Source organism: Camarhynchus parvulus, chromosome 6 (assembly GCF_901933205.1).
Source record: "Camarhynchus parvulus chromosome 6, STF_HiC, whole genome shotgun sequence".
Taxonomy (NCBI): Eukaryota; Metazoa; Chordata; class Aves; order Passeriformes; family Thraupidae; genus Camarhynchus; species Camarhynchus parvulus.
The window spans coordinates 12,506,950-12,567,897 of NC_044576.1; the positions used below are offsets into that span (position 1 = coordinate 12,506,950).

The 60,948-nt window shown below is 38.9% G+C and overlaps 2 protein-coding genes across 3 annotated transcripts; one reads left to right on the forward strand and one right to left on the reverse strand.

Annotated features, from left to right (window-relative positions):
• Positions 1–22,311: 22,311 nt before the first annotated feature.
• Positions 22,312–29,066, reverse strand: RPS24 (ribosomal protein S24). Of its 2 annotated transcripts, XM_030951456.1 has the most exons (7): positions 28,983–29,066; positions 27,587–27,652; positions 26,849–27,058; positions 26,308–26,418; positions 25,453–25,469; positions 23,367–23,402; positions 22,312–22,517 (listed from the first exon to the last, which is right to left on the reverse strand). In XM_030951456.1, exons 1-5 carry the CDS (start codon positions 28,983–28,985, stop codon positions 25,464–25,466), a joined length of 396 nt encoding a protein of 131 aa, XP_030807316.1. In that variant the 5' UTR covers positions 28,986–29,066; the 3' UTR covers positions 22,312–22,517; positions 23,367–23,402; positions 25,453–25,463. The 2 variants fall into 2 exon arrangements, with proteins under 2 accessions (XP_030807316.1, XP_030807317.1); XM_030951457.1 differs by lacking the exon at positions 25,453–25,469.
• Positions 29,067–29,176: 110 nt separating this feature from the next.
• Positions 29,177–60,254, forward strand: POLR3A (RNA polymerase III subunit A). Its single transcript, XM_030951296.1, has 31 exons — positions 29,177–29,778; positions 30,695–30,830; positions 31,355–31,492; positions 32,005–32,176; positions 33,392–33,546; positions 34,452–34,691; positions 35,622–35,784; positions 35,979–36,115; positions 36,632–36,735; positions 37,428–37,569; positions 38,068–38,208; positions 39,403–39,472; positions 40,144–40,271; positions 40,760–40,898; positions 42,079–42,243; positions 42,516–42,688; positions 43,291–43,402; positions 44,708–44,826; positions 46,140–46,277; positions 47,496–47,666; positions 48,464–48,577; positions 52,150–52,236; positions 52,321–52,403; positions 53,770–53,940; positions 54,513–54,606; positions 54,727–54,819; positions 55,257–55,421; positions 56,087–56,251; positions 56,574–56,705; positions 57,937–58,069; positions 60,087–60,254. Exons 1-31 carry the CDS (start codon positions 29,735–29,737, stop codon positions 60,233–60,235), a joined length of 4,173 nt encoding a protein of 1,390 aa, XP_030807156.1. The 5' UTR covers positions 29,177–29,734; the 3' UTR covers positions 60,236–60,254.
• The last annotated feature ends 694 nt before the right edge of the window (positions 60,255–60,948 follow it).

Genomic DNA, 60,948 nt, shown 5'->3' on the forward strand with positions numbered 1-60,948 from the left:
GGAGTTCCGATTTTAAGCACTTCACATGGAACAACTTAGCCAAATGACCTGTCCCAAATCTTATTTGGGATTAAAATCACAGTTTCTCCTACTCATGTGGAAAAAGAAAGGAACATCTATCCATATTCACAGCCAAGATTTTTTTTCAAGTTTTAGTACATCTAAGTACATATAGTACACATACATATACACAGAGAGCATAGTTAATTAAGCAGTTTAGCATAGTTATTTTTCCAGCAAGAGAACTGATTTTAACAGCACATCACAAAAAAATGAATGGCAACAAGATAGGAGCACCTCATTTCACATTATTTCTGTAGACAGCACTTCATCAGGGAAAAAAAAGATTGGTAGATATTTTAAGTGTACAAATGTACTAAGTGTACAAATGATGTGGTCCTTATCACCTGCAAAGTACTGACCTATCAACTCCAATCATCATAGGAAGGGCTTTGACCAATTGTTTCATTAAAGCAGTCGAATAAAAAGAGTATTAGAGATTCCCTTAGAAGAAAACTTCCATGCAGCTTCTTACTGCAAGGATACCAGCAAACATGAACTGATATTTCTGGCAAAAGCGAAGAGCTACAAATGTCTTTGAACTTCAAGTATGTGGATCACCCACAGCTTAGAATCAAAACAATCCAGCGCTTAAATTGCTGACTTGCCTAAACATTAGACAGAGTCTTTGGGTAAAGCTAGAAAATATTGTGTAATAGCTGGTTTGCCTACTGCTGATCTTCAAGCTCTTTTACAAGTGCACCTGGCTGCATTTCTGCCATCTTGACACAAAGGAGTCTGATGGAATAATTTCTCATTAAAATCTTATGGCTTCTCTGTGAAAGGATGCTACTTTCCTTAGCAGCATTCTCACCAGCATATTCCAAACTCATGGATTAAGTGAAAGGTACCTCATTGCATGGTTTTAATACCAAATTATTTCATCCAAACACATTCACAGAACAGAAGATCACTTTAAGCATTGCACATGTAAAACTGAAAGTGAATACCCACAGCTCTGTCCTACAGGCTAGCACATGACCTTAAATAACAAAGACAGGCTAAAGAATTCTGCACTGGTTTCCCATTTACTCAAAGGAAGATTTGAAGCTCCTATCAAGTCCTCTGGCATATTTCTTTGCCTCATAGAGAACTTGCTAGATACAAGCAGTAGCTTGATACACCAGAGTTCAGGTGAATCCAATTCTACTCCTATTTCTCCTTATGAAGCCAGTGGCAAAATTCCTACTGTCTTCAGCAAGCAGAAGTGGCATCACTTCTTCTGAACTGACATGCAATGAAGCTGATCATGGTCTTGCATTTTCCTGAAAGAAGCATCAATAAATCTCTACATAATCTAGTGTATCCTGCACTTCAGAGTTTGAGTTCCATGTTCCCAATGCAGTTTGGATATCACAACCAGAAGTGTCTGGACATTGGTATAAACACTCCTGGATAAGTGGGAAAAATTAGAATTTTGCTGTAAAGTGGGTTCATTCTTTGTTTACAAGTGCCTTCTTGTTAGGGGAATAGGTGCAACAGCAGCCAGGACACTATCAGTGGGCATCACTGAAGACTGTGGCAGAAAGAAATTAATGCAGATAAACAGAGATGAGCAAAAACTGAGAAAATAAGGTAGTCCTGCAACCACCACACGAGCTCCTACAGCTCTCTGTATTAATTGTCATTCAATTCCCCATAGTATTCTAAAACCTAGATGATCAGATAATAAGAGGTTGAGTGGTATGCATAACATCAGGCTGATTAAATTTGTTTACTGATAACTCTTTCAGGTTCCTATGAATATCATGTAATTTTCAAGGTTTATTTCAAACAAATTTTATGTAATGCATTATTGACAACATCTTCATGGACCATTTCTACAATGTCATTCAGGATAATTATTTCACAACAGATTTTCAGAGTCTCTGATTCCTGTTGGGATTCACTTTTGCATAAATTACAGAGCAGCATATTTAATCAGTGTCTCTATTAGAGCCCTATGGCTTATTTTTAGGAATAAGGAATGAGAGAATAGAAAGGTTTCAAGAGAGGCAAGGGAAAGGAAAGGAATATTTGTAAGCATGAATATTTTCTGAAGTAGCAAAGTTAAAGGCTGTCCTGCAGCATGTCTGCCTTTTTAAAAATAAACACTGGCATTAATCTTTTGACTATATTAAACATTAATGTTACCAAATCATGTAATGGGAAGTTTAAAAAAATTAACATTTACATGACAGTCTCCTTAGGGTTGTTCCAAATCGTGAATTAGCCCCTCCATAATAATGCCAAAACAATAATGAATCCAAGAAGTACGACTATGAGAATTCTCTATATTTCTTAACATATACCCAGAGAGATAAATACTGGGCAATCATTTGACACCTAAACATGCTGAATCCTTATGATTACAACACATTTATATTTATTTTCTTATGTAACATGCTGTAAAGGTTGAGCATCAGACATTATTTCTCCAGAGCCATCTGGATCACAGAGCTAAGAGTTGCTGGAGCATGCAACCTACAGCACAGGTGTGCCAGCATCCCACTGACTACTTAGAACTCCTAGTTGGTGGCAATCAGGGTCATCAGGGTTTGGCCTTTACAAGGAGCCTGGAAAGGCCTACACCCATGCCTTGCTTTCCATGGAAAAAGGCTTTCACTATTTTGGCATTGGGCCTCTTCAGCATCTTATTTTAAAACATCAAAAATAAATGAGTTCTCTCTTACCGTTACATATGGCTGTACCAAAACAAATCGATCTATAAACTGTTACAATTGCAAGACATTTGAGCCTGAGGCTACTAGCAGCCTGAGGCTCAAATGTAGTGAATTCTGCACTTACACAGGTGCCAGACCTTTATTGTATCACTTTCTGAAATAAGCTGACAGTAGCTAAATACACAAGTCCCTACAGAAGACAAAGTGGCCTACCATTCTACAGTGGTCATATTTGTATTTCCACTTTACATGCAGGGCAGGAATTGAACTAAAAAGCCAGTATCTAACTCAAGTTAGCAGTGGTTTTGAAAGGCCTTATATGGCCTTGTGGTAGAAGTCATCATACACTCATTGGTACATACAAGTTGGGTTTTGTTAAAGCAAAACTTTTGAAGTAATCCCACTGCAATATATTCATTTCATCCCTGCACGCAGACTTAAAGAAGCAAATCCAAGTAATTTATTCACATTAAATATGCAATTCAATTATCATTCATCAAGAACAAAATCTTTAGGAGTTCATTGTTTCTTTTTCCCAAAGCAGCTTTGGGTTGGGGCTTGTTTTGTTAGGTCTTTTTGGGTTTTGGTTTGGAGTTTTTTCTGTTGTTATTGGATTTTCTTCTTCCCAGAAGTCACCTAGACAATTACAACAAGTGTAAATGTGGCTAGATCTCTATGATACAAGAAATTAGGACCTGGGAAATATCACCAATAGCAGCAGCTCATGACTCAACCTGTAAAATAAGCGCTTTAAACTCTGTGGTGGCTATAAACAGAAGCAGCTCTAGCTTGAAAAACAAGAGCATAAGCAAAGCTGGCCTTCCCCTCCTCTTCACTATAAGTCTGGTACCAGAGTATATTGTTGTATGAACTCTGTTTGCAGAAGATGAAGACCACTGTGCTTGAATACCTTGAAAATATTACAGAAATCTCATTTAAAAGCCTTTAAAAAGACATCTTTATTAAGATAATTCTACAGATACTGCCTGGAAAGCTCCAATAAAATACATTTTCCCACGTGCATACATTTACATTTCCTTGATAGATGTTAAATGCCAGAAGACATTTGTTATCACAGTACAGAGTACTGTATGATCTTCACCTGTGTCCTACAGCAGATGGCAGAGGAGCCAAACTGCAGGAACACAGAACCACACAGAGTCTGACAGTGCTCTGAGGGTTCCTCTCCTGCCTCACAGCAAACCTGTGAGCAGCAGCTGAGTGAAGCAGAGCCCAGGGACAGCAGAGGAGCCCCAAACAGCTGGTGAATGCACAATCTTCTCCATCCCAGGAGAGCAAAGGATGCAGCAGCAAAAGCACCATGATGATAATTGACTGCCAGAGCTTCAGGTACTGGTGTGTTCTGCTCCCACTACTTAGCACCAGCCTGCAGCTGAGGCAGGAGCCAGCTGGAATGGGGCCTGGGGCAAGGTGAAGGGGCCCCACATCATCTACAGCATCTCCATCATCAACAGGAAAAGATATGAAATTTCCAAGTGAGAACCTTTGTTCTGCAACCCAGGCAGGGTCATGGAAGGAAGCCTGGGATATCAGCTTCCACCAACCAACGGCTATAGGCAAACTCCACTGCCTCAGAGCCTCACACTATGGGCATCAGCTCTGCCAACTTCTCCAACACATGGACACACACGGACGAACACCTGCAACAAATGTCTCCTTACACAAATCAAAGCACAGGCTTGGTGCTGGGGCACAAACAGGAATTACAAGCTAAAAAAAAGGAGGAAATACTGCCTGACAACCCAGTCCTCCGACATGGAAAACACCACATCTGTTAGATGTCTGCTAACATCTAACAAAGCTCACCAGGAACGAAGGTCAAGACAAAATAAATGGGAAACAAACTTCAGTGGACAAAATGCAGTAATCAATCTTCAACACTTGCTTCCTAAAGGGTAAGGCTTGATTAATCAGGCTCTTCTAACAAGCAAGGCTGGCTGACCTGCATCTTTCATTTGTATTATTAACAAGGATTAAAGCTCATTATTCCATGTGTTCCCCATCCTGGCAACTACAGCAATGTTTGCCAAGAGTGATATCAGCCAGCTCATCCTGCATCTTAATCCACAGCAAATACCTTTAAGGCCAGCCAAGGCTTTCAAGGTCCCTCACCCTGCTACATCTGAGTGAAAATGTAAACCAAATAAAAAGGAATTTATTCACCAATGAAGAATCCAACCAACATCTCAGGCTCAATGTTAGAAGTGCAAGAATCTTCATTTCATAATTTACTTCATAGTAAAAGTCTCTGAAAGTCCTTCATAAGAGAATATTTCAGTTCAGGTCATCAAGAAAAAATATGATTCATTCAAATACAAAGTGACTGTAGTAAATAATTACAAGATTAAATTATAATTGTATTCACAATTGCACTTGCATATTTGCGATTTCCTTCCATTTTTATTTCCAGCAAGTGAGGATCCTTTTTTGATACTGAAGATAAAAATCTATATAAGTAACTTGAGTAACAAAAAAAGAAAACCAACAACAATTACAAAGAAATTACCAAGAAATATGAGAACAAGCAGCATTAGTGTTTATGATGAGGATCTTTGGAGAGGACAACTCTTACCAGACTCTCTCCCATGAAAGTAATGCCATGGGACAGAACAACACTAATCAAATCCCCTCCTCCTGAATGCTACTATTTGAATGGAGGTAGACACCTAAAAGCAAAAAGAAAAAGAAATGCACTGTTCCCCCCACATTCATTAGAGGGTTTTTAAATGCATTTTATGAATCTCTACCAACTTCTATTATTCTCTGTAGGAATATAATAGTAATACCTCATCGCAGATAAATAGAACGCAGTGCACACAAAAATATGATATGTGCAAGCTTCAGTAACTGGAGACAAAGAAGGTGGGACAAAGAATTACTATTAACAATTTAGAAATAGCATGGTATGAAACAAGGTAGCTTTCTCCCCCAAATTACTTGAAAATGTTCCACAATATTGTGCTTGTGTGGCAAGGCTTTGGTCACACAGGGACTCCAGAGGTGGTTTCTGTGAGAAGCTGCCTGTGTCTGACAGAGCCAAGGCCAAGAAGCTCCAAGAAGCACCTCTGAGTTAGCACATCCAAAAATGGGGAAAGGAGAGGGGAAATGGACAGTGCAGCTGGAAAGAGGAGTGAGTATGTGAGAAAAACAATTCACTTCAGAGGCAGAGAACCCCAGGAGTAATGCTGGGCCCAGGGGGATGCCAAAGGTGAGGGAAGGCATTTGAATATTTAGGTTTTATTTTCTCATTAACCTACTGAGATTTGACTGGCAATAAATCAGTTTTCCCCAAGCTAGATCTGTTTTTTCCATGACAGTAATCAGTGAGTGATTATCTCAACCCATGAACTTTTGTTATATTTTCTCTCCTGTCCAGCTGAGTAGGGGAGAAAGAGCAGCTTTGGTGGGCACTTGGCATTCAGCCGGGGTCAATCCACTACAGCATGAAAAAAAAACCAGAAGCACAGAAGTTACTAGTTCTACTACATATATATGAAACCCAAGAGTAATTTCCATTCCTAACAGCAGACTCTGTGGTACACCTTTCCAAGGTGCTGTTTTTTCCTCCAAAAGAACCTCTGTTATATATGAACCTATTTTCATCATTCTTAAAACTTTCTAGAGTTGGACAGCATTATCAAGGATCTTCCAGTGAGTGTACAGTGTCAGGATTTTCAAAGAAACCCCTTTAAATCCCACACCATTATTCTGGACTCTGTTTCAGTGTGCATCCTGAAAAGATGGCAAACCAGCAAGTTCTTGCCCACTTTCTTGATACACATCATTAACAAGGATTTTTGATCTGGCAGTGAGGGACTGGTAAGCCCAGACTGTGATTTTTGTCTCCTTTGAGGTTCAAGTTGTTGGAGTTCCCCAAGGATCTGACATTTGAGGCCTGGGAAGGAGAGCTTGGAAGGAGGCACATCTTAGGAAACAGGGCAGGGTCACCAAGAGCTTGTGTCCCAACCGACAGGGAGTTACCTGCAGAAAGCCATTTTACTTTTTTTTACACCCGTATTTCTGGTTGACATGAACTGACACACACCAGAATTAGAACTATGGGATTGGACAGGGATAATTCACATGTCATCCTGATAAAGGCAATTCAGCACGTTTCGGTCTTTCAGCATCATCCCTCTCAGAGGGAATACGGCAGGTAAACCCAATAAAGTGAGACAACAGGGATGCTGTCCCAAATCACAGACAGAAACAGCAATGAAAACAGGGCTGAACGCGAGGCTCATCCTCTTATGAGGGGAACCTCTACTGCAAGTCAATCCTGAAATCTCAGGGCTCCCAAAATACAAGTTCCCACAACACATTTATTTATTTGCTTTCCCTTGCTGGATCTTTACAGAAGAAAAAAAAAATTATCTTTCTGGACTCCCTTGTCACATTTTTTCCCCCCAACTTATATATATTTTTTTAAACACATGAGTTCCAGTGGGTTTACCACTGCTAGTTCACAGTTAATAACTCAGGAAGAAGGCAGAAGTTGATGAAAGGAAGCACATCTTGAAGCAGAAAGGACAGGATCTAAATTAAAGCATTGGATCAGGCACTAGCTTTTCCTGTGGGCCTTCATAAGCCACAGTCTCTTTCTGCCCCTGCTCCCTATCAGCAAGATCATTAGCTGAATAAATGATAGTTAAAAACCCATTAACAAAAGTCAGATTTGCTAGGCTTGATCAATTAGGTTTTCCAAGTGTAAGAGGATACTAATTCACAAGCCTTATGGAGGAACCTGCTTCTGCCAAATGTATTGTGCAATTTTTGATCACTAATGCCCTTTTCCAATCCCTTCTCCAGTGCTTCTTTAAAAGCAGAGATCTGGGGCAGGTAAAGATAATAGAAAATCTTCTATGTGAATATCAGGAAGTACAACCTTTCTTTAAAGTTTAATTAATTTTATTTTTTTTCTTTCCTGATCTCCAAGTCTGAGCAGGGAATGGAAAGCAAGATGGATGCTGCTAGATAAACACAAATTGGTTCTTGTTCCCAGGGTTCATACCAAAGCTGAAGTGGTACTGCTGGCTGTAACCATTCAAGCTCAACAGCCCAGTGGGACCAATTACTGCACTTACAGTAAAACATGCAAGGAAATCTATCTCCCCATCTCCATATAACCAGGTTTACTGAAGGATAACCTACTACATTACACAGATTAATACTTCACTGAGTAAATTAATCCTCAGAATTTCACTCACTATTTGTGGCTTATAAATTTTAATTGGTTCTAAACTGCAACATGAATTTATGTGAGTGTATATTGATGAAGTAGAAGGAATCAGAAATTATTCTATTAACATATAGAGACAACGGGAAATGTTGGGGCAAATTCATAAACATTTATAAATGTTTACAAAGCAGGATTCAAACTTGGTTTACAGGTGTATCATCATAGCTGACACAGAACTCCAGGAGAAAAGCAGAAGCAGAATTAGCTGAGAATGAAAGGCACTGAAAGTGAAAATTTCAGAAAGGGAAATGCTCCCACTTTGCCAAAGCCAGATGTAAAGCTGAAGGGTAAGCAGTGCTTGTACTATATTTGATTGTACCATTATTGATCCCAGTCAGTCAATACTACCAGTGCAGCAATCAGAACAGCTTTCCAACACATGCTGGCACACCATAAAAATGAGTACTTGTACAAGAATGAAACAAACCACCAGATGTTAAAGTACATCAGAAGTACCTAACAATATAGACTGTCCACTTTAGGACATCATACAACTTCACAAAGCTTTGTCATCAGGATAAAACTTTCCCTCCTATCTGTTTACAAAGGTTCAGTTCACTGGTTGAAGTTTCTAACTGTGTATCATGATAGAATTAGTTCCCTGAAATATTTCAAGAAAACTTTAAACAGATGTTTGTTGTTTTTTTAACCACTTACTATGATATGCTAATTCTGAAACACAGCACTGGTATTTGAACACCAGTATCATATCCCTACCCATAACAGCAGAGGCATTCACTACATATTATCCATTTTTGTTAAATTCAACAGCAGCTAACAGTTCAGTGAATCAGACACCTGGCTTATAATTAATGTCAAGACTCCTCAGACTTGGTCATATGACTTGGTCTCACTGGTCTCCTGCCCAAATATAAACAGCTTCCCAAAAGCCAGGAAGCAGCACTTTTCCCCAAGGACTATCCCCCACCTTTGCATTTCAGTTATGCATTTTTTCATTTAATGAACATAGCACAAACAAGTAATTATGACATCATACTAATCAATTTGATATATTATGAATGTAAATAATATATGAAATAATAAGAGGCTGCTTTTTCTCTCATATCAATTTGCACATCTACCCAAGGTTTCCACAAACATTTCTGAGAAGCTTCACAAATTGATTTAGCTTTCACTAGCTAGTTATTTGGATGGCCCATTCAGCATCTTTAGCAGCCATGATGCTGTAGAGCAGAAAAGGCCCCAAGGCTAAAACAGCTCATTGTGCCCATTTCCTCTTATGGGAGGGTCACTGAACTGCTCCAGCAAATCTTTTAACAGGAAAATATGCAGCGCATCTCATGTTCAGAGCACCTTTCAGACTACACTTTCAAGCTCTGTGAGCAGATTCTTGTACTTGTTTTAGGGCCTACCCATAGCTTTAGCCCCTATGACCACAATACCTCACTAACAAGAATATCCTATGCCTATCTTCAGAAGCCTTAATAGCATTTATTGTTTGAGTAAACCAGGACCAGAAGGCAACAGAAGTTTTTTTCAAGGCAAACTCCTTAAACCATAAGCACTGATATGCTTATATAGCAAACCCTGAGATTTTCCTGGAATTCACAACACCCTTTGTAGCACTGAGAAGAAAAAAAAAAAACAAAAAGGAACCAGTAATTTTACAGCCATATATGCACTAAACTAGCAATTCTTACACCCCTTCAGTTTACACCCTACAGCTGTGCAGGGCATCATCAAGCAAAACAACTTGAAAGAAGCAAAGCTACACAGCCTCCAAATTGTAAGATATGTTATACTTTCTCTTGCTAAAGAGATTTTACTAGCTCAAATTTTTGTTTTCAATATTGATTGAACCAAAGAAGACCTTTACATAAAGCCACCTTTAAGGTCAAAAACTAAGGAGTGAATAACTAGAAATAGTGACAAAAAGCAGCCTTACTTATAAATAGTTTTTCCTAATGTATTCACTTCACCCATTTAACATGTCCTTTATACTTTACTACCTGCTGATTTGCTCATTTTTGACATTGTAAAGGACAATTTCAAGTGTAGAGGCAAGGCAAACTGCCCTTCTTAACTGAAAAGGAGAGACACTGTTGCACTCACACATGTAACTTGTTGCTCTTTGTTCTAAGCATTTCCAACTTCTGAATAAAAGCAATTAAGCTTCTGCAGTCTTAAACAGAAATCCCAGAATGTTCCTACCTTCATCTGAACTCAGGACTTCTTAGGGCTGCTCTCCTTGAATTTCAGGATGAGTGATTAATCCCCAGAGCACTCAGAAACATCTTAGTTAAGCAGTCACTCTTCCACCTTCATATTCAGAAGTGAACCAGTGAATGTTCAGCCTCCACTCCTGCTCCTCCTTTCTCTGGGCTTGCAGGCTCTGAGCAGCCATGGAGGTAAGAAAGGCCAGGCCCTCCCCAGGCAGCAAGAAAAGCTCCCTGGCTCACCTGGCCCCAATGAGCAGCAGCTGTGCTGCATCAGCACCCTGCTAACCCTGGGGCACAGGGAATGGGCATCAGCTGGGCCTGGCACAGCACCAGCACCTGCAGCTGCCTGGAGTCACCACCCTTCTCCTTAGGGCTGACACTGGCCAGCCTGTGAGGCTTTCACAAGGAGGCTTTTGTCGATAAAACACCTTTTTTTTTTCACAGAACAAATAGGGAGGGGAAAAAAGGTGTGGTTGAATTTGTTGTTCTACTTGTTAAGACACAGTAGAGGTACTCTAGTTTCATATCTCTCTTTTTATAATTGTTTTCATCCACAGTGTGTGTGTCCTGGTATGAGTTCCTCTTGGTAAGATCGCAGCACTTTCAAGTAAATAATAAGCAATACAACTAACATCTATCAAACATTAAGCATTTTATGATCCTTGGTATACATTTGATAGTGTTGTCCTCCACTTCTGTTGTTGCATGCTATGTATCATTTGGAAATCAAAAGATGGCTTTTTATTTTAGTTTCTCTCTCAGGTGTAAACCAAAACAAGCAGATTGCCCTACACAGAAGGGATTCAGAGTTGTCTGGTTGGCAGTTTAGATGGGTAAGAGTATCATCTTTTGTAGGGGAATTTATTGCTTTGACATCCTTTAGGAAAAGAGATGCAAATGTAGCCCATTCTTTATTTTCCAAAAAGTGCTGAGCCAAAATAGAAAAGTTCATCAGAAGAGACTTGGCTAGACAGACCTAGCATGTTACATCTAGGCCAATAAACTAATTAGATAGTAAATATCAGAAGACCTACTTGTTCATTAAACTAATTGAGCTAATACTGTCCAGACATTAAAATATGAGGAGTGAAAGCTATGTGCAAACAAAACAGCTGTAATGACTTACTGATAAATACTGCCTGGCTGCATAAGGCTGGGGGATATTACTCAAGGGGAGTAAAAAGATTTCCTTTGCACAGCAGCAATAATCTGTATATTCAGAGAGAATTTAAACACGTGATTGAGATCTACAGCACACCATGTTCACTGCAGAGGTGGAGATGTTGCAGCTAAGCTTGTATTAGAAACCAGCATCCCTGAATTTACATCTCATCTTCAGGAAGATATTTTATATTAAATTTTGGAGAAATAGACAAAGGATGTTTGAACTAAAGGGTTGGCAAGAATAAGGGAAAGCATCAGTCATTGGAATTGTCTAATTTAACTTTTAGTGCCTCACCAAATTTAAAATAAAGAGAGAAAACTGAGCTTCTGGGTCTTATATACTTAAAAGATGAATGTAACTCTTCCTTTTAAAGTTCAGATTTTAGAATCATCACAGAATAGTTTGGGTTGGAAGCAACCTTAAACATCATCTTGTTCCAATACCCTTGCCATGGGGAGGGACACTTTCCACTAGACCAAGTTGCTTAAATCCCCACCCAACCTGGCCTTGAACACTTCCAGTGATGGGGCATCCACAGCTTCTCTAAGCAACTTGCTCCAATGAGGTTGTGTGACTGCCACAAAACCTCAGTTCAGCTGTCTCAAATTAATATTAAGAATCCACATTCTGCCTGGAATAACTCAAATGGAATGCATATATCACAGTGCTTCTTCCTTTTGAACTGTTAGAGAAAACAACATTCATATCAATGCCTTCAAACCTCTCAATAGCAATTAACTGCTTTGGGCTGAGAGGAAACAGGAAACTATTCCAAGGATCATTTTCAAATGGACTGTCCTGAAGCTGAGGGTTTCTTATGATGCTGGCTGTTCATATATACTCCTCCACCTGTATCCAAGTGATAGAAATTCAATCACCCATTTATATCTTCTAATTTGATATGAAACTGTAAAAATGTTTTGAGAAATAGATCTCAGCAGAACTTACTGCAGATGCCCTACAAGTCTCTTACAGCAAAATCATCTATCAAATCTGTGAGAACCGGTCAGGAGTGAGGATTTCTGAACCTTGTCCTAGATTGCTTTTTATATGTGGATTAATGAATGAAGTAATCATTCAATCAAGAAAGACTGCTGTGCTCTGATTATTCTCAGTTCCTTGTATACAGCTTCTTTTAATGTCCTACCTGCAAGGCAATGGGGAGAAATAGCACAGAAAAAGATAGGCCTGGAGAGAATCAGCTCTTCTTTTTGTAGTGATTCTACCTAGTGCTGCTTGCCCTTTTTTGATTGTATTTGCTCTGTTGATGCCTAAAAACTGGGTGGCAAACAGAATTCTTCCCTCCCTAAGAGCACTCATGTGATCTGAGGGAATGAATTTCTTCATACATAGCAAAATTACTGACAGTATTTCAGAAAAAAGTATAGATTTTACAGCATATTTGTTTTTATCTAAAGTAAAGCATGAAAACTCATGTAACAAATTTAGGCATTACGACATCTTTCAGTCTTCAAAAGCAGTCAGCTGTAGCCTTACTACTACTGTCAGTTACTGTCCTAAAGGTCACAGTTATTACAGAAAACTGTTGACTTTGCTGTCTAATCTAGCCAAGATAACTTGTTAGAAGTTGATCTGAAAGCAACTGAGAGCACCAACATGAAGGTGTTACAACTCTTTACCAATTTATTTAATTTTTTAATAATGTGAATTTGCCATATATAGAAACCCAAACGTCTTGGAAATTCATAAACTTTCGTAGTCTGCACCAGAGAGTTCCTGGCAGGTAGTACACAACAGGGTCCAAGGGTCTTTTCTAAGACTTTTAAAGGCAAATCTTCCTTCTGTAGCTTGTGGAATCTGTCTAGATTTATTTTCTTTCAGGCATTACAAAGTCTTTGGGAAGAAGTGTAAATGAGGAGGAGACATTTCAGGCTTCCAACTGTGGAGGCTATATGACTTGTAATCACAAGTGCTCTGACAGTGTTTGCTATTCTGTTGCTGGAAAATCCCCCTTCCCTATCCTGAAGCTTTTATTTTCCCCTTATCCCTCATTTGCATTCTCTCTTTCATCCAAACAACACCAGAAGTTCAGCATTTTGACAGGTTGTCATCAGTACCATCCCTATCCTGAGGGCTAGATCCATGATGTACAATTGTTCTCCACGGCCTCTTTCATCTTTCCTATGGAGCAAAGGAGGATGCAGAAAAATTTCAATGTTTTAACATCCACACTACTATAGAAAGGGGGGATAATGCATTTTAGCATTCAAAGGGGTGGGTGCCAGCTTAATGTGACAAACCTGAAGAAGCTGGATAGATAGCCAGGAAGAGATGGCATAAGGTGCAGTAGAAAGAGTTTTAAATTGGTGCTGAAACAAGTCATGTTAGCACTGATGTCATGAAGTCATGGAGTGTTTGCATACCACAGCAAGTGTTTGTTTTCTCCTTAGGGACAGTTTGTGTTTACTATAGCTGACAAGAAGAAAGGTGAGGAAGAAAGAGACAGTCTGTTTTAAAGCAGGATAGGAGAAGAAGAAAAAAAAAGGCAAGTCTTTCATATTTTCCTGGTGTTTGCAGAATATTTTGCTCTGCAATTTAAACAGATTGTAGCTGGTGAAGGGTGGGAGTCCTTCAAAAGAAGGAACATGATAAAACAAAATGGAAATCGTCAGTTAAATCCTGAATCTGAATTCACCAGGATGGTGTAGGGTAGAGGGGTCTAGAAACTTGAAGTCAAACAGACACTGACAACTTGGCAAGCTGTTTGCTAGTGATTTCAGGCCATGTGTACTTCATGATCCTATCAATCTAATATAAAATGGCCCAGACTGTATTTGTCCTACATATACCTAGACTGTATTTATCTTAAGGAGCAGATCCCCTGAAATTTCAGCATGCACACATATACTCACCTGCAGTGCAGTTTGGGTCAAAAAATATCCCAGCATTCTGGGGATTTTTGGTTAGCCCTGTGCACATAGAGGGTTTAGAAGATAGCAGCAGATGGCAACCACTGAACAGTCCCACGGATAACAAACCTGGGACAGTTCATTTCCCTTTGTGGTCCTGGGCTGGCTCCAAAGACAACAACTGCTAAAATCAAAAAGAACTCTTTCACTACAATGACTCAATATACTCACTGAATATGCATAGAAAGACTGTATAAAAAATATTTAACATATACATACATTTTAAAAGTAAATACTTAGCCTACTAAGGCTTTCCCTACCATATCAAGTTTTTAAATGAAAGAGATATTCTTCTATGTACTTCAGGAGTTCAGAATCAAGATGCTAAATAAAATCAGTATTTCAAGGTAGAACTGTGTCTCACTGCTTATTGTGCAGTAGCCAGAACAGAGTAATTTCCTGTTGAAATTAGAAATTAAAAAGAAATTAAAGTATGGTTCATCAGAAACTCACATTGCAGACAAGTGTCAGTATTGTTAACTCTGTTTTTTGTAATCTGTGTAGAGATTTCTTTTTCTAATTGGAGATCCCTAACAAACACACTAGAAGAGACATGTATGTGGTGAATTTCTGTGTACAGACATGCCCAGAACAGGTTAAATATCTTCAGGTGACACCTCCTCGGACAGGCAATTTCTTGTTTTCTTTTGCACTAATGCTTAACAGCCCAGCTCAGAGGAGACCTTGGAATTCCTTAGGCCAGGGAAGATGTAGGAAATAACATAACTTTAAAGAATTTGAGAGTTTGTGTATTTGTTTTTCTCAGCCTTCATTTAGATTTACAGCATTAGGGAATGTTTTTAAGTATTTTATCCATGTATCAATTATTCTCTGAAGAGGGCTTCACTGTATATCTACAATATTGCACTTGTGCAGTAAAAACAAGCATCTGAAGAACCCTCATGAAAATACATAAAAGCCAATTATTGTGATTTGTGTTTACATTCCAGCTGTCTTCTAATGAGATTTTTTCCATGCCATTAAAAAAAGAGGATAGCGCTGTCAATTTCTGGATTCAGAGATAAAGTTCATGAAAACATTTAAGTATCTATTTCACATTGTGTCTTCTTGAGAAATTTTCCTGAAAAGATATTAATTTAAACATATCCAGGAGAGCCTTCATGAATTTAAAAAATCAATTAAATAGAAGCAAGTAACTGCACAATGACGGCGAACTCAGCCACCCCTTGATAGCCATTGTCCCTTCCCAACGCACAGGAACTGCTCACCTTTGATGATAAATGCCCAATGTATTTTGGGGCAGTCAAAAGAGCAGGTCTGGCTTCCAGAGGAATTCTTCCAGACTACTACTATTTCTCCTTGACTTTGAGCAGGGGCTAGATGATCCAAGGTGAGACCTTGCTACAGCCAGTATGGGAATTCCAGGTTAATGGAGTGCCTCTGGCTGACCTGGCCACCCCAGGCATGGAGACCTGGAGCCCCAAAGCACCACACACACAGACACCAATGTCCCTGCCCAAAAACACTTTGCTGAGCATCCCAGCTCAGGTCCCTGCCCACACATACAGGAGAAGTTGAATGAAGCCCTGTAGGAAGTGGGAGGGAGTGAATATGCCACAATAACATACCCAAACTGCAGCTGCTGTAATAGCACAGTCAATGTTCCCGTTTCTCAGAGGGTGCCATGTATATTCTCAGTCTTAATTACAAAACAAAAAATAATATGATCCTCTTACTGTATGTCTTTCTTCACCCTCTCATCTGCTCTGGTGTTTTAAATACCCAAGTTTTAGTTAGAAACAGATGCCTCAGCTTTAGCACCCTCTTGTAATGGCTTAATAGTCTAGGTAAGACCAAAGACAGAGGAAAAAGACGCTACACTGTGCACAACTTCTGAGCAAATGGACTTGAATATTCATTAAACAACATTTAATTTAAACAGCCAAACCCTAAAAGCAGCAACATATGGGCCTGCTTTATTTTACATAAGCTGAATAGGAGGTTGTGCCATTAGTTTCTGCAGACATAATGTTCATTACAAATGAAGTATGTTTTCCTTTAGGGAATGCACCACCATTTCTGTAGTGTTGTCATTCCCCCAAAAGGTTCAGTGTACTTACCATATGAAGTACTATTCTTGGCAATGTGCTTCCAAATGTAAACAAAATTCCCATAGATTTTCATCGACAAGGGGAACCTGAGGCAAATTAAATTCCTTAATAAGAAACAAACAATGAAAAAAGCCCTCCCTTTTCAGTATTTTACCATCTTTAAAAGACTATCTCGACTTCATAGTTTGGTACATGGGTTTTTCTCCTGCTCTTTGTGATGGAACATTTTTGCATAGCTGTGTGATATGTGGTTCTACAGTCCTCTGCTGGCTAAAGGACTACTTGGCACAACCCCTTTCAGAATCCAGTTTGTTTTCTTGTATGTGCCTTTACTGAAAAGCAAGATATTTGCTCTTGAAGTTTGTGTAGATTAAAAACGGCTATATAAAAACATTTTGATTACTCAGCAAGCTTCATGAAAAAAATCTTGCACATGGTCCTGCACTTCATCCCAAGATAGCTACTTAAGTGGTAAAACAATTTAAAAAAGGAAAAGAAAAAAAGGACTGGGAGAACTAAGCTGAACTAAGCAAGAGAACATTCACTACAAAAGAAATTATTTTGTATCTTTGCTAAATAATACAGTTAACATAGGCCTGAAGAAGTGCAGAATCTTGATACACCTGGGAAGTCTATCCCCTTTCATCCACATAATGCTTTACAAACTTTCCCTGACCCTGCAGGCAGCACCCTCAGGTTTCTGCTGAGTTTTTTGGCACTTGTACCCACAGGGGTTCCAGTGGAGCACTGATGAACCACTAGGAAAGAGAGTGATAAACAAATTGCTTTGTATGAACTTTGTGATTATTATCATTCTTACACAGTCTATGGGAACATAAAGATAGAAAAGCACCTGCAAGCAGAACAAATAAAAGAAACAAAAAGCCACTGGGTCCATATGCAACAGGCAGCTTGAACAAAGACAAGATATTCTCTTGGCTAAGCAGGCTTGTGGGTTAAAGAAACCTCAGGAGTCTTTAAGGGGACAGCAAAAGATCTAAGATTGAAGAACTATCTAGCTTCCCCCACTTGTAAAACATTAAAATCAGTAGTAATCACACAAAGTATTTAAAGGACAAGGTGTTTATGCTATGGGCCAATGAACTTCGCTACTGAATATGGGGATACAAGTCATAAACCTCAGAGAAGAATGCCCCTAGTTAGGCAGCCAGATATGGGAACAACTGAGTTGTGAGACTAAAAGGGTACAAAATTATGTTTATCTGTCATCACTGACAAGAGTTAATCCCCTTACAGTAAGTCTGGAATGTTCTAGTGTTCCCACTTCACACACAAAGCACAGAATAAAGTAAGAGGATATTTTTTTGAGGCATAAGTGCAAATATACTTCTGTACAAATACATAGAATAGACTATTTCAGTTGGAAGGGAACAACAATTATCATCTTGTCCAATGATCTGACTGAGTCAGGGCTGCCCTTAAAGCAGATATGAAGGGCATTGTCCAGGGAATTGTAAGGTGATCCAATGACATCCTGCCAGGACTGTAGGAGCACCTCACTTGTCTTCAGCAGGACAGGTTTTTCTAAGGAGGCTCCCCCAGTTCTGTCTGTGCAGCACACCACGTTAAGGCTTCTGTAAAACTATCTTTTACTCCTACCCTGAGGCTTTCACCCAGGTCATCAGGTACTTCATACCAACAAAGTATTGCCAGGAGCCAAAACACTGTTGAACCAAAATAAAGTATTCACCATGCTAAGGGGAGATTTATTTTTTTTCAAAAGCACAAGTCAGAGTGACAAAAGGCAATTAACAGGCATTAACACCAATTAAGATTTTCATGTTTAATAAAAATGAAAAAAAATGATGCATATTGCACTTAGTGTTTAATGACAAATGTTTATTTTTCAGCATTTCCTTAACTCTGGACAATTCAATTCCACTGTTTTCTGTGCTTTATGCATGAGTACAGTCCTTCAGTGCTTGTTTTTACAAGCACCATGCAGTTCAATGCTAGGAGTAATATATTCTCAGTTAATTAACTCCTCAAAAACATACAAGTTTAGCATTAGTGTGTGAATAGGAAGCAGTTTCTCCCAGTCCTAGGTCCTTACATTATTTTTCCCTTTTGTAATGCCCTGAAGTAGGGCCTAAATCAACCTCTCTACAATTACCAGAATTGATCAATTAAAATAAATACTTAAAACAAAATCTCTCAGTTCTCATATTTTCTGATACCCTTCTACTTGCCTAAAAAACCAAACCAAAACAAAAACTTCATTTCACCTCTTGTCTGTGGCAGGATCCATCACAGTATGAAGAGAACAGGGAAACAAGATATGCAAGAACTATTGACCAACATTTTAAGAATTCAATTGTTTCCACTCTTTTAGTTTAAAAATATTAAGCTGTTTTGATTGTTATTTTTACATTGGCTGTTAAATCAGACAGAAAATACTGAAAAAGCAAAATGTCAGTCCCAATTTTCTACTTAGAGCCAACACTGTGCAGGAGATATGGATCTGAGGTCATCTGTCACAGAAAAGTTTTATTATCAGTGATTGAAACCTGTTATCAAATCAACACAAATGATGCCTGGCTTAACAAACAGGCTAGCAAAAATTGACAGAAAATGATAGCAGGGTAGCAGCTCCAGTACAATCAAATCAGATCATCATGAAAGGCAGTGAAGCATGTTTCTCCTAATGGGGGTCAGCGTGCAGCCTGGCCAGCTTCATTAAATAACAGCTGTATTTTAACCCAGTGAACACAAGTACAAACTGTTATCATCCACCCCACTGAAGGACTGCACTTATCATTTTTGGTGGTTGTGCAACATCTACTGTGTTAGGAGAAGGCACAGGTGCTCTGAATCCTCTGCCCCAGCACATTGCTGGACTTTACCTAAGATCTCTGTGTATCAACAGCAGCCACAGAAAGAAGATTAAGCTTTGTCAGAAGCACTGGCTGTCAATGGCCAGCTCTTGGAAATCACAGTTACCTTCTACCACACAGGATGTTTCATTAGCCACAGCCTTTACAGAGAGGAATAAATTAAGAGGAAATTTATGGAATTCGAGATGTGGACGAAATTTCCCAGGGAATATTTTTAAGATGTAACTAGAATTCAAAAATGTTAGCAACAAACTCGAGTTTCCATTTAATCCCTTCATAATGAAGGTGTCCAAAGACATGAATGTACTTGGATGTGCCTACTACTGACACTGATTTGTAAAAGTTTACTCAAACCTTTCCCTTTTACATCTTAGATGTATTATAACAAATATGTTCATGGAAATAATCTTATTGTGATTCTGTTAGGGACATTAATGAACACAAGAAATTTTTGCCACCTATATTGGAAAATTTACCTGCTCAGATGAAATTTTGCCAGCATTCATAGCAAAAACAATTAACTACTTTTATCTCATCTCTTACCAGTACCAACAACCCCATCCAAAAAAATGTTCACTAGATCTTGTTTTGCTCAAATAGAAGCACATGAGCAGGAAGTATTCACAACAGGTATTTCTAACTTATTATATGAATCTAGTATCATCAACAGCTGTTACTGGACAACAGTCTATTTCCTCTGTGTAAGAAACCAATGACATTAAAACTACTTTTTTAATAGGAAATTACCAAAATAATATTAACAAGTTAATTTCTTCTGACTGTTGCAAACAGATTTGATAGTGACCTATATACTTCAGTCCTTAGATGACACATTTTCTATCAATAGAAAGAACTCACATTGCCCATTCAGCTGACTGTTGGGACTGCTGTCTTCTCAAAGCATACTATGCCTCATTTATTTCAAGCCACTGTTGGTCAGCTTCATTTCTTCACTTCAGTATTTGTTCTCAAACTTGTTACAAGCTGGTCCCTAGACAAAATCACCTCATTGCACCCAGGTGGTGCCAAATTTTGCCATCTTTTGCCTTTATCAAAGCTCTCTTTTTCTGTGCAGCCAGTACAGTAATCTCTGCTGCTATACAATTTTGAGTCCTTCCTACAGGGAAACATTTCCTGTGTGTGCAACTCTAACAAGCCCTGGTCATTGTAAACAGTGATTATTACAAGTCTTTCCACATATATAAATTTGAGATTGCTCGCCACCAGACTAATTTAGAGGTTCTCCAAAATTCCTTGATCTTCTAATCCAGACTCCAGACTGTTGTTAAATAGATAAAATTACTGAGATCCTGAAATATGAGGGCCAGGCCAAGCAGGCAACAGTGACAAAGCTACTATCTCTAAATGGGATGGGATGTGACAAGTTCAGCAGGAAATAAAAGGGTTCCTTCAGCACACAGTAGGGAAAAAAGTGAAGATTCCAGTTTCACTTAATTGTTTTACCTCCCACAGGAAAGGGGATTAACCTAGAGTGTTCACAGCATGACATGCGCATTAAACCTCTGAATTACAGAAAACCTGTTACACCTTGCTTAGACTGGAGTGCAGAGGCAGAGCAAACCTCACATGAAGAGCTGTGTAGACTCCCAACTGCTGAAGCACAAAGATTCCAATAATACGGCACCAAGCTGTAACCATTTCAATCCATCTGCTTTACAGCTACTGTACTACCCACATAAACAAATCTGTATTAAACAAAATGTAATACATTACAAAGTCGAGGAAGAAAACCTTCGGTACTCAAATTCCAGAAATAATTTCTTCTGGAGGCAGACATCCCCCCCCAGAACAGTACTGTTAACTCTGTAAACTCAAAACACCAATCCTACACAAGGCACTATGCCACATACCTTTATGCAAGCACTTATTTACAGATCCTTTCTTGACTGCATAAAATTAAGGTAAGGAGGCTTCTGAAAAGAGCAACAAGAATTTGTGCCAGCAGTCTAGAGCTTTCAAGTAGTAAACATTTGGAAAACACTAACTCTATGGTCTTCACTGAAACAGATGGTTTCCATTGAATTCAAACCAAGAGTGAAACAAGCATATCACTTCACTTCTCAGCTCCTTCACAGAACTATTTTTAATGCATGTCTTCAAGGAAATTGACCTCTTTGGCAGGGGACAATTTGGCCTCCTTTCAGCCTATTCTATGAAGAATTGCTGTGTGTCTTCCTTGTATTTCTATTGCTGTGTTCACACCACCCCCTAGTGATTGTTCAATTACATTAAACCGTGTCACTCCTCTCCCCCTTCATGCTGGGCATTATATATGGGAAGGGCTTACTGCATATAGCACCACAGCTGTATGAGCTGTACAGCTAACAGTGTGATGGTGCTGAACAGACAGCAGCACACCTGCTAGCTCAGGACTCAAACTGAAGGTACTACAAGAGGCACTAAGTGCTTCATCTATACTTAGCAGATCCTGTACAACATCCCCTTTCAAACCCTTTAACAACTCTTAGCTGTGGTAGCACTGGTTTTCTCCCTCAAACACTAAAAGCACTTTACCTGCCTTACAATGTGCTGCCCAGTACTAAGGTAGTGCAATTCAAAAACACTGCATTTAGGTAAAAAAGTCAGAGCCTTATTTAACAGTTGCTAGAGCTGCCCAGTCTGTTTCAGTCCTATTTAAAGCTCAGAATTTCTTCATTCCATACTCCTCAAAACATCTGCACCAGACTGCCTACACTTCTATCTTAAATGGCTCCTCTAACACTATCAGATGAAAAATTAGGGGTTGTTAGGAGAATTAAGCTGCCACACAGCTTGCAAGCCAAAGACAGACCCCAGAGCCTGTCCTGATAACTCAGGAACAAAAGACAAATCCTTCCTAATGCCTTCAATAGCCAAAATCTTAACTGTGGGACTAGGCAGCTCTGAGTGTCTCTGTCTGCATGTTTGGTTCTCCCTTCCTATATGTTCTAGAGGTCTATATAAAACAGGCAGACAAGCAAAAGGACTTTCCAAACACAGTTTGAACAAGAGCATGCCTACCTCCAACACTGCCTCCTTGGAATTAGGTTCTACTAGGAAGCTGTGGAATTAACTCCTACCTGTAGGAAGGTGTGGTTCACTTCAAATTAATACTCAAAACATGACTTGTTTAATTATGAACAGATTTTAATCCAGTGCAAACAGTACACCTATACTGAATTCCTCAAACTTTACAAAATGGTAGCTTTTGAATCAAAATTAAAAGGCAAACCAGTATTTTATTAACAGAGTTTATTTGATGTTAAAGTCAGATGAGCATCTTCTGCTTTCCAGAGTAATTAATTCTATACTTCTTCATAGAATGATGCCGCCTGTAAAGGAAAACACAGATCACTGACAAACAAAACAATTTTTATACTTGTACTTTTATAAAGCCTGAAAGACTGTTTCCCAAACAAGTAAGGTGAACCACACTGCTCTTCTTGTAAGAGCATAAAGCTCAACATTTCCCAGCACTGCCATGGCAATACATGAGCCTAAATTATAGCAATTCTGTAGAAGAGATCAACAAGCTACAATTGCTTTGACAGCTTTCTGTTTAAGACATTACACTCACTATATCAGCTCCCAGACAGACTGTTTAAGTTCCTTCCCACTGAGTCACTCAGACCATTTGTAATAAAACTTGTTTTTTCTGGAGCAGTTATTGACCACAGCACTTAGGTTCCTGCAGCAAAGATACAAAAATGTAGTCTGACTTGTCTATAAGAGCATCCTGTTTGTAAGTATTTTACTCAAAATGAGTACCTGTAAGAAAACAACATACATCTATTCCAAAACCAGATGTCATGCTACTTCAATCTATTTTAGACAATAAAACTCAAATGTCTATCCTCTTTGCATACCTACAAATGAAAAATATAAGCCTTGTTTACAGTAAGACTAAACAAATCAGCAACTTTGGTAACAGTAAATCTGAAGTACCTAATGTATTATTTCAGTCTTTATACTGATCAGGTACTTCATGCAAGTCAAAGTCACATAAACTAGCCACTCACTACTAAGTGCAAAAGCAATTTGTAAATATTCTTAGCCTTAAATGCTTGCACTGGGTTCTCTGTCTGCACAAGTACCACAGTCTTTGCATAAGTGAACCTCAGAGTTATCATAATGAACGCACTGCTGAATGGCTACCCTTACAAAGCATTCTGAAGGCATACCTGTCATCCGTTTTCCACCTGAAGAATGTTCATTTACTGAAAAAGAGAAAGAATCAATTAGTAAGAATTTTATCTAAATTCTACTACTGCAGAAAATTGAGCTTTGAGGGTTTTCACTGACATTCATGTGCTTTTTTCAATTAACCACATAGAAATCTGATAGGGAACCCTCCAAGTTTTGACTACTGCAGAGACTGAAGACTTAGATTTCACTTATTCCCTTAAACTCAACAGCTATTTAGAGCTTAACTAATGCTCAGAATGCAACTGCCTGTTCAATTACACCTACAGGCTACAATGGCTTCCAAGTGCTTATCCATCCACGCTTCTGTTTGACAGCCCCACCTGTCAAAGGCTGTCACAGCTACAGCTGTGACATTAAAAGGAGGGAGGGGATTTTTTTCCATTTCAGTATCACTATTTTGAATGCAAAGACCAGGTGAGGCACATCCACATAGTCTTTTTTCAAATTTTAGCAAGCTCAGCCAGCTCTAGAGTCACAGAATATATTAAAGAACACAAAATATTTGAAAATACTTCTCTTAAAACTACAGGGAAAATAGAATGGGAATGCTAAAGGAGTGAGAAGTGAAAAGAAACGTCAAAGAAAATTATGCTGATGTCTTGTTATGTCCGATTTTTTCATGACTACATCATATGTAACTTTTAGAATATACACTTGCCTAAACATTTCTCAGAATCAAGTACTGACACATTTACAAGGTAAAATAATTCTCACAGATTCTGTAGGTGGACTCAAATGTATTCCAGGGCTCCTATTAAAAATTCTTCCACACAGCTGTGATAAGGATGATGAACCATACCACATCATGATCTCTGAACATGCATTTCTGAAGACAAAGCTTAGTGTATTTCACAAATGTTTTTCTATAATGCAGCACAGAAAGTTGTTCACGAAGTGCACAAAATATCTTAAGTGACAACACAAAGATTAACAAATCTGGTAAATGAGTCACATCTAACCCATGCAAACTTAACAACTGAAAGATTTTTTTAAAAGACATGAAAATATCTCTAATCAAAAGCACAGTTTGCCTACTACTAAGACTACATGTTAGTTTGACAAGCACTTGATACAGAAGTCACATCTCCTACGTAACTACTACAGGGCATGATCTTTGCCTTCAATTTCTCAACTGTTGATATGCTTTAAGAGCTTCTATGAACTGGACACCATTAATAATTCAAGCGAGTCATTTGATCACTTTTCATTAACACTCAAAACCAGCTACCTTCAGGTGCAAAAATCTTAAAATGAAGAAGTTCCTCCATACTACTGGGATTGATGCAACATGAAATGACTCCTTTGGCACTGACAGAAGTATCTAACACTAGGTTTTACTACTAGTAGTAACATTAGGTGTTACTACGCTATCAAATGCTAATTTTGTGCCATAAACCATTGTAGGACTTCGTGATTAAAACATCATTAAAGCATAAAGGAAGAAGGCTCCTAATGTTTTCCAGCAGAGTAGTTCCCTGATCTAGTAACTGTCAGTAACACTGGTTCCTTTCCATCCAGGGATAACAAGAACTTCACCTCCACACTAACTACAAAATGTAATTTCACTGAGATTTCCAATTCCACTGTAATTTGTGTGTTAACTTGGAATACTGCTGGGCAATAGTTCAATACAGTTTAATGCTGACAACTGTGCCATTTCCAAGCACCATTTCAAATATACCAGGTGTGATGTGACTTAGCTTTCATGTACACCACTACTTTCACACAATGGCCAAGTTACACATGCAAGTGCACTGTACTACTTTGAATCGGATCCTGTGGTGACTGAACCAATGTCTCAAGTCAACAACACTGGGTTTCTTGTATTTCTTTTCACTGGGAATTCTTTTCAAGTTGATTCACTAGTTTCAAAAAGTCTGGCCAAATTTTACTTCCAAGTCACACTAATAAAATTCATTATGTAATTAAGTGAACCCTCACATGACAGATCTAAGTTTAAATCAAACATGCATACAAGGCAGTACAGTGCTTCAATTAAAAGGATAGACACATTTCAGTGATGTGTAATTCAGGCACCAAATCCATGCTCATTTCCAGTACCTGCAGATACTTCATTTCTGATGGAGAGTTCCAAGAAAGTAGGAAAAAAGCAAAGGTGAAGATTACTAAAGTTCAAGATATCACGGTATTTTCACAGCTACAGAACTAAGCATCAAAACCCATTACCCTCTCTCCCTCTCTCTTGCTAAAACACCTGAAAAAACCCCCCCTTGCCTGCAGAAGGCAGAAGATGGAACACTGTGAAGGAAAGTGACTGGCTTCCCACCCAACCTATTCCTCAGCTTTTTCTGTTTCGTGATAGAAGAAATCTGCCTCCCTCTAACCTGTCTGTATCAGGCCACAGCCACAGCCCAGGAGGGCTCTATCAGTCCAGTCTCACCCAAAGAAGACTCCACTATCTTGGGCATCAGTCCCTCAAACCCCAAGGCACTCTACATTATCTTTATTTACACACTGTCCTCGCTGCCTACACCACACATCCTTAACAAACTTACCTGGGTAAGGAACACCACACCAACAGTAACTTAGTGGAGTAAGCATTAGGGGTTTAGGCAGCCTGATTAAAAAGTGTTATGATTATCTCAAGTGTGGACTGCGAGACTGAGTTATATGATTAGAGCAACACTGTTAGATTTATGAAGTTTAACAGTGACACACAGGAAACAGTAATTTAGGAAGCATTGCTTCATGTCATATCAGCTAGGCTGGCAGCAGTGAGGAGCAAAACTAGGCTACTGAGCTGATGACAAGCTATATAACACACAGTTTACCTTCTGTAATCCAGTAGAACAGGTGAAAAAATGGAAGAAAAACAATGTTATTCTGTTGAAGAATTCATAATCAACATTTCAAAGGCATATGCTCAATGTAGTTTAAAAGATATTCTCATCCTACCTTCTTGCCAGCACCAACATTTGCCTTGGCTGTGCCCCTGACTTTCTTCATTCTGTTCTTACGCTCTTTTCGCTGCTTCCTGGAAGTCTTTTTCTTTTCATACAAGCCGTGCTATAAAAAACAGTTGAAAGTTGCTTTTAACATTATTACTCTACTAACAACTCTTGAAAAGTTCTATAACTTCTGAAATGTTCAAATACAGTTTACATTTGAAATATTAACTAAGTAGCAAGATCATTAACTGATGAATGATTCAACATGGAACACAAACATTGAAGAGGTACATGGATCAGCCCCATTTCTTATGCCAATTTTAGGCTTCTAGTAGAGTTTTTTTAAAAGTTACTGCTAAACACCTCTGGTATTATCAGTTTTGCCTTCCCAATTCCCTAGTAGTACAGAATAAAAACACACTTAGCCTATTCTGCAAGTGCAGAAATTAACATGTGCTATTTTAGGAGCTCTCATACAACCATACTTTAGAAAACCTGAGTTTTTACACATGCAAATCCTGCTTTCAAGATACCATAAAACAACATACCCTGGCAAGCCTGTGCTTTGGTTCGTTTTTCTTTGCATAGTCCAGGGAATCATAGATCATGCCAAAACCAGTTGTCTTGCCACCACCAAAGTGAGTTCTGAAGCCAAAGACGAAAATTACATCAGGGGTTGTCTTGTACATTTTTGCCAGCTTTTCCCTGATTTCTGTTTTGGGGACTGTGGCCTTCCCAGGATGAAGAACATCAATGACCTAAAAAAGAATTTAAGTAAGTTGATAAAAGGTCAACATCCAGTACACAGCCCCACCAGGTGCTACAGTCCCACCAACAGCTCAACATTTAAACTAACCCACTTTAGAAGCATAAACTATTATTCATTTGACACAAAAGCATTCAGAAGTTTCTTGCTTCACTAGGTCATTTAGACTGAAAAACACCTTCAAAATCATTAAATCCAATAGTAGATCCAAACCTGTCTCAGTGGCACTAAGCCATGTTCTCAAGTGCTACACCTTCATGTCTTTTAAATACCTCCAGGGAGGATGTCTTAACCACTTCCCAGGACAGCCTACTCCAATGCTTAATAATCCTTTTGGTGCACGAATTTTCCTCAACATCCAGTCTCAAGCTAGTACAACTTCACCATCAAGACTTTTAAACATATTTAAACCCATATACTCCTATAATTGCTTATTTAAGAACCCATATCTACAGCAGCTAAACCTTCTTCCAGTTCAGAACCACCAAACAAATAGATGCAATTTTCTGCAGTCTTTTACCATCTGCTTGCGCTGCAGAAGTCTGTTGGTCATGAATTTCCTGGTTCTGATGGTCACTGTGTCATTCTGCAAGAGAAAACATTACAGAAAACAAAACAATAGCTACAAATGCAACAGAAACTGAATATGAGCATAAACACTGCATGGTACCACAATGGTCAGGAGCCTCGGATACTGACAGTGAGCTCACAACCTAAGGGGGCTGGTCTTGGACTACAGAAAGCACCTTTAAGTAATACAGTGAGAAACTGACAAACTCATCCCCAGTTTCCAAACAAAATAGCAACATCCACACCTTCACTACCATGAAAAGCAGAAGCAGCTTCTAGTAAAACACAAAGATCTCAGTCCCAAGTACTCTAACAATACAACAGAAGTTTTCTTCTTATCCCAAATATTACTGCCTCTATGGCTTCCCACCCCTAAGCACAAGGGGGCACACAAGATTCCTGGATGCTCCAGGTAGAAAAGAAAAACAGATCAGTGGGTCCAGAAGAGCTTAGCAATTTTTTTCAGTAAATTACACATTTGACGTGGTACTTGGTGTGTTAGTACCTGACCTCAGAGTAAGGACATCGGACTGGGTGGGGGGCAAAGGGCAGGGTGAAAGGGAAGCAAAGATACAGAGCAGAGTGACTGACCATGCTCTGGAAGAGTAAAGAAGCTCTTCCTGATATTCAAGTGAAATTCCACGGGCACCAGTTTCTACCCTTGCCTCGAGTACTACTGCCTGGCACCGCTAAGCAGAGCCTGGCTGCATCCTCTGATACTCCCCTTCAAACACGGATAAGTCTGCCTTTCTGTTACCTCTTTGTGAGCTGAAGACGTTCAGCTCTCTCAGCCTTTCCTCATAAGAGAAATGCTCCAGTTCCCCAGCCCTCCTCACTGCCCCTCCACTGGAAGCGCTCCAGGAGCTCCAAGTCTGTCCCAGACTGAGGAGCCCAAACCTGGACACTCCGCTCCAGGTACAGCCTCACCAGGGCTGCGAAAAGAGATCAGCTCCCTAGAGCTGCGGGCTATGCTCTCCCTAAGGCAGTGGGGAATTTTCCCTGAAAACCCAGCACACCCCAAGGCTTTCAGAGAGGAGCAGCCACAATAATCGCGGGTGTGACCCACGGCAGTCCCCACAGCGCGGCAGCGCACGGGTGCCGCACTACCAGAGCGCGGGACTGCTCTGACCGAACACAGACAGGGCGCCCTCACCCCGCAGCTCGCTGCTGCCAGCGGGCACGGAAGCGCGGCAGCCCAGCCGCAGGACCCCGGGCTCGGTGTCCGCCATACCCCCGCGGACAGGCGCAGGCAGGCCGAGCCAACGGGGCACGGCCGTGCAGGGGCGCGGCGAGGCACGGATGGCGGCGGCAGCGGACGGATGGCGCGGCCTAACCCAGGCACTCACCATGGCTGCGACCGCGGCTCCTGCGACCGGAAGAGAAAAGGACCGACACCACCCCGCAGCCAATCATAAGCCGGCGCAGAACGCTTTCCGGGAGGGGTGGAGCTGCGCCTGGGGCCGCCCTTTTCAGCGCCACTCCTGGCCGGAAATAGCGGCGGGCGTGGCTTTCGTGTGCCCATAAAACCGGGCGCGGTGACAGTTCCGTGTCAAGACGGGGCAGGGCTGAGTCTTGTCAGTGGTGGGCGCTGCCCTCAGCTGACCTCCGCCCCGCTGTATGCTGATTGTCTTGCGGGGCTGTGCGCCTTGGGGGTCTCGCCGTTGGTGACCTGGGCTACTGTGGGGACAAGCAGAGCCACGGACTGAATGTGGCAGCGTAGCCTAGCTGAGGAGTTGCTTGGGCCTCTGGGAGTTGGGCCTCTTCAGCTTCGGGAATAGACGACTGAGAGAGAGCCTTATTCATGTGCATAGACAGGGATAGGTGTCAGACAGCGAAGTTGGGTTCGGTTCCGTGGTGCCGGCTAATAGGCCAAGGGGCGGTGTGCCAGCGGTGCTTGGGAAGTGCCCCCTGAACACGAGAAGCAGTTTTTTCGCTGTGCGCTGAGCGCGCACGGGAGCAGGGTGCCCGAGGAGGCTCCCTCCGCGGAGGTGTCCCCGGACCGGCGGTACCGGCAGGGGGCGCTGCGGGAGGAGGCCGCGCTCCCCGCCCCGGCCCAGGCCTCGCGTGCAGCCGCCCAGGCCCCGCCGCAGCCGCCGCGATGGTGAAGGAGCAGTTCAGGGAGACCGATGTGGCCAAGAAAATGTGAGTGGGGGCCGTGCGGTGCCCTCGGGCTGAGGCGGGGAGCAGCAGAGTTGCGGGAGACAGAACCGCTGTAGCTGGAGCTGGCAGAGTGTTGGCGTGGAGGGTCGCGGCGGACAGCTCATGGCATGCCCGCTCAGCTCATCGGAGTGCTGCCGCAGGCTGGGGTCTCCCACACGGGTGGCTGTGCCTGTGTCCAGCTGGGGGGATGCCCAGGAAGGTCGATAAATCTCTCAGTTAAAAACCACCAACTCACTGTAAAAAATAAAGCAGCTTTATTTTTTTTTCTTTTTGGTAGTAATCTGACAAGAACCTGTTTCAGCGACGTTGTGAATTAACCTAGCTATTTTTGCGTTGTTTTAGAGTACTTTGGGGTCCTGAGAAGGGCGGTGAAGTTGCTGAAGGAACACCAGCCCTAGGGGGACTGTCCGAGGGAGCTGGGGTGTTTAGCTTGGAGGAGACTTAGGGGAGACTTTATCACTCTTCTAAAACTGCCTGAAAGGAGGCTGTAGCTATCTAGGAATTGCTTCCTTCTCCCAGACAACCAGTGGCTGGATGAGAGGGCACAGCCTTAAGTTGCACTAGGGAAGGTTTAGATTGGGCATCAGGGAGAACTTCACAGAAGGGATGGTTAGGCATTGAATGGTCTGCCCAGGGAGGTGGTGGAATTGCTGTCCCTGGAGGTGTTTAGGGAAAACTTGGATGTGGCACTCAATGTCATGGTCTAAGTGACAAGGTGCTGTTTGGTCATAGGTTGAGTTCAGTGATCTCTGTGGTCTTTTTCAACCCAGTTGGTTCTGTGATACTTGCATGTAGGTGTGCTTGTCATTATAAGTAGCTTTGCATACATATATATATATACACAGGTATATGTGTGTGTATATGTGCCCATACATCTATCTGAAATTTCCCATCCTAGAAGCCACATCTGTTTTGGCATGAAATCTCCAGAAGAGATGCGGCAGCAAGCCCACATTCAAGTGGTCAGCAAGAATTTGTACAGTCAGGACAACCATCACTCTCCGCTTCAGTATGGAGTACTGGACCATCGCATGGTAAGAATCTTTCTTTTGTTTTCCAATCTCTTTCTGGGGAATTGATTAAGTGGTTAAAAAAAGATTGGTGTCACCGAAACATACTGTTTGTCCAAAGTAAGTTCAAATGAGTCTTTACTTGAATTTCATAGAATATTAGTTGCAGTGACAGCTACTTTTTTCCTGTTTTTGGTGGGCAGGAATGCATTCTCTTGAGGCAGGAAGTAAGTTACTTTTCTGCCAAACTGCTGGGATACCCAGAGATGTGTGTCACCAAAATGCCACAAGGCAGATTAATGGTCTGTAAGTCATTTGCAAGATCTGCCGGAGTCCAGGTTATTGGCATCAGCAGGGGCTGTGTGTAAAAACCGTTTTTCTTAAGGGTCAGAGTGACTGTAATGCTGTTCATTTGCTTCTTATGCTGGGGAAAAGGAGTGGCTCTGCTACTAGGATTCCTGACTAGTTTATAAACTGTTGTATTTTGTGTATGTCCCATCAGTTACAGCTAACTGTTTTTCTCTACATGTGTGTTCTTTCTCCCAAAGGGAACGAGTGAAAAAGACCGTCCCTGTGAAACCTGTGGGAAAAGTCTGGCTGACTGTTTAGGGCATTACGGGTACATTGACTTAGAACTACCATGCTTTCATGTTGGGTACTTCAAAGCTGTGATAGGCATCTTACAGGTAAACGTGATCATGACTTGCTGTCAGTTTCTAGTCTAAAAAAGGAAATTTTCAGAAAATATGATGCTTGAAAGTAGTTGAGAAGGCCAAAATAAGGTTGCATTATGAACCTATCTTTGTGTACATTTTCTTTTGTAAAATACATGTATCTAAAGACTAGTCTTAGTGATGTTCTATGCAATCGCAGACCAAAAATTTAATCTATTTTTTTTCTGCAGTTTGAATTAAATATATGCAGGGTAATTTGCCTTTCAGAACATCCAAATAAATCAAAGCTCTGTTTGCTTTTTACGAATTTTTAAGACCCTGCAGAGCTCAGCTGAAGAGTTGCCTCATTGACTATGTTATTCTCATGTGCTTTTTAATATGTATGTGATTTGGTCTTCTAGTCAAGACAGTGGTATCTCATTCAAAAAAATGCACTGTGTTGAAGAACTGAAGCTGTAGTTCAAGAGGTTACATCTCAGAATGTGTCTCTTAAACAGCTGTGTTTATACATGTTTACCTTTAAGATGATCTGCAAAACCTGTTGCTGCATCATGCTGTCAGTGGAAGAAAAAAAGCAGTTTTTAGATTACCTAAAACGACCTGGCCTTACATATCTTCAGAAGAGAGGGCTGAAAAAGAAAGTGTCTGAGAAGTGCCGAAAGAAAAACACTTGTCCTTACTGTGGGGCCTTTAATGGTGAGTATTGACATGAGCAGTTTGTGAAGTTATCTGCTCTGATGGTTTTCACCTTGATGGCTGTGATAGGATCCAAATCTTGAATATGCTCATTCATTACACAGCTAATGGGTGTTGTCTCTGGCCCTCATTAAGAAACAAGTAATTGCATTTTTAGAGCCAGACACGTGCTTGTTCACCTCATTTGTGTGGATACATTTTCCTAGTTGCTTGTAGTATTTCATGTATCATGTAGTAACCAATATTTGGTACTTCATTAATGACCAAAAAACTGTTTTAATGTGTTTTTTAAAATATTGAGAGCTATTGGCAGTGATCAATATGTTCACATATGTAGCGTCGTCAATGCTACGCACATAGAAGCAGTGATAGGACTTGTAATTTTGAGTGAGCATCATTTTTCATCACTGAATTAAATTAACTTTAAGATTATCCCTTCTTCAGGGCAGAGTATTTTTGTAACAGTTTGTATCTGGTTTTCAAAATAGGTCATGGTTCTTTTTCACTTACACTGGTCACATGTTACTGCTGTTTAAGGACTTGGTCTATTACAGATACATAATAAATGGTTAATCCATGACTTAAAACTTCTGACTCATGAAAATGTTCAACAACTCAATAGAAGGAGAGCTGCTTTATTGTACATGCCCTGTCTACACATAGGGGCCATAAACAGTAGGCATTTAGGAAAGTTATGTGATGGGTCAGAATACTTCAGTGAAACAAATTGAGCATTTGGACTTGTCTGTGGGAGTTTCATGAATCACGTTACCTGCATGACATGAAAATATTTACCAGATTTTTTCTGATAATTCACTTCCAAAATTACTTCAGAAGATACTGGTAAGATACATAAATGGCACTTCTTAGTCCTGTTTTTAGTGTGGGAACTTCTACTTCAGAAATATCTGCTGTGAATGAAGTGAAGCTGAATTAAAGGTGTGGGCTAAACCACTTACTTTCAGCCTCAGAGGCTCCACCATCATGTAGGTACACCAAGCCATCCATATAAAAAGGTATAACTTGATTGTCCTTTTGTTGTTCTGTGAGTTGAGGAAGCTGGTTAATAAAGCTGACCAAGTTTTAATTTGTTCTTGTGTTCACTGAAGGTTTAGCTTGTTTTGGAACTGTAAATTATTTACGTTTTGGTGGTGTTTTGTGTTTTTGTTAGTTTGAAATTAAATCCCAAGGCAATCCGTATTTAATTCCTTGCAGGAACTGTGAAGAAGTGTGGTTTGTTGAAGATAATACATGAAAAGTACAAGACAAATAAGAAAGTTGTAGATCCAGTAGTATCTACTTTTCTCCAGTCCTTTGAAACTGCCATTGAATATAACAAAGAAGTAGAACCGTTACTGGGAAGAGCTCAGGTGAATTTTATTATAATCTACATTTTTTGATATTTTTTGTGCATAAAATAAAACTCCTTAAAGGCTTGCAATATATCAACTCAAATCTTCTGATGATACAAGAGTTTTGTATATCAAAAGATAGATGAAGGATGTTTGTGTCCAGTGCAATAATGTTAACTTTGCTAAAATGAGAAATTTAGTATGCTAGCGTGTTCTGGTACACCATTACCTGCCTGTGAAGAAAGGGATGGTGTTAGTGTGTTGTGCTTCTATAAACTACACCAGGAAGCAGAAACACAGGTCCATATAAGGTTTCCATGTATATACAGGTTCACTGTAGCCCTGGTATTAATTCCAATACACACTTTTTTCTCTTCAGAAGTTCTTAATGTTGAGAAAGAAAGAGCAGACTTAATTTGCTAACTGTTTGTTTCATTAGCTTTTCATTGTATGCAGTTTTGTTTCCTTCTGTTCTTAGCAAGCTGGAAAGATCTCCAGGTACATACTTGGATAGAAAAAGTAGTGAACACAGCAGCAGCTGTACTAACACGAGAGAAATATCTAGGTAGTAGTGTAATCGTGATTTTTTTACTAATGAAATGAATATAATGTGCTCTAAGTTTGTTGTAGGATATTGAGTTGCTTTTTCTATTGACAGTGAGATACTCTCGATTAACTCTTGAGACAAGAGAGCATACATAGGGAAAAATGGAAGGAAAGAATATATAGCAAGTTAACAGTTGAGATGCTAAAAACATTGGTTCAGAATAAATAAACCAAAACATAGTTTTGTTTGCACAAATAGTTCTCTATTTGCCTTTGAAAATGGCTATTTCTGAACATCAATAAAATAAGGGGAGGAGGGAAGCATTGAAACTTGACATTATGGTTTCTTCTCCCCATTTTCCCAATGGATTTTGTAGGAAAACTTGAATCCTTTGGTAGTACTGAACCTCTTTAAAAGAATCCCAGTGGAAGACATCCCTCTACTTCTAATGAACCCACAAGCAGGTAAACCTTCAGACTTGATCCTCACACGACTCCTGGTGCCTCCACTGTGTATCAGACCCTCTGTGGTGAGTGATTTGAAGTCTGGCACCAATGAGGACGATTTGACAATGAAACTGACAGAGATCATTTTCCTCAATGATGTGATAAAAAAGGTGAGTCAGCATTCGCCCTCTGAGACTGCTGCCTTCAGCAAGATTTGTGTGGGATTGAATATGGCAAGTGGGTTTGGTGCTTACAGTCTGGTGCTGTATTCCTATGTCATTGGGCATTTTACTGAAAGACAGGAGCAGCTTACTTCAGATGGAACTGGCTGAGTGGCTGCTTGCAGTGTAGGACCTGCTGAAGGTCTGCTGGGATTCTTATGGGAAATGTTTTTTCATTTCAGCTCTGATCTGTTAACTCTTACTTTAATTTTTCTTTTTTTTCTCTTTTCTATGACTGTCACACTTTTTGCATAGTTACTTACAGTGAAAATATTACACCTATTGATTTGTGGCTTTTTTTTTTCTTGTAGACCTTCTTTTGTTACATCTTTGTGCTTTATTTATTCCACCATCTGATCTTGAGAAGTCATGTTTCATTTAGTATAGCCATCAAATTGAGACTAAAAGATTATTTGACTTTTTATCATTTGCTTAGAAGAGTACTTCTACCAGAATAATTCTTTTCACACTTTTCAAAACTGTTCCTTTGTCAGACAAAGGCAGACAAAATGAATTGAGTACTAACTCTTCCATGATTGAAAAGCTATTAACTACTGATTTTCTTGTCAGTTAAGTTATATTGGCTTAAGTGGATTGGGAAAAATGTAATTGAAAGAAATACCTAATTTTGTGAGCATTTGTTCGAAGATCATATTAGTCAAAAGATTTTTCTTTTTTGCTGGGTTCCCTTGTGGTATGCCTTATGCTATAGTAATGTGTATCATCTCACAAAGTTATTTTCCCTTTTTTATTCCAATTGATGGAAGTTTCATGATATTATTTGTAACGGAAGAGTTGTACTCATGATAGAAAATTTATTGTCTAGTTTAATATATGTTGTTATATTTATTTTCTGAATTGGATTACTGTTTTGTTTAGCATAGGATATCAGGAGCCAAAACACAGATGATTATGGAAGACTGGGATTTTCTTCAACTGCAGTGTGCCCTGTACATTAATAGTGAGCTCTCTGGCATACCCCTCAACATGGCACCTAAAAAATGGACCAGAGGTTTTGTTCAGAGACTTAAGGGAAAGCAAGGTTTGTATAAAAAAATGCTTTTAATTATTTTTTTATAATTGAACCACAAATCTTTGCTATTGCCAAATCTCCTTCTGCTACTGCTGTGTTGCACCTCAGTGCTATACCTTAAATGATGTTCTAATGTACTGTCTTAACACAACATTTTGAAAACTATTTTTATTTAAAGAGTTTAAACTGTTTTGTTTTGTTAGGTCGGTTTAGAGGCAATCTGTCTGGAAAGAGAGTGGATTTTTCTGGCAGAACAGTCATTTCACCTGATCCTAACTTAAGAATAGATGAAGTAGCAGTGCCTATTCATGTTGCTAAAATATTGACCTTTCCTGAAAAGGTAAGTAATGTAGGACTCAAAACTTTTTCTATTCCTTTTTTTTCCCTAAGTCAGACCTCAATGTCGTTTCTTTACTCACTCTAAAAGGGAGTGAATGTACTGCATTATGTTGGAAATGCCATTCATGGATGCTTTGATGCTTTCTCTTGCTGCTGGCAAATAAAGATCTGTGGTATTGGATATAAGCAAGTGCTGGCAAGATGTGGTGTAAGGAGTGACATCTCTACAGCTAAGACTTTGGCTTCATGTTTTTTCAGTTCATTCATAGATTTGTGTGAAGGAGTCGATGGGTGCTTTTATTTCTAAGTTTCCCTCCCAGATTTTTAATTCAATTTCCCTCTGATATTCTGCTCTAAGATAGGCTGAAGTTTTCTTCCTTTATTCCTTCCTGCGAGTTCCCCTCAGCAGTTGGAGGCTGAAATTTGAGCCTAAAATTTGAGAACACAAAAGCCATCAGTAAAAACAAGATCCTGAAACATGTTCTGCTTGTTTCTGATTGAAGTCTTTATGCAACAGGTGAACAAAGCAAATATTAATTTTATGAGGAAACTTGTCTGCAATGGTCCTGATGTTCATCCTGGAGCAAACTTCATACAGCAAAGGCACACCCAAATGAAAAGGTATCGTGCTTATCTGTAATGATTCACTTTTTATTTCTCCCCATCAACTTGCTCTTGTTGGCATGTGAAAGCAGTTATATCTGCAGGGATTAAAATTTATTTTTAGAATCTTTCATAAAGGGCAGTAGAAAAAGAATTGTCTTGATGTTCTCGGGTCTAGTGTACAAGTTTTTGAAATAGTCTTTTGCATTTAAACTAAAGTGCACATACTAATGATTTTAAACTGCTGTTAGATTTATATTCTTTTATAACTGAGTCTATCTTAGTTGAAGTGGAGGATGTAGTACAGACACAAGTGAAAACAGGTGGTTTTGGGCAAGTTGTACTGGCTGGTTTCATGTGAGAGCTAACCTAAAGTCAGTTTAGATATAGGAAGGAGGGGTAATACATGAGTTAAATGTCCTGTACTCTGATACAATTGAAATAAATTCTGTGCATTTACAAATGGACTTTTTTCTTACTTAATGTTTAATCACTGTAGCTGTGTTGACTAATGTCAAAATACAGTCATTGCTTAAAATAGCAGTGACTGATGTTCAGTCCATGCCAGTTTTGTCTTCTAGTTATTGCAATACAAATACTCCAGCATTTAATGGAAAAGCTGGCACTATAAACACAGAATTAATTTTTAGGTGTCTTTCTGTTTAGTGTCTGTGTATCTTCTGACTGCATTGTTCTCTCTTCCTATGAAGATTTTTGAAGTACGGGAACCGAGAGAAGATGGCCCAGGAGCTGAAGTTCGGTGACATTGTGGAGCGTCATCTAATTGATGGTGACATCGTCCTGTTCAACAGGCAGCCCTCTCTGCACAAGCTGAGCATCATGGCCCACATTGTGAGTGCACACAGGCTGGCACAGACAGTGCAGCCTGCAGTACCAGGCACTTGGCCTTTATGGTGTTTCTGTCTTACACAAGCAAAAATCAACACAACTCAAGCTGAAACAGTGTGTGGAGCAAGGATGAATGCAGTGCAGTTGTGCCTGTGCATGGGAATTGATGTGTACCCAGGCAGGGTGCTGTATGCACACTTCTTCCAAGAGCCATAATTGACCTTGCTATTTCTTCTTGTTGTGAGCATTTCATTTTTGTGGAGTTGATGTGATCTCTACAAAGCATGTTGTCTTATGTGCTTTTATAAATATTTCATAATGAAAATTATTAGCTACATTACTGTAATATAATGTAAATACAATTTCTATCAGTTCCTGTTGAGTTATGTCCTAAAATCAGGAATTTTGATTCATTTATGTAATATAAAAAGGAAGCACTTGAGCATGGCTTTTTTTTAGCCATGCTTGACTCTATGTGAATAATTTTTTTTCCTTTTCCAGGCTAGAGTAAAACCTCATAGGACATTCAGGTTCAATGAATGTGTCTGTACACCATACAATGCTGACTTTGATGGAGATGAGATGAACCTTCACCTTCCTCAGACAGAAGAAGCAAAAGCAGAAGCACTTGTTTTAATGGGGGTGGGTAGATAAAAGGCTCATGATGGGATTTGGCTGGTGACAGATGGGCTGAGCCCTTTAGTTCTTAACTTGCATGTGAAATCTGAAATACTGTCGAGATTACTGGGTGTGGGTAATGTACAACTTTGAAGCTGCCCAAAAACTCTGCAAAAACCACTTCAGAATAAGAAGGACTGTTACACCCTGGTAATGTAAGAACTTTAGGTTTAGCATCTGGGGAAAATGCAGTGTAGGTAGAGGTCATCAGTATGCTTCTGTCTGACTGTCCTTAGAGATTGCTACCAGGCTAGGATGGCTCTGTTACCAGCAGATCCATCATTTGCTTCTGGTCTGACAGCCTGGGAATTGCAGATAGATGGACCAGCTGCAAATGAGGTGCTGATACTGGGCTTGTACTGGAGAATGCAGCTTCCTAGAGAAGGCAGGAGGGAGGGGGCTCATAGAGCAGGGTCAAAAAGGGAGAAGGAAGGGAAGATAAGTAAGGATCTGATGGTTACAAGCTTTAATCTGTGGTGTGAGACAGCAGCAGCAAGGTGAGGGTTTACCAATCCATTTGTTCCTTTAGGGTTACCAAATGCTACTCCTACTTCGGGTGTACCCATACAATTGTTGGCTGCAGCCTGTTGAACCTCACTAAACTGACTTGTGAGCTTAAAAAGAACACCCCCAAGTGATTCATGTCTATGTGGGAATGGGTTCAGGCAAAACTGGTCCATGGGTGGGGGTGATTAACTGGAACAGTAGTTTGAGTAAAGCATAAGATCATGGAGCTAGAGGTGGCTTTATTGTTACCCACCAGGAGGGATTACACCACTTGCAGTATTCCAGTTGATCCCTGTAGTGAATGTAACACCTCTTGTCCTTTCCCCTGTTCTCAAAGCTAGCTTGTCTTCCCTTCCCTGTCCTACCAAAACACATGAAGTTGTTTGCCACTTCTGCTTTGGAAACAGAATATGTCATTTCCAGTAACTTTTCTCAGACTATTCCTTAGCTGTCAGTAGATGTGCATGGATGGAAATGAACTGACACTTTTGACTTCTTTTTTCCATCTTTTTGAAGAAAGCTGTAGTTCACTTTAAAATAAGCTTTGACCATTTCACCATAAAATAAATGTCTTAAATGGTAGGTTCCATTTTGAATAGCCAAGGGAATATCAATGTCTTTAAATGCGTAATATCTTTTTGTGTCATGCAGACTAAAGCAAACTTGGTAACACCTAGAAACGGAGAGCCTCTTATTGCTGCTATTCAAGATTTCCTCACAGGTGTGTATGAGCTTATTTCAGAGCTGTGTGATCTAGCAGATGTTCCTTCGGAATCACTTCCCTTTTTCGGAGTTTTTCTATATTAATTAGAAACTTTCTCCTTATTTAATAAAACATTATTAAATAAGGCCCTTGTTTTCCTGAAAGATAATGATGCCCTCAGAGAAATTTCTGATGTTGTCTACCTTTGTAGCTGCTATTATTACTACCTTTGAGTGTGTTTTCCTGCAAATGAGTGTTTGAGATCTTTGCATTCAGTAGACAATGTAAACTGCTTATGATTATGGTAGAAGAGTTGATTTCACTCAATAACTATTAGCTTTAACCTCCAATATGTACCTTCAATGTCTTTAATACTTTAGGAAATGTTCAATGAACATAAGGAAGAAAGTGTACAAAAATAAATGCTGAGGCCTTATTTCACTTATGAAATAGAGTCTGAGATCAAGAGAGTAAGTTATAGAAGTAGACTGTTCCTAATTTTTAGACATTTAGTGTGGAGCAATTAAACAAAATTCTGGAAAGGATTTACGACTAAAGCTGTCTAAACTATTGTTGTTTTGCATAGTAAGTAGCTGATTCATATTAGAATGAAATAATTAACACTGAGTATGCAATGGCTTTTAAATTGAATCTAAATTCATTCTGTCATAATACTTTTTTCATTTCAGGTGCTTATCTTCTTACATTAAAAGATACCTTTTTTGATCGAGCCAAAGCCTGTCAAATTATTGCATCTATTCTGGTTGGCAAGGATGAAAAGGTCAAAGTTCGCCTTCCACCCCCAGCAATTCTGAAGGTGTGTCAAACTATTTTTTTCATGTTACTAAGATTTTCTTTATTGTGTGTTCTTGACCCATAGTGATGCTACATGAATCTTTAAACTCCTAAAGTTTTAAATCCAAGGTACTTGATAAAGTATATATACTATATATTATGGATGTTGCGCCCTCTTTCAGAAATGAAATGACAGCAGCATCTTTGAGGTTTTTTACCTTTTCTAATTAGAAAGGGGAACATGACAGTAAAAGGGAGCAGTAGTGCATGTTTCTCTTGACTGCATGCACATACCCTGTTGTCAAGGATAACCATTCAGCACCCAGGAGGTTCAAATCTATGAAAGAGGATGTTTTCCAAAGGAATGCTACTATGCATTTCTACATGTATGATTCTCTGTAGACTTGTTCTGTATGTCAGGCAGCTTTACAATTAAATTCTTGCTTGCTCTTTTACTGTAGTTTTAGCATAAACTTGTAATCTTTATTCTTCTCCTTCTGTTTCTCTCAGCCTGTAACACTCTGGACAGGAAAACAAGTTTTTGGCCTCATCCTCAAACCCAGTGATGATTGTCCTGTAAAAGCCAACCTACGAACCAAGGGCAAACAGTATTGTGGCAAAGGGGAGGACCTGTGCTACAATGATTCTTGTGAGTGACACTTCTAAAGCCATGTTTTGGAAGTCTTCAAAGAAATCATAGAAATTATTGAGCTTACTGTAGGCATTGAAGCTGTACTTGACATAAGTGTTCTTGAAATGAAAATAAGATCTTGCAGTTTTTCTCAAGACTTGAAATCTATTTTCTTAAACTAAAAGAAAAGTTTTGTATGATGCTCAGTTTGTCATGATGCTAACTTATTGTTTGAAGGTGAGGGAGAGGAAAGCAAAGCTTAGGAAGTGGTTGTTCAGAGGGCAGATGAAAAAATTTAGTCTCTCAATGGGGGTACTAATGCAGGGATTAGAAGTCAAACACTGTAAGGAGTTAGAATATGCAGGGAACATAAATCCCTAGGATGTCAAACCATCCATGTCCTTCCACTTAGGGATGTCAGTGGCAGATGGAATGCTAAGCATCATGGTTGAAAAGGCTGTAGGAGATGAGGAAGACTTTTCTTAGAATTCATTTAACATTTGTGTGGTGACTGTTGGAAAGGAACTTGAGCAGGCAGGCTTAGGCTGGTTCTGTGCTGCTCACGAGTGTAAGTTGAAGAACCACTGATTTGCACTAATTCTGTCGTGCAATGTTGCCTCAAGAAAGAATTTTCCAGTTAGCACTCAAGTCCTCTCTACAGATGACTGAGTGGTTTCTGCAGATGAAAGGAACACTCTGTACTATGAAGTCAGTTGTAAACATTGTGGAACAATTTAAGCTTCTAAATATTGTAGGACAAAAGGCCACAAAGAAATCCTGCTTACACGCCTGTGAACATAAGAGGTTGTCTTTATTTCAGTGTATTATTTTTAGAAAATACGGGAAGAGTCTATTTTCTGAATTTAACAGGAGCACATGATGTGGAAAACTTTTAGATTTCGTTGTTGGCTGTGTTCAGTTCTCTGAAAAAAAATTCACTTCTGCAGACATAGTAATTCTCTTTAGAAAGCTCTCTGCAAATTCTCAAAAGTCTCAAGAAAACCCATATCATGTCTTGATTTGATGTAATAAGTGATAGAGCAGTGACTTGTACTTCAAGAAGATGATACCTAAATTCACATTGAAACTATTGAGCATGGACAGAGCTTTTATTTCAAAATTCTCCCTGTAAGTGATTACTAATGGGTAGTGAGTGTTTTAGAAAACTGGTGAATTCTTTTTTCCTTTTGATTTCTAGATGTCACAATTCAAAACAGCGAGTTAATGAGTGGCAGTATGGACAAAGGAACACTGGGGTCAGGATCCAAGAACAACATCTTCTACATCTTGCTGAGAGACTGGGGCCAGGTGGAAGCTGCAGATGCCATGTCACGTCTGGCCAGACTTGCTCCAGTCTATCTTTGTAAGTACATTTCCTTGTAAAAGAGTACTTTAGTGCAGAAATCAAGAGCAAGCAAGATTTTTGCTTCAAATATGACATGCTGTGCTTTTAAAAAAATAAGCTTGTTTTGAAGGTGGGAGACAGTGAAACAATTATTTTTGTGGTTATGAAGTGCCTGTGATGGTCACATGATGGGAGGCAAAATTGAAAGTTCCCAATAATAATTCCTGGGTTTAATTTGTTTTCTCTGCATGAGATTGAACTATCAAAATTTATTTTCTTTTTAATAATAGCTAATCGTGGCTTTTCAATTGGAATCGGTGATGTAACCCCTGGGCAGGGCCTGCTAAAAGCTAAGTATGAGCTCCTGAATGCTGGCTATAAGAAATGTGATGAGTATATTGAAGCTCTGAACACTGGCAAGCTACAGCAGCAGCCTGGTTGTACTGCAGAAGAGACACTAGAGGTAAAATTTTCAATTACATTCACTCTCCATTTGGAGTAGAGGCTTCACAAATACATTCTTGTACATTGAAACCCTATGGTTGCCTTATGAAACCTAAAAATACAAGGAAATACAGTCCCTAGGCACGTAACTTGAGCTTAGTCTGTACAGGCTTAAGATGTTTGCATGCATCTAAAAATGTTAGCTTAACACAGAGCAACTGAAATCCTTCAGGATGTATTGGGGTGTTACTGGAGAATAAAATTACACTGGTAATTGGAATGGAATTGATTAAATTGATCAATATTTTCATGCTTATTTTCCATGCAGCACAGTGTGACTTAGAGCTTCATGCAATGCTCAATTTAGCTCATGTTTTTGATGCTGATAAGAGATTGTCCTTGGATACCTATGTCTTATCTAAACAAAGACATTTTCTTCAGCAAACTGGAAGTTAGGCAAGCTGAAATGTAAAAGTTGTTTTACCTGAAGCAACAACTGGGTTTCTTTGTCTTCACTGTATTTTAATTTCCCTTTTACTGCTGAAGGTGTTGCTGGGAGTGATAGAATTCTGTTTGTGTGTTTTTTAGCAAATTCTGAACTTCTGAAATACTGTATTTCAGGCTTTAATCCTTAAAGAACTGTCTGTTATCAGAGATCACGCTGGCAGTGCCTGTCTCAGAGAACTGGACAAGAGCAACAGTCCCCTGATCATGGCTCTCTGTGGTTCTAAAGGTAGGGACAGCTGAACTTGGCATGTAGGTTACTCACTCCTTCACTTTCGTGAAACTTGCTTGTTCCATCTTTATACCTTGTTTTATACTGTCAGTTGTGTAAGTTCATGTCATAGCTGTTTCAAGTGGTTCAGTAAGTACAGGTTGGATATAGTTAAAATCAAGCAGATGTTCTGATATTCTTGTGTCTTGATTTTTAGTACAAGTTGCAAAACATCTTGTTCTTAAGACTTGAATCAGTTAAAAGTTGTCAGTTTTTTTATCTTAAGTATTTATATCACATAGAAAAATCAACAGTAAATGATAGATTCAGAATTGGAACTAACATTTCATAGAATCATGAAATTATTCGGAAGGGACTTTAAAGATCACCTAGTTCCAACCTCCCTGCCATGGGTTGGGATGCCTTCTACTAGACCAGGATGGGGCATCCACAGCTTCTCTGAGCAACCTGTTCCAGTGCCTCACCACCCTTCTTACAAAGAGTTTCTTCCTGTTGTCTAATATAAACCTGCCCTCTGACAGTTTGAAGTCATTCCCCCTGTTCTATCACTACATGCCCTTGTGTAAAGTCACTCTCTTTCTTGTAGCCCCTCTTTAGGTACTGGAAGGTGCTATAAGGTCTTGAATTCTTGTGTGAGTTTTCATTTGTTTCCTTAAAGAACTTGAAGTCACTTTTGCTTTTTTTAGTTGTGTAATAAATTGTGGAAAGCCTCACAGTGACATGTTGTGTTCTAAAGAAATACTGAAATCTAAGATAAAGAAGATATTAAGTGTATAATTTTTGTGGGGGTGATGGGAAGGCGTTTTTGCAAACATATTCAGCAAATAAAACTTCTGAGTTAGTGACTGAATTCTCTGGGACTTAATTTGTTCTAGGAGTCCTGGTAGACACTGAACCCTTTATGAAAAATATTGTTCAAGTATGTTTATTGAAGAAATTGTGAAGCAAAATGTGTAGGTTAGGATCATGGGCTGTGTACAACACAATCTGTGATACAACCCAGGATAATGTAAGGATGGGTGCCAAATAAAGGCATGAATGTCTATGACTCAAAGGAAAAAAAAATGAAAAATTGTTGGCAGTATCATAGACTTAAGTGCATAAATGCACTTAAGACTTTGCATAAATGCTGAAATTTCCAGGATGAGTAACAGAAAAGCTTCTCTAACTCTTGCGGCTCTGTTTTGCTGAGCAGTTATGAGGCTAAATAATTCACCTTCATGGAAGTGAAGATAGCCCTTCACTCACAAATGAGGAATATACTGCTTCCCTGATGAGCTTTCTTTTCCTTTGTCTTTTCAGGCTCCTTCATTAACATATCCCAGATGATTGCTTGTGTAGGGCAGCAGGCCATCAGTGGGTCCCGTGTTCCCGATGGGTTTGAGAACAGGTCTTTGCCTCACTTTGAGAAGCATTCTAAGGTAATTCTGGGTCTTTACAACAGACTGTGAAGGAAAGTGAAACAAGTTTCCTTAAGGCATTTGGAGAAGAATGCATGATGAAACATGTTGTCATGATATGCTGAAGGAAAAGGATCATATATGGTCAATGTAAAATGTTTTGTGTGATTTGGGAGTTAACAACAGTGTTCTGAATTGCCATAGGATGTCTAGTTAGTGTGATTTTTTACAGCTAAGCCTTGCTTTGACCTTTGTAATTTAGTAAAATTAAAGTGAGGTGATGATACAATTTTGGTTCTCTTGAAAATCCTAAAAACAATTAGTTAAAGTTTCTCACTGGTGTTACATTTGACTGCACTAATACTTTCCAGGAAAACTGCTGAATGTATGTTGGTGTCTTTATAAGCAGGTGAGAACATGCCAGATCAATCATTCTGGTTTTTCTCTTTTTCCATCAGGATAGGTACCATGGGTTACTCTGTGTTTCATGTTTTGGTCCTACATGAAGCAGTAGTGGCTCTCGTGCACTTGTTAATATAATCCAGTGAGATTAATTCCTTTTAGAGTGCCATTTGAAATCTAATGAACACTAGTGAAGGTTCTAGGTATGAGCCCATAGTCTAGTTGGTGTGTTAGCTAAGTGTCAGAGGGTAGCTATGACACTTGTATATGTAACTAAATGTCCAAATTTCAACTTCTGAGTTCTGTAACATACTGAATAAGTAGAAAAAGAAACAATACTTAATGGTTTAGATGGGAAGATAAAATGTAGCTCTAGCTCTTCTTCTGATTTAGAAAGCATTACCTGTTGTTAAATAACAACAGATAGTGATTTTTGATTTGAAGGGATGCCTGCATAAATTTAATTGGCAAGAACTTTACTCAGAGGTGAGGGCAAACCATTCCAAAAAATTAATCATATACATATCTCCAGTTGTCTTTTTCCTAGCTTCCTAAGTCTTCAGCAAATACCTTTGCCACTACTATGGCAAAATGAACATTTTTAATTGCAGTTTCACTTTTTGCAAGCTTAATGGAAGTGTTGGTGGAGTGTTGGGAAGAAATAGCTGGAAATGTGACAAGGTTTGTAGGAGGAAGGAGAAATTCTGGTAAATTAGTTTGGAAAAACTAGGCAAGGATTTCTGAAGCCTTTATTCAGATGTAAAATACAAATATGGAACTTGAGATCTCAGCAGAGCTGAGGTCATTGTCCTGTGTTGGTGGGGGTACTGGCTAACTTGCAGAAAGCATTTCAATGGCATGCACCATATCTTTCTGTAACATACAGAACATACATTGCATTTTAACTGTGTTTTTCCCACTCTTCCCTGCAGCTCCCTGCAGCAAAAGGCTTTGTTGCCAACAGCTTCTATTCTGGTTTGACTCCCACTGAATTTTTTTTCCACACAATGGCTGGTCGAGAAGGTCTGGTTGATACAGCTGTAAAAACAGCTGAAACTGGGTATATGCAGGTAACTGTCAGCAGAGTGAGGGTTTTATCAGTCTTCAGAGACGTGGGTATTTCTCTTGTGCACGTTGAGGTGATGGATCAGGGAGAAGTGCAAACCTTGTGTGTTTTCAATGTAAACAGAGTAATTTATACTGTGAAATACATGGCTTGGTCTGTTCTCCAGGTGGTGTGGAGTTTGTAAGTGAGACCTCAGCTAGTGGTACAATAACGTGCTTGTATTAAGCTGTTTCCTCCTGAATATGGGTAAAAGTCCTTGTTCTGTGCAATTGTTGAGGACTACTTTCTGTATAGTGTGTTCCTGAACCCGATGTAACTGATGACAGAAATGCTGCTAAAGCTCCCTTTCATTGTCTGCTCTCTAGGTAAGAGGGGCCTTGGCCATAGAGGCTTAGACTGGTTCTGTAAAATTTTAGTATCTTTGGCTGTAAATAAATATCCTGCAAGTATTTACATATATATATAAATATAATAAGAAATCTGCATAATACTTCTCTTCAACTTTCTTCCTATATCAATGAATTGTAGCACTTGGACTTCGAAATATAAAAAAAAAAAATCTTAACATTTATTTTATCTTACCTTTTTTCTCACCAGTGAGAAAAAAAATACCAGTTCATAGTCTAGTTTAGGTGATCTAATTTGCTTTCATGGAACAATGAAGTCCATCTTTCAAGTAGAAATGTTTTTAACCTAAAATGTTTGATAGTATGCTTTCTTTTGGGGAATGCGAAGGGATATGGTAGTTAAGGGATTTCCCAGTATAAGGAGTTAATGTAGGAGAAGCAGATGACCCAGATAGAAAAATGGTTTTGGCAGGTGACCTCTGTTTTTTTCTCAGTGAAAACAATCATTGAGTGGTTCTGCTTTCGTGTACAAAAAGTATTGTATCCCTTGAGAAATAAATCTGCTTGGAAGAATAAATCCCTCAAACTACAATAGGTTTTTGCAGCTTAGCCCTAAGTCATTAGCTTTTCTATACAATGGAATTCTAAAAGTGGAGTATTGTGTTGTTGCATGAAATTTTATTGACTTTAGTGTTCTGTGGAATGTACAGTAAGGCCTGAGGGGTAATACATGATTTTAAGTAGGTTTTCATGCCTACTCATCACTGTGTCAGATTTATTTCCCAAGTCTGGTTTCTATACTTCTTGTATTGCAAATCAACAGCTGTTCTAAAAAGATCCATTTTACTTTCCTTGTACTTTTTTTTCCCCTTCAGAGACGTCTGGTAAAATCCCTTGAAGATCTTTGCTCACAATATGATTTAACAGTCAGAAGTTCTACTGGTGACATAATACAGTTTATTTATGGAGGGGATGGCTTGGATCCTGCAGCTATGGAAGGGAAAGATGAACCACTGGAATTCAAGAGAGTTCTAGACAATATCAGGGTAAGGATTGCTGAAATCCTTATTGAAAGTGTGAAAATACTGTTGAGCATGGAGAAGAAAGTAGTAAATAATGGGGAAAATTATTTCACTGGAAATATTTACTTTCAAACTGCCTTTTTTGAATGGTCCTGGTCAGTCTTTCAGGATGTGTATTCTAAGAGTAATAGATAGTTTTTCCAGTGGAACAGCAATTTGTGTATAGAGACCAAACCATGTATAAGCTGTGACAAGTACAATTTCTTTCCATGCTTGAATGTAGTTTTGTGGCCTGATATCCAGCTCGCTAGATAAATTACTACAGGCTTATTTGGGTACTACTTTGGTACATTGCACAGATTAATCTTCTATTAAATCAAGACATGGATGTTCCTGGAGTTCGACTGGCTGGTGGTTGTTCAATAATATTGTCATGTTTGAAGACTTGTATTGTTCAGTTTTGGGTTTTGTGGTTGGTTGGTGTCGTGACCCCCTTCCCCCAGAAAAATGCCTTTTGCTGAAGTAACTTTAGATTTCTGTAATCTGGGTGTAAAAGATGGGTAGAACTAGAAATGTCTGGGTGTATACCTTCAGATGTCCAGAAATAAGGAGTGGATGTGGTCCTTCTTTCCACAGTCGTCTAGTATATAGTATAGTAAACCAAAACCAAAAAAATAAACCCCATTAAACAAACTACAAAAAGACACACCCAGAAAAAAAGAATGCTGTTACTCAGTTCTACATATCTGTGTTCTGTGTCTTTGCATTGGAGTTTTTGTGCATGTGCTGTCTGTGGATAAGTAATGTTTTTTCCTGTGAAGGCTGTCTATCCGTGCCGAAGTGAACCAGCCCTTAGCAAAAATGAATTGGTGTTAACATCTGAGTCCATCATGAAGAAGAATGAATTTCTTTGCTGCCAAGACAGTTTTCTGCAGGTAATTATCTCACTTCCTTATCACACTGTGATTAACTTTTCCTTAGGATTTAAGCACAGGACTTTAGCCTGTCTGGAGACTACTTACATGGCTTTTAAGGGTGAGTGAAGGTTCACATGGCTGCTTATACTTTGAATTGTAAAATTTAATCTGTTTGAAAGAGCATTGGGCAATTTTAATATTTATGAGAGCAGCCACTCTCAAGACTTCCTTGAGAATCACTGATCAAAGCTGTAGAATTAACCTGCCTGTAGAATTAACCTTACATCTATATAAAGCTGTTACCTTGATGAACCTTCTCATTACTGGCAGTGATGAGAAAAAATTCCTTTCATGACCTGTATTTGAAGGGTTTCTTTTTAATAGATCAGAGTGTTTCAGAGCACAAGGTAAACCTGAATTGCACTTTCATTGATAGTCAAATTATATCTATATTTGAAATATGCTGTAAATCTTAACTGCAAGTCTGAAGGAAAAGAAATCAAATAATTTAATATTAGAGTTTGTGGATAAAGCTGGTTTTTGACACATACGTATTTTAAATCATATAATGAAAATCTAAATAATTGTAATTAATTTCAGAAGCACAGATAGGGCTACATCACCTTAGTGATAATTACCTTAAGATTTTTTAATTTTTAGATAGTTACATTTTCTTCTTTCCTTTTTTTTTGTTCATCCTTGAAGACATTAACTGAGACAGGTTATGAAAAATATAATGAGGTAATCGTAGCATGTGTGTGCACTGTGTGAGCATTAATGTTAGTGCTTTTTAGCTAGAGATGTGTGTGTAGTGCTAAAGTAATTGATTAGCATATATACATTACTGCTAGCTAAATTATGACATAGGTGTTCATCACAATTGTTTAACTTAATGTGAATACTGTGACATGCTAATTAATACTCATTGCTAAATTCAAGGATTTTGAGGAAGCTTTCTTTCAGTACTTGACACTTCTTCCTAAAAGTCATTCATTTAGTCTCTAGGGATATGAACATGTCTTTCTGGTATTTTCCTTTCCCTTCCTCCACCTTTCCATTCCAGAACAGAGATGCTTCTTAGTGCTGTTATTTTAGCCAGAGGTTTTTGCAATGGGCTTATCCACTCCAGTCTAGAACACAGTGTGTCTAAAGAGCCAAAAAAGAGTCATTTTTTGTGCTTTTTTTGAGATGATGGAATAGAAGTGCTGTGAATGTGGTGCAAACACACAAAAAAGCTCAGCACACAATCAGTCAGTGCTGCCCTATGCAGAGTTGGCCTACTGGGTCTGCCTGAACTGGAGCAGATTTTGCTGAATCTCATGGCATTGTCTGTGCCACTGTGCATTCCAGTGGCTTCTTCACTGCAAGGATTGCAATGTGAGCGGTGCTTCTCGTGTTGTAGATGACCCCACTAACCTGGCTGCTGGGACAGCTGATGCAAACCCTGAGCTGCCCTTTTGCCTGAACAGCAGGGAGGAGCTGGCAAGGCCTGTGTTGAGCCACATCTTACTGAGCCTGTTTGGTGCCTCTTGGCTAATCTGGTCCAGACTAAGACTTCATGGATTAAGAAGCTGTGAAAAAATCAATGTTCTTTGGAGTCCACTCTGGAAGCTGTGGTCATAGAGTACAGTGTTGCTCTAAAGATTATAAATCCAGAGAGGGAGAGAGATAGGCTCAGCAAAGAATGAGCTACATTTTCATTCCATTTGTAGCAAGAATTAATCCATAGTTTCGATAAAATCCCAACAGATACCTAAAAGCTGAGAAGAAGTAGTAATTTCCTATTTTAGGTCTTCTGCATAAACAAAAGTTTGTCAATGAAAAATAAGTTTTCAGAGATCTGTCTTCCACGTTTTCTGACTCTGGTGCATGGAACTAACAAATAATTTGATTATATGTTATTATATATATGTTATACCATTTTCAGAATTATGTGTAATAACTGATTTATTGTGTTGGAGTTGTTTGGATTTTTTTCAAGTACTTTGGAACTCAGGTACTGTCAAAGAGGAAAACTCTTCTGCAAGTCCTGCAACATTGCTTTTTTTATGCATGTGTAATGAAAAGATTAACCTCTCTAATTCCATATTATTGCCTAAACACTTACTTTAGGAAATAAATCACATTATAATTTTTTTGCAAATATGTTGGGGTAAAAAGCCTTTAAAATGTCCAAGTATATTTGTGAATAATGCTGCTTACTGCAGGGTGAAAAAAGGGGCAAAAACATAAGAATACATCCTGTCATCCAAGTGGGGAAGCAACTTTGAAGCATCCATCCAGCAGCACTTCTGTTGCCTGTTCTTCCTTTTGAACTTGGTTCTGATACTCACAGAAAAAAATGTACTTTCTGGAAATACCTTGAATGTCAGTAAGAATGTTATTTTTGAAAGAGAATTCTGTTAGAATGTAATAGAAATGTTTTCATAATGTTTCTATGAACTCAGCTGTGGAAAAAACAAATGGCAATCCCTCAGATACTTACTCATTTTTGCAAGTAATTGCCAGTGCTTCGCTGACTGTGCTGGTTAAAAGGAGTCTAGTACCTGGTGCAGAAGAGGTGATGCTGTGTAACCATCACTCTGTTAGGTAGGACTAATGGGGTAGAAAAGGTTTAAAAGGACTCTAAAAAATCCAAGTATTCATTTCTCTATAGAGGCTTTCCTAAATCATGGTTGAAATAGATGGGAAGGATTTCCTCTTGCTTTTTGTGTATATTTTGGTTTTGATAACCTTGTGTTATGGTCGTGACTTGCACCAAGTCCACATTTGTGGAAGAGTTTAATCATAGATCTCATATTTCATGACTTCTAGTGTACATATATATGTCCAATGTGTAATGACCAAATAATCTTTTATAGAATAAATGTTGGTTATTTTTCTAACAGTATTGTTTCAGTTTATGCTCCAGTAAAGACTGTTAGAACTTCTTTTGGGTAAGTGTGGTAAGAGAGTGAAAGGTCTGCTGTGACATGTTAAATGCAGTTATCTGCAAGACCTCTCCACAGCTTAGGGGAGTTATTTGAATCATATTAGGTAAACATATTATATACATGTGTATGTAATAGTTTTGAAGTTTTTTCTCTCAAAGAAAGAGCACCTCAAATCTCTGAAATGTATCCAGCAGATATACTTCATATACTTCTTCTCTTGCCACAGTCTTTCCATTTTGACTATTTTGAGTAGTGAGAAATGAGTGAGAATGTATTTGTGTCAGTATTGCCAAAAATAAGAATTTTGAGTTGGTGTTTTTTCAGTTTTTAAACCACTTTCAGTAAGTGGTGGGTAGGAAGGGTTAACCCATGTCAGGTGTCTTCACCTGTCAGTGTGTGCTCAGGAAGGATGCTTTTATGCAGCATGGACCACAGTCCTCATGTGCTGCTACTGATTTGTGGCTACACCAAGGTGGATCTGGATTGCTAAACTCTAATGTATGTGTTTGTCTAAATTTTGATGTTCTTCTCTTCATACTGTGCATTATTAATTTGTTGTAAATATTTGGAGCTTAAAGTAAATAACTTACTGGAATAATTCAAGACTTCAATATGGACACCATGTCTTTGCTTACTGTGGTTTTAATGTGATTTCAGGAAATTAAGAAATTCATCAAAGGTGTTTCTGAGAAGATAAAAAAAACTAGAGACAAGTATGGAATTAATGACAATGGCACAACAGAGGTAAATTATTTCAATGGGGTTGAATGTCATTCTTTTCCATCCTCATAAGTTGTTGCTTTTCCAACTATTCCATTCTCTTTTCAGCCAAGAGTTTTATATCAGTTGGATAGGATTACTCCAACACAACTAGAGAAGTTTCTAGAGACTTGTAGAGACAAATACATGAGGTGAGTATTTACCCTGCTGTGTTCTCAGTGCTGCTGTTTTGTTGGTAACATCTGGGTGTATTTTGCTGTTTTTATTGTATGAATTTTGGTTCTGTTGTGAATGCAGTACAAAGAATTAGGAACAATTGGCTCCAATGACATAAACATTGCAAGACCAAGGTAAAAGCATCACTGTCTATGGGTGTGCTTGTTAAGGCGGTCTTGCACAAAAGTTCTAGAGATCTAACAGGTGGGATTTTTACGTTTGTCTTGAGTCAAAATCAGATCCTTTCATTAACAAACTTTGGTATCCTTTTACATTGTAAAAAATGCTTTATGTTTCTTGAGCATGCAAAGCTACCTGCTTGTGTTTAAGCAGCACCTTCCTTCTGAAGTAATAGTAATCATACCAACAAGCAGTTTTAGCATTGAGCTATTCATTACTTATACCCACAGACTGTGTTTTGACAGCAGATTCTGGTAAAAGCCAAAAGTGATAGGATTCAGAGTAAGGGAGGATATTGTTTAAACACTTCACATTCTTACACCCACTGCCAGACATGTTTCCTTCCTCCCCCTCTTGCAGGAGGTTTTTGAAAACCTTCAATGAGTCCATGCAGAGCAAAGTCTAAATAGATGAGTTTCAAATTCAAATGAATCTTGATAGCTAGTCTTGTTCTACACAGTCTGAGGAGTTATATCACACTTGATTCTTATAATATTCTTTGATCTCTTATGCACTCATTGGATCCTTTTGTTTTGTTATTCTTGGCCTCTACCAAGATAATGCTGGTGTGGCTTTTCTGATATCTTTACCCATTGAGATTTATTTCATTTCCTTAGACTTTTGGATTTGGGCGTTCACATGCAGCCATGGATGACCTCTCCTTTGTGGCCTACCTGCATTAATTGTTTCCTAATGTTCTATTGAAAATTCATGTATATATTAAGTTCTTAACTATTTTAAAGCAATTACCAGTCCTTTGCTTTCTCTTATTAGGAGTACTTGTTTACATTTGTCTTAAGTGTTTTTAGATGTGAATTATCACTTTTACTGTAATAAGTAAATGTTAGCATATGGTATTTCCCTGAAGGGGGAATGCTGGATCTAGTGCTTGATGCTTAGGAGGAAGAAGACAAGCATTTTGTAATCTGTAATGGAAGTTATACTGAGTCTGTGGAATGCTTAAATGACAGGTCATCTTCTTGCTTTGTATGAGATCAGTCTTAAAGTATTGGTGCCCTTTCAACCTCTCTCTTGTTTTTTTTTTACTAAAATATGTTAACAAACTTCTCATATATCTACCAGAATAGTTTCTGTTGCTGTTTGCTTAGGATCTTATACCTTATTCAGTTCCATATCTCTTTCTATATTTTTTTAAATCAGGGCCCAGATGGAGCCTGGTTCTGCAGTAGGAGCTCTTTGTGCGCAGAGCATTGGTGAGCCTGGCACACAGATGACTCTGAAGACTTTCCATTTTGCTGGTGTTGCTTCAATGAACATTACTTTGGGTGTGCCAAGAATCAAAGAAATCATTAATGCTTCAAAGGCTATTAGGTACAAATATTGTCTTGGTCTGTTGGGGTTTTTGTCCCTTTGCCCAAGTGAAACCTGATGGGCAAATTTGCAATACATGATAGCATTTCCCTGTCCTGAGCAATATACTAGACACCATTCAATGCAAATACTTAAACAAAAATCTGATGTCTGCCCAACTATAATATTTAAGCCCACAGAGAAAAATCAAATAAAGGAAAATGATTATTTGTTAAGTATAATATTTCCTTAAACTTCTCACCTACTGTGAAGTGCTCTGGTGCTTAGCAGTACTTGAAGCATACCTATTTCTAGGTGCACATGAAGCCATGCTTAAATAATACTGGAATAACATATGCCATGAGAACAGTCACTAGTACTTGTGTGTTTGCTTGTTTTTACCAGCCTGAAGTATCTGATCAGTAATTTTTCTTAAATACACCTGAGGAAGCTGAAGATCTTCTTCTCTCTTATCTAGAGCAGTATTTAGCAAGATAAATTCCATAAGGCAGGCTGTAATTCAAGTTGCCATCTCTACTCTAGCTGAGCAATTTCCTACCTGGGTTTTCATGTGTGTGTGTTTATTCTTGTAGCACCCCTATTATAACAGCACAGTTGGACAAAGATGATGATCCTGATTTTGCCCGTCTGGTTAAAGGAAGAATTGAGAAAACTTTGTTAGGAGAGGTAAGAAAATTGTATTATTGCTAATGCTTTAAATGTATGCATTCGCCAATTGCAATGCAGTTGCCAATGGCAATTTTAGCCATTTATGCATGCTAATTGTTTTGTCCTTGTCTCTTAAAGATTTCTGAATATATTGAGGAAGTATTTCTTCCAGATGACTGTTTCATCCTAGTGAAGCTGTCTTTAGAGCGCATTAGACTGCTGAGATTAGAGGTGAGTTGTTCAGTTCTTACACAGATTATATCTTGGTACCTAACAAAGGGTGTCTTAATCCCGTGTCAGTTGTCACACCAGGAGAAGCTAAAAAAAAAGGAAGTGAATGGTAGATGTTGTGTGGCTACATTACACCTGGAAGGGTCTCTTTTATTTTTTCCTTGCAGAGTGGATAATTTCCCCTTTATTTGGAAGTGAGAGAACATACATTTGTGTTTTGCTAAACACAGGGATGCCATTTCTGTCCATTGGTTAGTGTACAGGCTGGTACCCTCAGCATAGGATACAATTTCATGCAATTTACAAAACTAATTTAGAACAGAATATTTGGGGGGGGTTTTCTTACCTTTTTCCTTTTTATCATCTGTTCCATTTATTTGAGCACATTGATACCTGCTGTGATAACCCTGATGTTTGTGGGTTGCCTTTTGGCACAGGTGAATGCCGAGACTGTGCGCTACTCAATTTGCATCTCCAAGCTCAGAGTGAAGCCTGGGGATGTTGCTGTGCATGGAGAAGCAGTTGTGTGTGTGACCCCTCGTGAAAATAGCAAGAGTTCCATGTATTATGTATTGCAGTCCCTCAAGGAAGAGCTACCAAAGGTAAAAGCCAAGGCTGTCTCATCCTTTTGTGGGAGGTAATCAGTAGTAATAATTTGTTCCAGGGTGGCAAGATGAAACAATTCTTGGCAGTATTGACAGCGATGGTAGGCTGGGTCAGTAACTCTTAGATTGTGATGGTACTGCCTTGCTGTTGAAACTAAGCCATCCTTTACTAATATTTGTAAATAAAATGGAAGCTTTGATATTTTCCTTACAACATTCCAAGTGCAGCAGTTGTATGAAATAGTTGCATCTGCTTTCAGCTGTACCTAAAATTGAGCCACATGATGCTATCTGGCATTTTTTCAGCTTACTGTGAGGAGACTCTCTACTCTGGATTTTAAAAAGAGAGATAAGGGAACCTTTAGTGTTAGCAATTTGCCATTTCATTTCTATGGGTTTTCCACCATTCAGACGCACAAACTAGAGTGTGGGAATGTCTGACATAAAATATAAAATGTAGCTAGTGAGTAAGGTTTGTACTACAGTGTCATTTTTACACTAGTGTATTTAAGAGCAAGAAATCTTACTCCTATGTGTTTTGAGTGAGCCTTTACTCCGTGTACTAGACCTTCTCAATAGGTTTGAATGCTGGTAAGTGTTAACCCTTTTATACTGTGTTACTGTATAGATCAAAGTTACTTGGGCTTTTTTGTTTTGTGAAGGTTGTAGTGCAAGGCATACCAGAGGTTTCCCGAGCTGTCATTCATGTTGATGAACAAAGTGGAAAGGAAAAATACAAGCTTCTGGTTGAAGGTGATAATCTACGAGCTGTTATGGCTACTCATGGAGTGAAAGGAACAAAAACATCCTCTAACAACACTTATGAGGTAATGTCTGAATGGGTGCTGTGGGGTTTCCCCTGTAGCATCTTTATTGCAAGTGCTTGTTTGTGCTCCGATGCAGAAGTTGATATGGAATGAAGCCTGATTCCACTAATACATGTCAGAATGCATTAACACAAGAGAATAATTCACTGGCAGCACTGTTCACCAGAAAGAAGCTGTTTCTATAAATATTTTTTAAATGGTGAAGTTAAAAGGGTAGTCACAGAAATGGAATTTCAGTGTGCTATCAGATGGTATTTATTCCAGGAATATACTTGGTTCATGCATGTAACATGCAACAATCATGTAACAATCTCTTGTGTAGGTAGAGAAAACTCTGGGAATTGAAGCTGCTCGGACAACCATTATCAATGAGATTCAATACACGATGGTGAACCATGGCATGAGCATTGACAGGAGACATGTCATGTTATTGTCTGATCTAATGACTTACAAGGTTTGTACTATGGTTTTTCTAAATCTTATATTGGTCTGTTTAAACCCATTAATTTTATCATGTTTGAGAAGGGTGGGTGAGCTCAGGAGATGGAAATTCAGTCTGGGCTTAGGGAATTCCAAGTTGTACTGACCTAATACTGTTACCTGCATTTTACACAAAATGCTTAATTACTCTAGTGCTTTGGGGGAGGGTGGATCTATTTTGACTGAAAACAAATTGATATAATGAGTAGGGAACAGTAATTTCATAATTGAAAATCAGAATCCTAAACATGATGGTGTGCAAAACAACTGTTTGGGTAGCCATGCATGCAGTTGAAGGCTTGCTGTGCAGAAAACCCCACGGGAAGTGGTTTGTAACAGCTGCGCCAAATGTGAGGCAAAGGATACAGGCATTACACGCAAAATCAGCTGACATGAACAGTCTTACACAATGTGTTAATACAAAATCATGTGCTCTTTACTGATGGATTTTCTTTCTTTCACATCCAATATGGTTTTTAGAGTTGAGTACACTTAGTGAAGTAAGATTTTGCAATTTGCCTGCCAGAGTGCAGCGGTTTAATTTGGGTGAAATGGATGGAGTTCTGATTTGTTCCCAAACTGCAGAGCTTTGTTGTACTGAGCAGCAGCAGTCCCCAGGGCTTGTGACCCTGTGAAGTTGCAGCCCAGCAGTAGAAAACGGCATCAGAGTACCATGTTTTAAACTTGGTGGGCTCCTACTGTGTGTTCATTTGCCTGTACTTAGGCTTCTATGTGCAGTCTGATATAATTAGGATGTTTCTAAGAAATAAGAAACAAAGAAGTCAAGTTAGTTTAGAAAGCTAATTACCTTTTTTTCTGGAGAGTGGAAAAAATGAAGGTTTAGCATCTTCTGTAGTCTCCTGGTGGCTGAGGTCAGATTTATCTGTAGATAATAGGCAGTGGATAATAGGCATAGTGCTCTCAGACCCCACTGAATTTGTAGCTCAGCAGCCAGTTTATAATTGCGGAGGTTTTTTTCTCATGGCCAGGTTTCTTTCAATTTGTTCTATATTCAAGATCTATTAGCCATTTATACCAGCTTCTATTGTATATGAAGTATGACTTTTGTTTTATGTAAATATTCATTACTACTGAACTATTAATCTGTTCAACTGTGAATCAGTGTATTATGACAATACTGTATTGTAGATAGTATATTTATTTATTTACTCAGGCTTACTCTTTGGGTTTTTCCATTAATCAAGGGTGAAGTTCTGGGCATTACCAGGTTTGGACTGGCAAAAATGAAGGAAAGTGTGTTGATGCTGGCTTCTTTTGAAAAGACTGCAGACCATCTCTTTGATGCTGCCTACTTTGGACAGAAGGATTCTGTTTGTGGTAGGTATTGCAAAGTCTGTTATAGTTTGTGGTCCTTACCTGTGAAACCTCTTCAAAGCATTGGAGTTTTGTCTTTGTTAAGCTTCCTGTTCAGCTGGTATGGCAAAAACTTCAGGCTAAGTTCAGGCTTGAGGCTAATTCATTCTAGAAGTCCTGGAAGTTTGTTGTATTTCTCTACTTCTCATCTCAGACTAAGATCTTGAAGTCAGTTGGATATTTGTTGGACGTTTCTTAAAGTAGACTTCGAGTAATTTGGTTTTACTTCTCACCCTGCGTCTCAGTGAAATACTAGGAAATTTGTCCCACTATCAATAGCTCTGGTTTTCCAATTGTGAAAGTTTATCTTCAACACCTAGAGCTGTTGAATAAATCTAGTACCTCACTCAGTATTAGGTTTCATTTTCATTCCTGCTAAGTAGGGAGACAGGTACATCTCAGCCTAGCTGAAGAGGATACTCTTACCTGATTGCTCAGGTTATTTAGCACTTGTACCTAGAAATAAGCAGAAAGGCCAAGTTCTTGTCTTCATTTAGTTCTAATCTAAATAGATGAAAATTGTGGGCCTTTGTTTTTTAATCAGAAGTCCTGTTTATCAGTATTCACTTCATTAACAGCAGGCAAGATACTTGTCAGTAATTTCTTTTTAAATGTATGTGTTCCTGAGTTTTAAATTTAAGTATGTTAGCAGCCACTGAATCATCTTAGTGAGTTCATGAAAGAATCTGCTAAATTTTGCAAATACATGGTTACATATGCACAAGTGTATGCATGCCCAAATACATACAGCAAACAGAAAACCCAGTCAATGAGTTCTGGCATTCTGTTTGTATCTTTATTTTGTCTTGTTGCCATGTGCTCAGATATTTGGAATTGAAATAATTTTGGGGTTTTGTAATGGCTTTGCGCCGATTCTTTTCAGGTATTCTTCTTCTTTAAGCTACATGTATTTTGGGACTGAATTGTTAAAAAGCCTGTCTAATAGGTTAAATGGAGAAAAGAAGTAAAGCAGGTTTCACTCTTTTCAAGATCTGTTTATGCAATACTTACCCTGCTGGAGCTGGAGTTGGAATTCTGGGTACTAATGAAATACAGAAATATGCATGTGTTATGCAAAAGTTAACTAGTTAACTAGATAGACTTGTGTGTATATCTAGGTGGTCTTAGTGTAGCCAGTTTCAAACAGTGCTTTGTGCACAGTATTTTCTGAATCTTCATTTGTATACATTCAAATTGTGAATCAAGTCAGAATTTTAAGCAAATTTATTTCATCCTCTCTGCATTCAAATGTACAGCTATTTATTGTTACCTTCTTAAACATTTATGTGAAGGACAATTGAGTTATACTCCTGAGAACGTGCAAAAATGTCATTTAGATCATAACAGCATGCTGAGAGAGAAACACTGATATCTGAGAGCTTGCTTTGAGTGTGGAATGTTCTTCGGAAAAGTCGTGCACATTGGTAGATCTGGAATATAAATGTGTCAGCACATTGCAGTGGAAATGTTATAACCATCAAAAATCATTGGGACAGACTCAATCTTTCACTTCAAAACAAGCACTTTCTGAGTGCTGAAAATGCCAGGAGCGTTACAGCTCAAGTAGTTCTGTGCCTTTCTCACTGGGAACTTGGGGAGGTTTCAAGGAAACCCTGCCAGGTTTGACTGAAGCCTTAGCACTGAGTCAGAGAATGAACATGAAGTAAGTTTGCCTTGCATCTTCTGCTATGAGCCCTGCATGGGACATGTCTTCTCTAAAAACAAAACTTCTGAAGGGCTTTCATTTTACTGGGGAAGATGCTTAGGTTAGGTTGAGTTTTTCCTGTAGAATTTAACACTGTTCAAGTAACATACTGGTTTGATGACCATAACATTTACCTTTGTCTAGTGAAGAGGCCTTGGTTCTTACATGTGAAGTTCAGTGTTTTGTAGGTGACACAAAACAGAATGGGCAAATGAAAGTAGTTTTGTAAATCCTTATTGTTCAAATGTTCACTGGGTTTTTTTTGTTTTTTCCTAGGTGTTTCTGAGTGCATCATCATGGGAATTCCCATGAATATTGGAACAGGTCTCTTTAAGCTGTTACACAAAGCGGACAAAGAATCAACCCCTCCCAGGCGGCCTCTGATATTTGATCATAATGAATTTCATATTCCCATTGTTACATAGCACTTGGACAGCAAACAAGATAGCAAACCAAGAAATAGTCAGCAAACTTTATTTAAATTAAGGAAAGTGTGTTATTGGTTCTGTGTGTCTCAGTACAAGGCAGTTGGTAAGTGAAATTAAAAGAATTGCCCAAATGTTCGCCACCTGTGGTTAGTACTGACCTGAAAGAGAGAGTGCACCAGAGAGTGGAAACAAATTTAAAGTGGTTTTCACCTGATTACATTTGTTTTTCATGTGACAGTGTTAGCTTTTGCTGTTACCCTTAGTGGGTGCAAGCTGTTATTAACTCAGTATTTATTTAATGTAGATTCAGATTTTATTAAAAAACAAAATGAGATTTGCAAGAGAGTTCTGTGAGCTTTCCCAGAGTGCTTTTGGAAATGTTCTTTCAGCAGGAGCTGCAGAGGTCAGTCTACAGCTTTTAAGAACTTCAGAAAGCTGGAACTGAGTCTGTGATTAATTCATCATGAGTTCAAGAGCACTGTTCAAAGTGTTTGAAATTCTTCTCTTTGCTTTTGGTAGCTTTAATGAGTTTTTCTTTATCCCAAGTTATTATCCAGTAAATTATTTTCCTCCCCAGGATTCTGTTTTGGGACCATATATACAAGAAGCTGTACTTTATGGATGCTACTAAATTCTGAGAAGACTGTTGTAAGGATATTGCAAGTTATAGGTAGTTTTTCATATGACAGCAACTGTCTTAACTGCTGGAA

Bases quoted from the DNA above. Each gene is read 5' to 3' on its own strand.
- RPS24 (XM_030951456.1), bottom strand. The intron at 27,059-27,586 runs GTAAAAGACTGC...ATTCTTTTTTAG, and splicing joins TTCTGCAGCGCAAGCAGATG to GTCATTGATGTTCTTCATCC. The intron at 26,419-26,848 runs GTATGTTGTTTT...TGTTTTTTATAG, and splicing joins CAAAGCACAGGCTTGCCAGG to CACGGCTTGTATGAAAAGAA.
- POLR3A (XM_030951296.1), top strand. From the start codon at position 29,735: ATGGTGAAGGAGCAGTTCAGGGAGACCGATGTGGCCAAGAAAAT. The intron at 52,404-53,769 runs GTGAGTATTTAC...TTTTTAAATCAG, and splicing joins TGTAGAGACAAATACATGAG to GGCCCAGATGGAGCCTGGTT. The intron at 53,941-54,512 runs GTACAAATATTG...TTATTCTTGTAG, and splicing joins AATGCTTCAAAGGCTATTAG to CACCCCTATTATAACAGCAC.